The sequence below is a fragment of the Pogona vitticeps genome, chromosome 6 (genome assembly GCF_051106095.1).
Source record: "Pogona vitticeps strain Pit_001003342236 chromosome 6, PviZW2.1, whole genome shotgun sequence".
Taxonomy (NCBI): Eukaryota; Metazoa; Chordata; class Lepidosauria; order Squamata; family Agamidae; genus Pogona; species Pogona vitticeps.
The window spans coordinates 103,216,360-103,287,903 of NC_135788.1; the positions used below are offsets into that span (position 1 = coordinate 103,216,360).

Genomic DNA, 71,544 nt, shown 5'->3' on the forward strand with positions numbered 1-71,544 from the left:
AAATATACAGCAGCTGTTGAAGTCTTTTCTATCTTAGCTTCTGGTGCTGGGTTGCTGGCTTTCATCTTTGTCCCCAAATGCTACATTATTCTTTGGAAACCTGAATTGAATAAGAAGGAGCATTTTAGTAGGAGAAAATACTGAACCGGGCCTCTGACTATAGCTGATTTCTATAATGATCTCTATAAAGCTTCTGACCTTTTCTCATTTTACCAAGTGACCTTCTAGTTTTACCAAGTTCAATGAACATAATTTTAAACTCATAAGAATCAATGGTTTAAACAAATATTATTTATTTATTTATTTATTTATTTATTTATTTATTGGACTTATATACCGCCCCATAGCGCTACAAGCACTCTCCGGGCGGTTTACAATTTTAATTATACAGGCTACACATTGCCCCCCCAGCAAGCTGGGTACTCATTTTACCGACCTCGGAAGGATGGAAGGCTGAGTCAACCTTGAGCCGGCTACCTGGGATTTGAACCCCAGGTCGTGAGCACAGTTTTAGCTGTAGTACAGCGTTTTAACCACTGCGCCACGAGGACTTGAATTTCACACGTAAAAATGTTAAATGAGAAAAAGGCTTTAAGTTATATCCTAGGGCACTAAAGGAAACTGTTGATATCTTTCTCCTCAGGAAACTATCAATTTGTTGCTTTCACTGGGAGGTGCATAGCTTAGGACCCTCGCAGGTGAGGGAGGCAAGGGGTCCTGAAGCAGGAGTGCTTAATGTAGGTTCTTAGGTGTTCCTTCAGGTGAGTAGCAAAGAATCCCTCCCCTGCCATTCCCCTTTGCTCACTGCAAGCTATTGCTGACCCATCAAGAGATTCCTCAAAGTCTATGCAGACCTGACTAGCTTCCCCAAGACAATAGAGTAGAGGGCATGAAGGAGTGAAGTGGAGAAACTTTGGGGGCTGAGCAAGAGGATGACTGTGGGAGGTCTCTGAAGGGACTTGCCCCTGTTACTTTTTCTAGCAACAGCACTGATTCTTGAGCCTTCGGACTTCTCAGTACTGTACCTGCTCCTGAGAGACCTGAGCAGCTTCCTCTGGAGGTACCAGCAGCTCCAATCAATCACTGGTCTCAGGATCTTGCCTGTGGACCATTTCCCATCCCTCCTTCAATCTCAGCAGTATTGGCACTGCCTCCTGAGCCTTGCACACCTCCCAGTCCAAGGTGTTGGCCCAATGGTCTTTCTTCCCTGCTTCCTGCTTCTCCTGTTTACACTCAAGCCCCACCACAGCCACACCATGGCCACACCTCAGTGGAGTCCAGCTCTCTCGTCATTTTGGAAACATCTAGTGTTATTCTCCCTTCCCAGACCACTTCCTCTATCCCTTCCTTCTTCAACTTTATCCTCCCCAGCTGTTGGTCCAGGCCCACTCTGTCTTCCTGGCCCTTGTGGCTCTCATCACTCATCTCCTCCTCCTCCTCCTCCTCCTCCTCCTCCTCCTCCTCCTCCTCCTCCTCCTCCTCCTCTTCTCTGGGCTGGGAAACCAGTTTCAACACCCACCAGAGGCACAGAAACTGTTGTCTCCTGTGGACCTTCCAGGGGATATGGGGTGGGAATAGACAGGTTATCAAGAGCACTGGTAATGAACCTCTCACAAGGACTAATTTCTCTTAGAAGCACCTCATACACTTATTTGTGCTACCCTGTTTCCCCAAAAATAAGACCTAACCTGAAAATAAGCCCTAGTATGATTTTTCAGCATGCTCGTAATATAAGTCCTACTCCAAAAATAAGCCCTCGTTAACTGAAACCCCACCCTCCACCATTGTGCAGCATTGCATGGCAACCAGAAGATGACATGGCTGTAAAATAAAACATCCCCTGAAAATAAGCCCTAATATGTTCTTTGGAGCAAAAATTAATATAAGACCCTGTCTTATTTTTGGGGAAACACGATATTGGCATTACATGGGTGTTTGTGGATACTCATAGCAAGGTTGTGCTTCTGAAGCTCAAACATCACCTTTGTGTTTGTTGTTGTTTATTTGTTTGGTCATGTCCGATTCTTTGTGACCCCATGGACCAGAGCATGCCAGGCCCTCCTGTCTTCCACTGCCTCCTGGAGTTGGGTCAAATTCATGTTGGTTGCTTTGATGACACTGTCCAACCATCTTGTCTTCTGTTGTCTCCTTCTCCTCTTCACATTTTCCTAACATCAGGGTCTTTTCTAGGGATCTTCACTAAGCAATATATATATAAATATTAATTTGGGATTCAAATATTATTAATTGGTTTTTAACTTTGCTTAAAAGTAGCATATAAATACTTCAAATAAATAAATAAATAAATAAATAAATAAATAAATAAATAAATAAATAAATAGTATCATTTCTAGTAGTACATATACGGTATTCTTAATCTGTGTCTTACTGAGTTATTGGACAGATTTCATGCCATGTACATTAACAAAAGGGCCTTATGTTATAATCACTTCTTGAGTAAAAACTGCATAATAAAACAAAGAATTGAAAAGATACCAATAAACAAGAAACACAAGCAATAAAATGTTCTACCTCTGAGTCTCTGACACAAACCTGAAAATCTCTTTACAGTGTAGTGACTGAAAACTACCAGCATATCCTGGCTTTCGCATTTGCTGTGAGGGAGATCAATGAGAATCCCGAACTTTTACCCAATATTACAATAGGCTTCAATATTTATGACAGCCATGTGACTTCAGGGTGGATTTATCATGCCACACTGCAATTTATTTCTCCAAAGATGAATTTTCTCCCCAACTACAAGTGTGGCAAACAGGACCATCTACTCACAGTCATTGAGGAACTGAGGCCTGAACTGCTCCACCAGATCCCATATATTTTGAACACGTATGAGATACTACAGGTGGGTACATGGTGATCATGTGTGTACAGGCATTTGTGTGTGCCATTTTTTAGACACAATTTGTATATCATTTTTATTCTGGCTGTGACTATTTAGTGCTATAGCACCTGATCAGCTGAATAAATCATTAGTAAATCAGTCAATGGGGACATGGTGGTGCTGTGGGTTAAACCGCAGAAGCCTCTGTGCTGCAGGGTCAGAAGACCAGCAGTCGTAAGAGCGAATCCATGCGACGGAGTGAGCTCCTATCCCTTGTCCCAGCTCCTGCCAACCTAGCAGTTTGAAAGCATGTAATTGGGAGTAGATAAATAGATACCACCTCAGTGGGAAGGTAACAGCGTTCCGTGTCTAGTTGCGCTGGCCACGTGACCACGGAAACTTTTCGGACAAACGCTGGCTCTTTGGCTTGGAAACGTGGATGAGCACTGTGCCCTAGAGTTGGATATGATTGGACTAAATGTCAAGGGGAAACCTTTACCTTTAAACTTTAAATCAGTCAATAATCATGAGAGAGTGTTTCTAATTTATTGCTGAAAGAAATGACCATTTTACGAGATGCAGAAGCAGAAATGTATTGACTGAAATACTGTAGTTTACCATAGAGAGTTTAAGATGGATTAGGCCCATTGAATCAATTTAATTTATGGAGGAGCTGATTCACCGTTCCCCTCTGATTCAATGGTCCTACTTTAACTGTGACTTACTACACTGAGCAACAAGATTTCAGACATTGTTTTCACATCAAAAAACAAAAGAATAGATATCTTGAAAATAATTGCATCTATGCTTCTGCTTGTCTTATTCTTTAGCTCATGTATTGCAATGGTACTGTGAATGCAGACATCATCAGCCACTTCTCTTTATATGAAATAGTACCAAATGGAATCTATCAGAGCAAGGGGATCCTGCTACTGCTTCTGTATTTCAAGTGGAGGTGGATTGGGATCATTGTTGTAGATGCCATTAGTTTGGAATGGTTCATTCAAAATATCCTTCCAGATTTTTCTAGGCTTCTCATCTGCATTGCTGTCATGGAATCATTCGCTGGTTTATATCATGATGTTGAGAGTAGAAATTATAAGACTGGCTTGATGAAAATATATAAACAAGTCATAAACAGCAATGCCAACATGATGGTCTTCTGTGGAGAAGCACATAGAATGACCATAGTGGAATGGTTGCTCACGGAAATGACAAAATTAGCAATGAAAAGAATGAAAGGCAAGGGCTGGATTCTGACCAGTAGAAGAGAGTTAAAACATATCCGTGAACAAACAATTTTGGGCAATTCAAGATTTCCATGGGTCTATATCCTTTTCACTTCATTCCAATAAAATTCAAGGATTTCAGCAATTTCTCCAGAGCAGAAACCCTTCCAATGCTCCTGGTGATGGCTTTATCAAGGACTTTTGGATTAATGCATTCAACTGTGCTTTCCTGGATTCTATTGAGGGAGATGGGAGTGGGAGCATCTGCAGTGGAGAGGAAAAGCTGGAGAGCCTCCCCGACCACATTTTCTCAAAGAGTACATCATGGCAGAGCTATAGTATCTACAACACAGTCTACGCAGTGGCTCATGCCTTACATGCCATGTATGCATCCACTCTACTGAAGAGAAAGAAAAGGAAACCTCAGAATTTTCAGATCTGGCAGGTAATGATCAGTGTAATCTATGTGTGGTTTATGTGTGACTTGCAGCATTGTGAACATTAATAAGACATGTATTTTCCCTTACCAATGCTGGTATTTGTCACGGTTTTGGCGACAGTAGAAAACGCAGAGTTATTATTTTGTTGCAAGACGGTTGTATTTACAAGTATTTACAGTTATATACAGGCAGGTATCTTAACAGCACAGCAGGAACTCTTTGTACAATCTGACAGCATGCGTGGCAGCAAGTGATAGTGGAGGAAGAGAGAGAAGCAAAGACACAGTCCACTTATATACATGTACATGGCTTTGTTCAGTCCAATCAGAATGCAGGTGACTTCATCCTCTTGCACCTGGTCTTCTTTTGATTTCAAGTCATTGCATCAGCTCCAGAGTGATTCAGCATTCTCACATCTGTGCACAATGGCAGCTCGTTAATGAAACACATATACAGGTTCAGGCCTATAAAATTTCTATACTCTGACAGTATTGATTTAGTGAAGTTTAGTTTAGGGTGACTACATTCACCATTTACCCCACAATTTTAATTACAATTGCAATTTAAGGGAAAAAATAACAGAGTGGTGGAAATTGGCAGCCAGCACCTTCTTAGCATAAGAAAGCATCTTCTGCTGTTGGAGCTCCATGCAAACCAAGTTCTTCACTTTGGCTCCTGCTGATTCCTGAAAATTCTCATCTGGATGGCTACAGTGATTTCATGTAGGAAAACGTGATTTGATAAACTGTGAATCACAGTGGATCAAATTGTGTTTTCCCATCTGCATTGTTGCACCTTAAGAAATTATTGCTTTGCTATTATATCATTAGCTTAATATATGCTTTTTAGGATAAATTTGGGTTAGGTTCTAAATTGTCTACATTTTTCTTTATGATTGTGGTCAATCAAGTTATGCTTTCTTCCTCAAGGGGAAATAACCAGGTCTGTTGTACTGTTAAAATATTATGAAGCCACAATTTTAATGAAGCCAAGTTTATAACCTTACGTATGTTGGTGTCTTGTAGTGTGTGGCTGTCTTTCCTTGCAATATATTTCAGCATGAAAGGAAAATATAAAGCAGCCATAGAGATCTTCTCTATTTTAGCCTCTGGGGGTGGATTGCTGGTTTGCATATTTGTCCCCAAATGTTACATTATTATTATTAGGAAGACAGAATTGAACGTGAAAAAGCATTTTAGAAGGTAATATTAGACAAGGGTCCTTATTGTAGCAGCGTTCTGTACCTTCTGAGCTTTTGATAAGTTTTCCAGGTGATTTGAGAGTTGTTATCAGTTTCTATGAACTGAATCTTCCATTAAAAACAGTTAATGAGGATTACACTGTATAATATTGTAGCATCGGTTTCAACAAATAGGGCTTGAGCGAAATATGCAGTCATATTTCATATAAATATAAAGCTTTCAGGATCCAATGAACTGTGTTTTAATGTATTGAAGGAAACTCCAGATGTTCTCTCAGAGCCTCTGTCCTTTAAGGATGAAGGGTTAAATGCCTGAGGATGTCAGAATTGCTCCCATTTTCCAAAAGCTGTCAAATAATATCTTGGATAGAGCAGTTAGTTTGATGCACTTATGTGAAATAGTTCAAGAATAAGGCACTGAGGACTAAAATATCAATCCTTGCAAAAGCCTCCTATATTGCTTCTGTATCCATTATTCAAAATGCCAGAAAATGGCTAAATATTGCCTTGTAATATCATTCTGTGTCGCTAAAAGGAAAATGTATTTCAAGATGCACATAGAAGAGGCTAATAGGAATGTTGGCACCACCAATGTGAGCATTTAATTTAGTGTACAAGATCCCCTCTTGAGCTCACTACCATTTGGAAAATAACACCAAGCAAGTGAAAATCACAGAATCTGGCCCCTTTTTTCATCAGTTGCCCATTTCTTACCCAAGCACAACACAATTGTCAGGACTGTTTTTCAACAAGTTCTGTGGGTATCTAATACTGTGGGAAGAGGAATAATAAAGACTCAAAAATCATTTCAATGGGAAAAACACTGAGCATGTATGGTATAAGAAGAGCTTCAGCAAAAGCTATGTTGTAGCTGATTTGGTGGGAAAGGGAATATCACAAGGACTTGGGGGAAGCAAAAGGTCACAGTCTTTATGAAAAGGAGTTTAAAAAATGAGTTTGCTTTCAAAAAAAAATTAATGGAGTGACAGGCCTCCAGAAAGGGAGTATATTTTGCCATATATCTTCAGGGAATTATTAATACTTTCCCATATGATGTGAAAGCACATAGTTCTGTTTTGTCCCAGCCCACACTGCTTTCACTAAACATTCTCAGGATTTATGAAATCAGTCTCCTGACCAATTCTCAAAGTGGAATTTGGCTCCATGTCTGGGACAATCTGAATTTTTTATTTATTTATTTAAATTTCCAAAACAAAAACAAATACAAGAATACAAAACACTAATATAATCTAAAACACAGTGCACCCCCATACCCATGGGACCCTTTGGAGCAATACTTTTAATATAAGCTATATGTGTTCAGTTGTTCTGTTATTTATGTATCAAGAAGATTTCTAATTTTAAAAGGTTTGCTAAAATAAAATACTTAAAGGTTTTATTCCAATGTTAGGCACATACACAAAGTTTCTACTTGCACTTAGACACAGTTTGTGGCTAGTTCACTAGGGATTTCAAGGTATAAAATATTCAGAGGTGGCTTACAGCTGTCTTCTGTACAATACTAACCAGAGATAGCTAGAGTGTCACTGTTGTTGTCTATGAGAGTTCCTTCATTTCTCCTACTGCTTCTTCCCAGTAGTTTCCCTTCAGTCATTTTGCCACCTCCATCAACACTGGAATGATTGATTCTTTTCTGCTGGTTCAATTATTAATTTTCAAAGAGAAGGGGTGTACCTTAGCCTAGTGTGTCACCTTTGACTCTACTGCCTTTTATAAGCATCTCAATTCATAATGGGGGTCTAGCTTTCTGATAGCATTGCTCTTGCTTTCCCTGACACACTCAGCTTCTTCCTTCCAAAGGAAGACCGTCTCTGTAACAATCTTTAAACTTAGTAGTTCTTCCTTCTATGTTTTGAAACACATGGCAGGCACAAGTATGCATCTTGTTTCCCATATAAGTAGCACTTTGGGGAGTATGTTTCCTTATCATGTGGAGTTTATATTCCAGACTGTTCAAAATCTACAAAAATGTAGATTTGAGCAAAAGTGAGACTGGAAGATTTGCCCACCCCTACCAATTTAAGTTGACCAAAGCACATATCTGTTAAAGTCTGCCAACTTAATTGCTGTGAAATTGGAAGAGACATCAGTGGTTTAACATTAGGACTTCCTTATTTAAATGAAGAGAAGACTCCTTGGAAAAGACCTTGATGTTAGGAAAGTGTGAAGGCAAGAGGAGAAGGGGACGACCGAGGATGAGATGGTTGGACAGTGTCATCGAAGCAACCAACATGAATTTGACACAACTTCGGGAGGCAGTGGAAGATAGGAGGGCCTGGCGTGCTCTGGTCCATGGGATCACGAAGAGTCAGACACAACTAAACGACTAAATGATGACGATTTAAATGAATTTATAAAGTCAGTGAGTGCTGACATATGCATTGTAGAAAACTTTAGTATTTGTTCTCTTATGATGTCGGCCTGATTATTGTATCCTACTCAATTATACAAAGAAGAATATTCATTTACTCATTTTGGAAGTAGCCATTTTACCTCCTTGCTTATATTCTTAAGCAGCATCATGAGCCAATGTAGGAAGGAAGCACAACAAGTTCAGGAGTAACAGTACATCATCTCCATTGTCAGATCAGAAAGTGTAACCCTTTTACAAATATTAAAATTACTTCATAAACAATGGAAGGAACTTGCTGTGATGTGCCACTTGTGTGTCCCCAGATTATTTCACTAACCTAAGGTCCATGCCACATTCCCTTTTACGCTGTCACCAGTTGACCTCTGTCAACAATATTTACTTAGAAAGATCGAGGTCCACACTGCATGTACATTTTAACAAAACAGTTTTTTTTGATACAGTTCACATAAACAGGTTCTTCAAAGACTTTAAAGTATTCAGTAGTTTTGTAATAATTTGTTTCACACTTAACTCTCTATAAGTTCCACACTCTTAACTGCCTCCCTTAACTCTCCACTGGCTAACACTTCACTCCCTAACTCTCTAACTCACTTTTCACTTCCGACCCCCCTGACTATCTATCTAACTCTAACTAACTGCTCTTATTTTCCTCACCCCCTCCTTTCTAGTTTCTTTGGCTCCACCTCCAAACAACTACTATTGGTGCATGCAAATAACCTTATACATGAGCAAAGGCAGGGTGATTGCTGCACTTACCGTACCTTTTTTTTAAAAAAAAGTATGTAGGAGAAAATTCATTATGGTACCTTAGCCATAGCTGAACAGAGCTTGCCTCTTAAAAGAAACATTTCTATCACAGTTTTGCTGTCTTTCAGCAAAGTTGTGTGTTCTTAGACAAAACTGGGTGGGTGCAGATAGTGGTGGTGCTGGTGATTTTGACTGATGTGGTGTGCTGGTTAGAACATTGTGGTGTGCTGGTTAGAACATTGGACTAAGACCAGGGAGACTCCAGTTCAAATCCCAATTCCAGCTACCTAACTCACCTAACCTTGGATCTTTTTAAAATCTCTCAAGTTACGTAACTTGCACCACAGAAATACTGTGAAGATGATAAGGGTAAAGCAGGGCAGTATACAGAACTTTAAAAGCAGAATTCTCCAACAAGTTGATATCAATGAAAAGAAGTAAAAGGGAAAGTAGATAGCAAATGTCCATACCTACATTTGATTTGTATCTATATGATCTATAGATAGATAATTACTATCCTAATACTCATGTCAACTGAAGGGTTGACCCCATGAATTCCTTAATGAATGGCGAGTCATTATTCATGGACATCTCACTGACTTAATGGTTCCATGTTAAATATGACTGCCAGTAGGATTCTGGCCATGGTCTTCTCAGAACGACCCCATCTCACTTCCAATGCATATTTTCTGATGTGGACTATAGAAGACAGCTATGGAGAGAAAAACATATTCAATGCTTCTTCCTTAAGAAGCACTCCTTCTTGTTTAGTTCAGGTCTCAACAAAATTATATAACATTTTGGGAAAAAAAGGCAACCTAATAAACCCATGCTAGAGACGAAAATGGAATAGATTTCCAAAGCTACCATGGATTTTCCCTTGGTGCTCAAGTAGTTTGGAACAAAAGCCAACCAAACAGTACAAAATACCAGCATGCTGAAACTGATATATTTGGCTTCATTAAACCTGTCTGGCAGTTTCCAAGCAAAGAAAGCCACAACAAAGCCAACAATAGCCAAAAAGCCCATGAAACTCAGCACAAGATAAAACATTGTGGGTGATGACTCATTACACTGCAGTACAATATCTTTCAGCATGGAATGCAGGTCAGTGTCTGGGAATGGAGGAGAAGTGGCCAGCCATACAAGACAAATGCCTGCTTGAAGAACAGTGCAAGAGAGAACAATGAAGCTGGTCATTTTTTTCCTCATCCACTTCTGGATCCTGGATCCTGGCTGTGTTGCCATAAAAGCTAGAACCACAGTGACGGTTTTGGCCAGTACAGCAGAAACAGCCATGGTGAAGATGATGCCAAAGGCAGTTTGCCGGAGGAGACAGGTTACCTTCTCAGGTCGGCCAATGAAGAGCAGTGCAGAAAGGAAGCAGAGGAGGAGGGAGATAAGAAGAGTGTAGGTGAGGTTCCGATTGTTGGCTTTGACGATGGGGGTTTCTCGGTGCTTGAGAAACACTCCTAGTATCAGAACAGTGATGAGAGAAAACGAGAGTGCACAGGTGGCTAAACCAAGACCCAAAGGTTCGTCATAAGATAAGAACGTTACTGTCTTGGAAATGCAAAAATTCCGGTCCTCATTTGGATATTGATCTTCTGGACACTTGAAACAGTTGGCCAAATCTGTAAGAACAAAACTGACTTATTTTTTATTTCTTTCACAGTTTGCATCATAGAAAATGAGTGTTTAATAATTCTGATAGACATGATGCATTATTTTCTGTTTCAAAATATACCAACCTATGTGAATGGTGTGAATTGTGGTGGTCCCCACAAGGTACTCTCCAAAGTTACTACTTATCCTGTAACAATGGAAATGATGGGGAGATGACTCTCAGGTTTGCAACTGCTCCTCCTCCTCTATAGATTATAGACTATAGGGGTCTTCTGTGGTCTTCCATACCAGCTCTTTCTACTCTCCCTTCTTCCCTTGTCACTGCTGTTGCCCTCCTTGCTCTCCTGCCTGCCCTGTCAGCTTGCCTTTCCCTCCCCTTTCTCCCCTCACCACAGCCACCAGGCTCCTTGTCCTGCTGCCAACCTTGTCATATTTAATTGCTATTTATCTCTTAAACTTTAAGACCGCTTGAATAGTGTGAAGCAATACTCTGGGTGGTTGACAGTCACATGAAAGCAAATACAATAATATAACCATAAAAATAAACAACAAACAATAAAGAGATAAAGCCATAAGATTAAATCAAGTTACTAAACCAACGTAAAACAAATCAAAAGCATGAAGCAATTGTCAGTCCACTTTCTCCTCCCTCTCCTTTCCTCAGTATTGCTGTGGCTCCTTGTTCTGGTGTCACCTTGGCCAACTCTACTTTCTCCTCTCTGCCACCTTCCCCATGCTTCTTACTCTCCTGCCATCCTATCAGTTCTGCCTCCCTCTCTCTTCCTTTTCATAGTGCCACCATATTCATCCTTCTGTCGACAGTGCCATTCCCACTTTCCCCTCACCCTCCTTCACTCAAAGCTGCCTCAGTTTTCATCCTCTTGCCAGCCCAGGTTTCCCTGCCATCACTGCCAACCAGGGATGTTGGCAAGTCTTTGGGTTAAGTCCCAAGTCTGAGTCTTTCATACTAAGTCCCGAGTCCCAAGTCCCAAGTCTGAGTCTTTCATACTAAGTCCCGAGTCCCAAGTCCCAAGTCTGAGTCCGTATTAAAAACAAGGTCCCCCTCCAGGAAAAACTGGAGGGCATGGGTGGGTTCTGAGTCATGAGTTGAGTGTGAGTCATTGAAAAAGAAACTTGGGTCAAGTCTGAGTCAAGTCACCGGTGCAACTGAAGTCCGACTTGACAGTGAGTCTCTTGGCTTGACTCCCCATCCTTGCCGCTAATGCCTCTGAAAGGGAAAATGCCTTGAAAGAGGTACTTCTTTTCATGGCAAACAAAAGAAATTGACCCTGAAAACAAAGTAAGCTAAAAAGGGGAAATCCTGCGAGAAACTGAATTGAAACAGAAATGAAAGTTTCAGGCATGCACATCCCTGGTCTGACTTTTACTTGGTTTGTAGCCATATCATCTGGCAGTCTCTATTTACATTATAAGATGTAATGTAAAGATGCAATGTAAAGATGCAATGTAAAGATGCAAAGATCAGGCATCTACCCCCCCTTTTTAAAATTCTTTTCAGGAAGAAGCGTATTTTAATATTGCCTAAATAAGGTCAAGGACAAATGTCTCACCCCATCACTACTTATTCCTTCTACTGCTCAAATGTGTGCAACAACAAACCATGTCTTAAATGTTGGAAACAGACAACACTGGAGCACATGAATTCAACCAACACATCTCAGCACATAGAGACCACTGTGGGCATTGTGCATGGTGGCTACATGCATGTTCCTCTGGATAATAGAACAATGCAAATATCTCTGTAGATTCCAACACTCACCTTCCTTATCAGATATCCAACCTTTTGGACATGGAATGCAATCATAACAACAAAAGGGCTCCCCTTCCTTCTTTTTCTTCCTATAACCAGGTTGGCAGTTGGCATTACATACGGAAAGGGGCTGTGCCTGTGCACCAAAAAATAACAAGGCAATTTTATCCTTGACTAAAAATGGCTTTGAAATAATTAAGGTTCAGAAGTAAGCATGACATGTAATGGAGTTTTGCTAACCATGGTATAGAGTATTAGGAATACAAGTGAGCACATCTTTCATCATATGCAGGAACAATGTGTACTGAGTAGCAACTGGAAATGGATTAAAGTACAGTGGGGTCTTGACTTAAGAACGGCTCCAGTTAAGAACATTTTGACTTAAGAACCACTCTCATAGGAAAATATTGACTTGACTTACATACTTAGATTTGAGTTACGAACTGAAAAAAAACCACGTGGGAGGCAGGGAAAGTGCAAAATTTGAACTTTCAGTTAACTGTTGGCCAGTGAAAAGGGTGCCTGTCTGCTTCCTCACTCCTCCCAGCGTTTAGGGAGTGGATTGGGAGACAGTCTTCAGACTGCCTGGTACTGTCCTGCCTGTACTGTATTTTCCCTGCCTTCCCTGAACCTTTCTAGACCTAAGGAAAAAAAAAACAAAATATCCGCCTCTAGTGGTCGAAGGCAGAATAGCAGCTTCCCATTAGTTTCTATGGATAGAAAAGAGCAGATATGGATCAAATGGTTTTCAATGCATTCCTATGGGAAATGCAGATTTGACCTGCAAACTTTTTGACTTGAGAACCGCCTTCCAATACAGATTAAGTTCTCATGTCAAGACCCCACTGTAGTTATTGGACACTGTCTTAATGATTTTTGGGATTAAAATGTAAAGAATTGTCTTCTAAATTCTTAGCTCTATTTAAATGTCCCTGTATCCATTTGATGAGACACTCCATATCTCTTGAGATATTACTTATCTTCAAGAGAGAACAAGAAAAAATTATTGTTTTTTTCTTTCTGACCAAGATCTCCACAGTTTTTACAACTTCTTTGTGCAAAACTAGTATATTTTCTCTTTAAGAGGCAAAGTTAAAAACATGTCAAGCCTAGAACAAATGAGTGTTCTATAAAAGACACAAGCAACCCATTCAATGCTTCTAATCCTTAGAAGCCTGTGCAACAAAGCAGCAGCTACCACCATTTTGTTCAAAATATGTTTCTTGTTTTAAACTTATATCTAAAGCATTATGTTGCCTATTTTTGTTTAATTTCTGGGGGGGGGGAATCTAAATTTCAAAATTTCTTACACCCTTGCTTGGTGAAGACAAACATTTTAAAGTACCTCCCCCTCAATTTATCTCCCAAGTGAGATGAAAATAAGAAAGAAAATGCTTTAAGAAAGAAGTGTAACTCGACCTGAATGGCTCAGATCTATCCGTTTTCAAAATAAGCTTACCACTGTCACAGTGTGAGAGATTTTTCTACATTTTTCTATTTTACTTTTTAAAATTTGTTGGCATTTCAAGGAATTCAATAGAAAGAGTGCTATACTAAATATGCTCATTGCCATTGTGGTTTTTGAATTTAAACAGGATTGGACCTAGCTTAGCTAGTATACGAATCGGAGAACACCAGGTAATATGAGGTACTGTGCTAAGGAAAGACCACTGGAAGGATTCTAACTGAAACTCTGAAGAGCTGCTGCCAATGAGAGTCGTGAATACTGACTAGAAGGACTTAGTATATGCAACTTCTGATATTTTTATGCTGCACTATGATAGGTGCCCATTTGGCTGGGGAGGGCAGCCATTTTGTTCTTTTCAGCAGTAGGATTCGGAGTTTATTAATTTTTATTTATTTAAAATATTTTCCCCACCTTTCTCTCCAAAAGGTCCCATACTGAAGCACAAGATTTCAATGTGTGTTCATATTAAAAAGCCACTGGAAGTGATTGCAAAAAAAGTTATTTTCTTTTTGTTCTTGAACAGGAAAATAAAGGATCACTTCCTGCTTCCTTTCATTTATTCTAAGTCTGACAATAATCTATTTTATATCTTAAATTAATGAATTTATCCTGCCCTTCCCTTTGGAATTGTACCAAAAGGGTTTTCTAGTTTTCTCTAAAGCAAATGGCCTCCCCAAAATAGAGCACTCTGGCATAACATTGATTTAGTGCATTGCTTTCTCAGTAAAAAGTTGAATCAGATATGAATCTTGCCTTCAGATTTAACCTGATAGCTAACAAAACTGTAATTAAAACACATGATTTCAGCAGAATGGGACTAACCCAAATCACAGTAGAGCAATTTCTGGAGTGTAAGAAACATGATGAAATATAACTGTATTGAAGGATTATACAAAGTTTTCCTCTGGAGAGGAAGAAGGAATTCAATGCATGTGGAGAGAAACAAAGCTGCATTTTGATGGTTGTTGTGGGTTTTTCGCGCTCTTTGGCCGTGTTCTGAAGGTTGTTCTTCCTGACGTTTCGCCAGTCTCCGTGGCTGGCATCTTCAGAGGACTGGAGTAGGAACTTTGTCCATGCTCTGTTCCTACTCCAGTCCTCTGAAGATGCCAGCCACAGAAACTGGCAAAACATCAGGAAGAACAACCTTCAGAACATGGCCAAAGAACCCAAAAAACCCACAACAACCATCAGATCCCAGCTGTGAAAGCCTTCGAGAATACAAAGTTACATTTTACTGCAAGACAGCATACAAACTTTACTGACATATCATGTTGCAGAAGTCAATGTCACCCAACATGGATATGTTCATTCAGAATGAAGATAGCCCAAAACAGCCATACCTTATTAAACCAGCTGTGCCATACAATAGCATCCTCATTAATGCTGAATGTTTCATCTGGAGGAGCCCAGGGGTCCATCTTTCCAACTCGGACGCCAATAAAGGATTCATTTGGAAATGTGACCCAATTAATGATATCAAATCCAGCAACTAGCTCCCCGTTCTCATCAAAGCGAACCTCTTCCCCAGCGTTATTAAATGACACAGATTTCAGAATGCGATTGACCTAGATTAAGAAAACATACGGATTTTTTTTTCTTGGAAAGGTAAAGAAAATTGATCCAAAACTGTACCTTTGATGAATATAATGTTCACAGAGAACTTAAGAATAAGTACCCAGCTTATTGAGCTGAAGCTTAACTATCTCTTTCCTGTTTGCACAGGCTTTTTGCATGCAGTGGGCAAAATCCTGTTGTATAACTATGCACACACAACTCAAGGTTGTGCCTGTGGGGATTATGATAGCACCATAAAGTGGAAGTGCTATCCATGAAGCATCCCTGTTGGCACACTGTGCAACTACTCTAGGGAGGCACAGTCCATTTTACAACTGAATTGCCCAGTGCAACACCCAGGATATTTACATCAGCATAGCCTTACATTACACCAACATGAACAGGAATTTGCCCAGCATGTTTTCCCCCCCTTGCATTCCATTATAATGGTAACTGTAAATCATTTACCACAAAGCAATACTTCCTTAATCAATGGGACAAGAAGTAAGCAATGAAAGTCTGTACAACGTAAAATGATTTAACTGTCTTTGTGGGAACAATCTATACATGTTCAAGGCAAGAAAAGAAATATACTGGAATGGTGACATGGGACCCTCAAGTAGGTTCAGAGCCTGATCCAGCATGTAGGATCCTATCCTGAGTCAGTCAAAGCCAATGTGGTTCTTGTCCAATCTGACTGAGAACAAATTCATTGTTCAGAAATTCAAATGGCTCCATTTTCGATTTACTTGACCTAGAAAACTAGAACAGTTCTAACTTTTGTTGTTGTTTTCACATGTCTGCTTCAAAATGCCAAGGATGGCAGACTGGCAACAAGGCTGTAAGAATGGAAAGGGAGATGTTCTTCTGCTTCTATAAAATGGTAGAAAGACAGGTGCCAGCTCCAGGAATCTCAGCCTCTTCAACAGAATTCCTTTGGCCCTTTCATTATCAGTGGTGATACAGGAACACTCCTCTTTGGCTGGACCTCACATTCTCACAATCATACATAAAACATCCTCCAGATTAAAAGTTTAAGTCCATTACTTGCCACAACTGCTGTTCATGAAGGTTCCTTCTCTCTCCCTTCATAACTGCCTTGGTTTGGGATATGGTTGAATACATGGTGTGTAAAGCATGAGCCACTGCATAGACAGCATTGTAAATGCTGTAGCTCTGGCCTGTGACACTCGTTGGGAAAACATGCTCAGGGAGATTATCCAGTTTCTCCTCTCCAGTACAGATATGCCCACTCAAATGTCCCTGAACAGAATCCTGAAAGGAGCAACCAAATGCCTCAACCCAGAACTCTTTGATAAAATCATCTCCATTATGGCTGTAAGGATTTCTGTTCTGGATAAATTGTTGGAATCCTTGAAGTTCATTGGAGTGGAGTGTGAAGGACAATGCTCCATGGAAGTCTTGTACTTCCCAACTCTTTTCTCTGGCAATGTTTTTTAACTCCAACCCAATGGTTAGTATCCAAACCTTTCCTTTTGGCTGATGCATTTTTTGTTTGAATTCTTGATTCAGCAGCCACCTCAGTGGTATTGTAGTGCGCGAGTCTCCATAAAAGATCAACACGTTCGCTTTGTTATTTATGAGTTTATTGTAAAATGTTATAGAACTTATCATAAAACCATCCTTGTCAGCGTCGTAATTTATACTAGTGAATGATTCCATGGCAGCCAAACAGATGCCCCTTTTAGAAAATTCTGGAAGCATTTCCTTCACAAACCATTCTAATATCTCCTCATTTGCAGCAAAAAATCCAACCCATCTCCATTTGAAATGGTGAAGCAACTGAATAATCCCTTTGTACTGATGGGATCCATTTGGAGACATCTGATAGATTGGCAGAAGTTTGGCGCCTCGTCTTTCAACTGAAGAAAAGCCATGTGTGATCTAGAAAACAGAAGATGAGAATAGGGTAGGGTGTGTGTGAGAAGATTTCCTGGTTGATAGCTGTGTCTATGCAGTTTTCAACTATGCCGACACTATAATTTTAAAGTTTTGCTTTGTTCTCTCTGCATGAAATTATAAAATTCCTTTTTATTTTATCATGGAAAATGGGTATAAATGTTCAAAATGAAATGGGTAATGATTTGTGCTTGAGCACAACACATAATACCTGTTTCTTGATGTTACACCCATCTGTTGCTTTTTCTGTACTACAAAATCAGATATAAATAATAAACTGGCAAATACATCTTACCTGTGGTATCTTGTAGACACCAAAAATATTTTGGATCTCATCAGAGAAGTAAGACGTCAGTTCCTCAATGACCACCAGGAGATTGTCCTGAATATCGCACTTATAGTTAGGAACCCAGCTGTTCCATGAAGAAATAAGCTCAACTGCAGCATGATTGGTCCACCATGCATTCAGACAAGTGTCATAAATACGGAACCCCAGTGTGATGTTGGGTAACAGGTGTGGGTCTTGATTGATCTCATTCACAGCAAATGCCAAAGCCAGGATGTGCTGGTAGTTCCCAGTGACTATACTACAAACAAAAATAGTTAATCTTTATCAAATGCCACACTTTTTCAAAATTTGAAAATATATTGATTAACATGACCATCTCTACCATATTTTATGAGACACTACTTACTATGAGATATAGTTTTTAAAGAAAAGAATAAGATAACCCAGCAATACCCATGGCCTAAATACAGGTGATGCATATTCTGTTATCTAAATAAATTACAATATTAGACACTAAAACGATGAAAGTAGTAAAACACTTGTCTTCAATGCAGGTGTTGGAGTTTCAGCAGGACTGTTCAATCAAAGTCTGACCTATCTTAGACACTATAATCATGGAAAAGTATGATAAATTTGATAAAATGAGTCTCATATTTTGGGTGGTAAAAATGACCTCGGATCTGAAAAGGTTAAAAGCTAGTGATGCCAGATTTGTCAAATTAGTTTCCACGGTCTCCATCTTTTTCATATATCCAGTTCTATTCCAGGTCTATTCCACGTGGATTGTTTGCAACGTAAAAATCATTATGGATTTTTATGCATATTTTTAGAAGAGACACATCAGTGAACCACTATCCCTGGTCTCCTGAATGTTCTCTATGCATTAGAGAAATGCAGAGTATTCTATTACATATTTCTTCTAAAGCTTCCTTGTCTTTGAACACTCCCCACCAATGATTGCACTATAGATGCATACATTTCTGACTACAAGTTACACCTGTTTCCATATTTAGTCTGAGAGTTTTGGAATCAGGTACACTAAATATTTTTGATGCAGCAGATTTCCCATACATCACTTCGGAAGACCAATGTAGTAGATGAATGGAATAGTTCTCATTTAGAAATATGTGTCTCATTTCTTAGAGTACATCCTTTTGATTTTCTTCAGTGTATAACTGAAAATTCTTATTCTTGAATTATTAGATATAGCTGCAAGCAGCAATTGTGCAATTATACTGGGAAGAATAGAAAACTACTAACATGATCCCATTTTATTCACGAAAGAGATAGGAAGAAATTGAAGTGCTTTCTGATAGTGGAGAAAAAACACGGTTAAAGGAATTTCATAAAAAAGGAAACCTGGTGTGGGAGGATCATCACATCATCAGAACAGCTGAAAAGAATCATATAAGAGAAAAAGTGGTGTGGGTAGGAAAAGAGATTGTTAAAACAAAAAGGGCAGATGTTTAGAAAAATAATCAAGCTATCATCATGAAGAGATTTCAAAAACTCAATTAAAGGAAACTAAAACTGATGGATCTGCCGGTGTCTAGGTCCTGGAGAGAGAAGGATGGAAATCTGCAGTGGCAGTTAATAACACTACAATTGAAAGTGGCATAAGAAACATTCTAAAATATTTCATTAGAAAATAGTAGAATAAAGGCGACTGCAATAGTAGGAAAAGCCATATACAGACGTTTTAGTTGGTAGTGGCCCTGGAGGAGGTCTACTGAAGTTGTTTGGCAATAATAGGAAGAACGCATGAAACACAATGCCTCCATAGATAACATCTCCTGACTGATAGTACTTGGGAAGATTAAACTGGGAATGTGGCATCTGACATTTGAATGCCCGAGCCTGGCATACTATGGGAGGCAGAAGCAACAGCCAGAAGGCTAATGTCACCATTCTGAACACGAATCTGCCCTTTGGATGTGGTCTCCCTCACTGGCGTCCAAAGCCTGATTTGAACAGCTGTTTTGCTTGCACCTGGATTGGCAGTGAATAACAAGTAGTCAAAATGAATCACTGTTTTAATTCCTAATTCCTAACCACTCTGATATATGCAGGGATGTATTGACACCATCCTTCTGAAGATTTGTTATTAGTTGATCACTGGCAGTCTAAAGGGAATATTACAAGGAGCAAGACTGATTATGGCTTTTTTAGTAATGACCAGGACTCAGATCAAAGTGGTATATTCTCTGTGGCATTGCTAAAAAAATAGAAGAACATCACATTTGAACAGATGCATCATCTCACTATTAGTTGGACAAAAACAGCCGAAAGATAGGCCTGCATGAAGAATGCTTGTTTTCAATTGTAGGGACAGAAAATACATTTGTGAAAAATAGTTTTCTTCATGTCTGCTTCTCTGTTGGACCAAAGTGTGGAAAGCAGAAAGTGACATCCCACTCCCCCATAGAATCCTTGATGCTGCACATGGCACTAGCACAGTGTGGCCCTTAAGAGGAGATTCAAGTTGTTGATATAGGATAATAATAATAAAGTGTAATGAGAGCAATGGATAGGAACTGCCTTATTTGAATAGGAACATTGACCTAATTTCTCCAAAAAATAAAAAATAAAAAGACCCAATACAGCTAACGGTTGGCCCCATAGTTGTATGAGTAGAAACGTTTTGTATGCCCCACCCAGAGGGGAGATGGAAAGCTGGAGAATGCCTGCTGGCCTAACCCGTATGTTCAGTCTGAGGGAGAAAACAGAGTGCCTTTATAAGGTAGTCTTGCCCTCATTCCATTTTCTTGGAGCTGAATGGCCCACCCACTCTGTGGGTCCAGTGTGAGAGCAGCAGCACCAACCAGGTGAGAGGACCCGTCTCACCTGGTTAGTGTATAAAACAAATATAAAATCTTTGCCTATCCTGTACTGATTGCTTACAGAGCATATATGGGCAGATCAGGCATCGTTTCCTTGTTAAATAGGTCACACTGGTGGGTCATACAGACTTGGAGGTGAGTGTTGGTCGGTTCCCAAGGTGTACCTTATTCAGCCAACATCTCAGCACTATGGATCTTGGGATTTAGTTGCTGCTATGGGGAATTCATGGATGATAGGCCCTGGACACTGCCCATCTAAAGTAATGAGGCTTGGGTGGTTGGCAGCTGGGAAGGGCCCCCTAGAAAGGACAGCATGGACCCATGGCTTGGGGCTTGCCCATTGAGGGTAAGTTGCAGGGTTAAGCGAGTATCCCTGGCTCTTGACCCAGCTATCTGTACTATTGTGGGCCCTTTGTAGGTGGTGTTATGTTTCAAGTAAAAACATAAGAAGAGCCCTGCTGGATCAGGCCAAGGGCCCATCTAGTCCAGCTTCCTGTATCTCACAGAGGCCCCACCAGATGCCTCTGGGAGCACACGAGACAACTAGATACCTGTCTCCTGATACCCCCTCCCCTGCATCTGGTGTTTAGAGGTCCCTGCCTTTTAAGCCTGGAGATAAAGGCCAGATGCCATCACCACATCCTGTGGTAAGGAGTTCCACAGACTAAAAACATGCTGAGTGAAGAAATATTGTGTGTTCTCACTCTCCCAACAATGCGTGCATGATATTGTGCAACAATATTGGGCCATTTCCTGGCAATCTGGATGCGGGTGCAGAAGAGTGTGAACTAATCAGTCAGATAGCATCACGGAGGCATAAATGTAGGTTAGAACAACCTATTCAGTTGGTCTGAGTCAAATTTACCCTTCATTTTAATTATTGTAAAATTAGTAAATGCTTCTAACAGGGCACTTGGTCTCTGCAAGAGATTTGAAAATGTAGCAGCTTTGAATAGAGTCAGTGTGGTTTATAGCACATCAGTGTCTTGTTTCTTATGGATGAGGAAATCCCAATTTTAGGGCAAACAGCTTTCTCCAGCCTCACAGTTCTCAGTATGGTTCTCCACTAAAAACAGCATTATGGGATTTGTGTTCCATCGATTTAAAAAAATCCCTGCAAGATAAGAGGAAGTAATTTTGAAGCATCAAGGAAAGTGTTTTGAAAGAACCCAATAAGAAATGTGTGATTAGAAGTTAATGCTCCAAATCTGTTTGCTTACACAATTGTATATGGGCCATCATGTAAGTATATGCCTGTGGCGATCTACCTTGTGGCCCCTGTTTATTTTGGCCCTCACATAAGATCACACCCTTTTCCTTCACGCTGCCACCAGGTATTCTCCTAATACCAAATTATGTTATACACATGTGCTACCAACACTGAGGGTTATTGAACTTAGGAATCAGAGGTTTAATTAACAATTTTTTTATTGTCAAGTAAATCACTGGTTCTCAACCTTGGCTTACTCAGGAGTTGTGGACTGCAACTCCCAGAAGCCTTCACCACCAACTGTGCTGGCTGGGGTTTCTGAGAGTTGCAGTTCAAAAACATCCGAGTAACAAAGGTTGGGAACCTAGGAAGTAAATCATAAAGGTAAATCACATATGAACTGTATCAGGTATTAACACGGATTGGATCATGTATGCAATCACTTTTATTCCAAACTACTATATATTTATAATCAATATCTCTCTTATAGTGCTTATAGTTTCATTCCTGGTTGTTCAATATTGTTTAACCTTCTCAATTCTCTTTCCTAACACTCTCAGCTCAATTCACTAACCCTCTCCTTCTCTCTCCTAAACCCTAACTGTCATTTCACATCTCCCCAACTGTCTCTCTAACTCCGCCCCTCCTGCCCTATCCCTGGCTTCTCCCCCTTGAGCCTCTGTGATGGACAGGCAGGAATGATGTCACCTGTTGGCATTTTGCTACAATGCCCATTCCTGCAAGCTTATTGTCAAGGTCCTGATCTTGTGCTGGGTGCAGAATTGAGCATGTAGCCGATGATGTGATCAATTAAGTAAAGGAAAATAATCAGAAAGGGAACCCTAATAAACCCCTATTACTCTACAGGGTATTCTGCATCATTTGACCATGCAGTGGCTCTGGGCTGGCAGTGCAGCCCCAGTGCCTTGTTAGCTGAATATGATATCTAGTTGGCATTCTTCATTCTACCAGTTCATCCTGACACATTTTCATTCTTAGGATTCAAGATTCAGTGTAGATGGTATGTTGACAAGGCCATGCACATGGGTTACTTGTTATCCTATGCAGCATTTTTTGACAGCTTCCTGGGCAGTGACATCCCAAGCAAATGTTGCAAAAGTCATCAACTATTTGGATGACTTCCTCTTTATTGATCGAGATGGGACCTCCGAATATATTAACTTGATGAGCCATTTCCAGGAATTGAAGAGGTTCCATTAGCCAAAGACAAAACGGAGGGACGAGTGACTGTGCTAGTCTTAGCATCCAACTTGACACCATGGCGGCAACATCCTGCCTTCTGGAGGAGAATCTGGCCCCATAGCAGCCTTACTGACCTGCAAAAAGGAATTGTATGTTTAAAGAATTGGAGGAGGTACTAGACCACTGCAACTTTGTCTGCTGGATGGTGGCTCTAGCCCAAGCATTCTGCACCAGTATTGCTAGGGCCACAGTAGGAGACTTGATACCCCATCATTGTGTTAGAATTGGCAGAGGTATGAAAAAGGATCTGGTGGTTTGGCTAACCTTCCTGGCAGAATTTCATGGTACAGCCATTTAGCAGCAGCCATGAGAAACTGGTATGAGTCTCTAGATTCACTCAGATGCAGCCAGGAACCTTGGCTTCAGAGTACACTTCTAGTGGTAATGGCATGTTCACAGGAATGGGTAAGAGCTGATATCCTCCAAGACCTGAAGTTATTTGTGACTCTGATGGCAATGTTGATATGACAGGACAAGTTCAAGAACAAGAAGGACACGTTCTGGTGTGACAACCAAGCAGTATTTAGGATATTTAATAGTTGGCAATCTAGGTTTGAAAGGGTTATGAACTTCATACGATGGGTAGTCCTTGCCTGTCAGACAATGCGACTTTCTCAGCCATTCAAGGCATGGATAACAGCATCCTCCTCATAGGCACCTTCAGTCTCAAGAGACTATGGTAACATGCTCTGTGTCCTCTCCAGAGCATGAAGCCTGGGTAAAGTAATATGGAGGATAGGCTGTTACCCAAGCAGCAAATCCCCCCTCTCCACATTGCTGAAATGGTCCAATGGAAAGGCAAGAGCCAATACAACTGGTTCCAGCAATGTCGCAGGAGTTGCCAGAATGACATGAACTGCCTCTGGGACTCCAGCTCCAGATTTTGTCTCTAGGTTAACTCCTGAAGCCTTTTCCATGAGTGGATATAGCCACAAGGCAGTGGAGGTTTGCAATTGGAGGTTTCCTTCTCCTAGATGGGCTGCCTTCCAGGGCTGACGAGCCCCACCTAATAGTGCGGAAATATGATCCAACCCTTAAAACATTCCTGCCTCCCAGGTGTATGCAATACTAAGTGGCTTTCCTATTTGCCATATTAGGGTCAGAGATGGAGGCAGATAATTTGAGGATTTCGTGGGCCATTAGGCCATGAGATTGGGGGGGGGGGGAGAAAAGAAATCCCGGCCAAAACAAACTCCTCAGCAAAATGTCCATGCAGGCAAACCTGGTCTTCAGCCTCAGCTCAGCCTCCTCCCGTTTCTAGGAGGACAGGTTCTGTCAGTTGGTACGAAAGAAATGGAGCACTCCAAAACATTCACAGAAGAGCTCTTGGAAATAGAAAATAGCCTTGGGAGTATATAACACAAGTGCCCCTTGCATCTTTAGGACATATAGTGTTGCTCTGGGATTTTTCTTGTCTTTCCTCAAGTTCAAGGGATACACTGCCTCCTTTCCCGCAACAGGGCCTTGCGCTCAGGACAATGCACACTCACTTGACAGCAATTGCCTTTTTTACTCAGGCTTAGGATTTCCCAGATCCCTGTAGGCCATAAATGGGTGGAAGAGAGCCACCCTGTGGGTTTCTGATAGGAGGAACCCCATTCCCATGCCCATTCATTGTGCGCTGATATCACCTGTCAGTCAAGAATGTTGATCCAAGTATGAACTGTCATTGTTTACGACAGCATATACATTGGCCTTCTTTGAGGTCTCAAGCTGGAGAGCTTGTTCTAGCTCAAGGGCCTGTTAGTGTGGCCCTACCCCAGGTTGCAGGGAGTCATGGAGTGGTGCACACCTGTGTGGTCTCCAGAGGACTTCCACTTCTGGTGGAATCCGCCACACCTGCTAAAGTGGTTGGTGGTGGGCACTGGAAGGCATTTGGGTCTTTTGATGTATCAGATCCAGTTCCCCAAAACTGGCCCACAGGACTGTTGCTATAACCAATAAAGTTGTGGCCTGTTCTTCTCAAAAATAATTGTGTGTTGCCTTCTTTGTATGTAGCTTCAGATGGCTTGGGGCCTGCTCAGCACTAGGCCAACAACACTATATATAAATTTGGAGAAAATGGATTATAATCCATGAAAGCTCACACTGTATATTTTTTAAGTGTTAGAAAATGTATTGTCATTGTTTTTTGCTTTATTTTTGTGGAAATAAACAAAAACAGTTATGTCTGGAAATTGCTCCAAAAAATCACATTTTGTTTTCCTAAAAGAGGGGAAAAAACTTTGGAAAAATTATTGTCTTTTTGATTCTATGCCCAAAATCTAGTATATTTCATATCTGAGACATAAATTTAATTGCTGTTCACCAGGGAGTCAGACATTGTTATTGTTCTACAATTTCATTAAAAATATTTGAATACTCCTGAGATGTGGCAAAAACATTTTTTAAACTACGCCACAGAGAATACACCACTTTGAGTTCCCATAATTACCAAAATAACCCCAATTCATTTTGCTATTTCAAACATGTTGCTTTGCAGTGCTGACAAAACTAAATAAGAAATATTTCAAAGCATGGTATAATTATAACCCAAAATATTTTAGAGGAGGTGCTAGGAGATAAGTAGTGACACACATCCATCAGAGTGATCTCTAGTACTTTACCTTTTATATTGCTATTACCGGTAGTTTAGATTTTAGATGCATATTCGTAAGTCTGTTTTCAGAGGGGAGATTTGTATTCATGATGATGATATTAATACTCTTCTTTTTTATGCTTCCTGAGGTTGTATCTGAAGCTCAGACACGTACATGCGGGATGTCTCATCTACAATCAATTCTTCCCAAATATTATCAATCTGGAGATCTCATCTATGGAGCCAGCATTCTTCGGGCGTTTTTTGACTCAGGTCAACACAAATTCACTAAACTTCCTCCTGGAATTCTACCAACTAAAACGTTTGTGTGTGAACATTATTCTATGATTTCACTCTTAGTTAAGTAATTAATTGCTTAGGAATGTTTGATATGCAAGTGCCTAGGACAGTGACCTCATTGCTATACCTTAAATATACCTCTCTTTCCATTATGCATTTGTTGGAGAACTTGACTTTGGCTAGTTCATATCTCCGTAGCACCCAAATCTCAGTTTTAATTCCCTTCCATTTTATATTTTCCTGAACCTAAAATTAGTTTTAGCTCAGCGTCAGTGCAGTTTTCAAATCTGTCCAAGACCTATAGTCTAGACTTCTTCGTAGCCCATTTTGGGTTGTCTCAGAAAATACATCAGGTAATGTCATGTATATTAATAGTTTTTTAAAAACATTTGCTTCAGGAAGTCTTTCTAGCTCTTCTAAATATCTTAGGAAGTCATGTGATAATCATACCAAAAATGTTTCTCTTTATAGATTGTTGACTGAAAACTACCAGCACATTCTAGCTTTGGCATTTGCTGTAAAAGAAATCAACCAAAACCCTCACTTGTTACCTAATATTACTCTGGGATTCAATATTTATGACAACTATCTTCATGCATGGTGGGCTAGTCGTGTCACTGTTGAGCTTATTTCTTCAAGGAACAGGTGTGTTCCCAACTACAAATGTGATAGCCACGACCATCTATTGGCAGTCATTGAAGAACTGACCTCTACCTTATCTGATGAGACGGAAAACCTTTTTAGAATCTACAAGATCCCACAGGTAGATTGTGTTTCCCAGTGTTTTTCATTCCAAATCTGTTTTTGCAGTACTGAGACAGAGATGTGTGTACCTGACAGCAGCAAGCATTATGTTATACATTCCATTGAAAACGTCTTATTCTATTTTATTGAGACATCTACAGTAGATTCTGATGCCAGTGATACAAATAAAATGCTAGTTGGTAACTCTAAAAGCAGCAACAACAAAGGGAACAGTGTCATAAAAAGTAAAAACAGACAAATGACTCAAGTAACAACAGCAGCAGTAACAAATGCCTAGAAGGTATGGTTTTTACAACCCTGGCCAGAATCCAGCTGAAAAAATATGACAGCAGAACTCCATTGGCATAAAATTCAGCTGCAACTATAACTTGTTGCAAGTGAAGAACTGAACTGCTGGACAGCACAAATGTTTAAGTATCTGGCTGTGGAATCAGAGCCTACTGCTTTTAGAGAAGGGAGTTTGTTTCCCTACTGCAGTGGTCCCCAACCTTGGGCCTCCAGATGTTCTTGGACTTCAACTCCCAGAAATCCTGGCCAGCAGAGTTGGTGGTGAAGGCTTCTGGGAGTTGTAGTCCAAGAACATCTGGAGGCCTAAGGTTGGGGACCACTGCCCTATTGTGTCTCATATGGGCTGGATTCAATGATCCTTAGGGTCCCTTCCAGCTCTCCAGTTCTACGATGATGATGATGTAGGCATTTGCTCATGTCATGTGATGGATGTGCATCAGGAGATGCCTGCACTGACTTCTTAACTTGTGCCACTTCACAGCTGAGGTTTTCATCGGTGGAGTTAACAGTGACAGGCATAATTAATAGGACTATAATCCTTGTTTAAAACTGGCCAAACACAGACCCATCAACTCCCCACTCCCCAAAAATTATCTTCCATATTTCAGTGGCACCCGAAAGTCTTTTCCTGCATATCGCTCCCAGTCATCTTTCTTTAGTTAAAAGGACAGCTAGGAGAACCTTAGAAATTAAGTATAGTTCTTGACAGAGATAATTGAAGAACTGATTTGTTTTGGAAAGTAACCAAGAGCATATGTTTAGGTGTCTGCATTCCTGGAACCACATAGGATCTTCTTTTTATTTTCAGTTTAAGTCAAGTTCTGCTGTATTCCATAAACCCTCTTGTTGCTCCTGTTGTTGCTCCTTGAGTCATTTGCCTGTTTTTACTTTTTATGACATTGTTCTTCCTGTTGTTGCTGTTTTTAGAGTTGTAAACTAGCATTTTATTTGTATCACTGGCATCAGAATCTAGGTGTCTCTGCTCTTTTGATAGGTCACTGACTTTACAGATTAAAACTTGTTGAAAAAGCATTAAGATTCAATGGTGGAAAATTGATATTTTCCTCCTTTCCTGGGGCTATGCTACTTCAGCATGGTCTTGAACCACATTTATCAAGTGAAGGACATGGTTGCTTCTTATACATTTTATTGCAGCAAGGAAATCTTATGGAGCTAGCAAATGTGGCATTTAAATACATCATGTCACTGTAATATAAAGAAAAATAATAATCCAGATCAGCTTGAAAATATCACTGTCTACGCCCTCCATGTATCTTTAGCTCAGATATGGCTCTTCTGCTGTCGATACAAAAGATGCCAGATTTCTGCCCATCTATCAGATGGTTCCTAATGGAAGGATTCAATTCAGAGGAATTATCCAGTTGCTTCAGCATTTCAAGTGGAAATGGATTGCGTTTTTGGCTGCAGATGAGGAGATATTAGAATGGTTCCTACGTGTAATGCTTCCTGAATTTTTGGACAATGGCATCTGTTTGGAATTGTTCTTTAGTTTCTATTATGATGTTGTCAGTTCAGATTATGCTGTAAGGGCTATGCAGATTTACAATAAAGCCATGAACTTTAAAGCCAATGTCACAGTTGCCTATGGAAGTGCAAGTTCTATAATGCTTTTGAGACGGTTCCTAAGTCAAGGCATTGGACATGCCATGCAAAAGTCAAGTGGCTGTGTTTGGATTCTGACAGTTGGTATGGAATTGAAATTCTTTACCAGTAGGAAGTTTGGGGATGAACAAGCTTTCCATAGTGCTCTATCCTTTGCAGTTCATTCTACTGAAATTCAAGGATTTGCGGAATTCATTCAGAGCAGACATCCTTCCAGAACAAATGGAGATGGTTTTATGAAGGAGTTTTGGAGAGAGGCATTTGGCTGTACCTTCCAGGATTCTGTTGTGGGCAATGTGGGTGGGGATGTCTGTACTGAAGAGGAGAAACTAGAAAATCTCCCTGAGCATGTATTCCCAAAGACTGTAACTAGCCACAGCTACAGCATCTACAACGCAGTTTATGCTGTGGCTCATGCTTTGCATGCCATGTATTCATCCACCTCCAAAAGTAATGCAAAGATGAAAGGTGGAAGAAGAGAGCTTCATACTCTGCAGTCCTGGCAGGTAATTGGCTCAACATTTCAATGTGGGCATAGTTAATGCTTCACCAGCAGATTTATAAACACAGAGGTGATGGCTGTTCACATTAGGGCTGATCATTAGAGCTTTGTGAAAGTATCCTGCTTGGGTTTGAAACTCAATCTTAGATTTGAGTTTGATTCCCTTTAGAACTATTCCATCTTGATCTGATTCAATTTGAACCTGAGTCAGAATCATAATTCTGGGATTTTAATTTACATTGGAAAAATCAAATTGGCTGTAACTTTTTTGTGCTTTTCTATGTAACTGTGAAACTTGGTTACATTGTATTAATCTTAGAGAGAAATATTAATGAGTTGTAATGTGGGAAAGATGTGATTTACGTATAGTGACTTTTTTGCACAACATTTATGAAACAGGCTTTTTTTTGACAAATATATATGAAATTTGGAAGCTTGTAGCCCCTTTTAACTTTATTATTTGATTAGTTGATAACACTGATTTTCACCTCCTCCAGCCCAAGTGAGAACACCTTATTTTCCCCATTGCCATGTGCTTTCACTATTTGGATTCATGCAAATATTCCTGAGAGTTATATATAAATGGAAGTGGATGAGCTATAAATCAACCCAAAATGAAGTGATTGCTATTTGTAAGACAAATAATTTGGACCAAATTGCAGTAGATGGTATTCATACATGGCTATCAGACTTTCTTATTATATCTAAATCATCAATGTATCTCACACTAATCTAGATCCAGTTTGGATCTGATTGGAACCAATAGGTCCAAATTAGTTCAGAAGCTGGAGTTTGGTTAAATTAGTTGTACAGACCTATTGATAGTAAGAGAAGCAGAGTGATCACATGGAAAGGCAGATAAATAATTAGGACCATCTTATCTTTAACAATTGTCACTGTCCATTTGCATTTTTAAAAATTGTCTGTTTTCCTTTAGCTCCATCATTTTCTTCCATCTGTGTCATTTAATAACAGCGCCGGGGAAAAAGTTTTCTTCAACCAGGATTGGGAGGCAGTTACAGGATTTGACATTATAAATTGGGTCTCCTTTCCTAATCAATCTTTCTTTGGAGTGAAAGTCGGAAGAACAGCTTCTCCAAATTCTCCAGATGAAACATTAATCATTAATGAAGATCTCATTGTATGGCACAGCTCGTTTAATCAGGTGATACATGAATGTAAGCATTTGGGGAAATTTCCCAGTTTTAGATGTGAATAATGAATTTTCTACTACAGCATGATATATAAAGTACATACATGGGCCTTGCACAAGATGTGAAGGAAATCATGGGTCTCAAGAACAATGGATCAAAATATTATATGAAACTTTAAATGAGCTGGAGTGTACTTTTTTCCCATGAGAGTCCAACATACAAAAATGTTAGTGTCTAAAGTTCATTATATGCTGGCTGGATAGCTGAGTGGTTTCGGTATCTGACTGTGGAGCCAGAAATTAGGAGTTTGATTCCCTATTGTTCCTGATTCTAAAATAGAGATGGGCACTTACCATGTTTCAGCAGTTCAGTGTGGTTCATCGGATCAGACCCATAGGTGTTGTGTGGGCTTCCCAGATTCAACACCCAGCCTCTTCCTGAGGGCGCCCACTCAGAAGATGAGGCAGAGTAAGGAAGCCCATGGCATTGTTTCTGATTGGATGTCCATGGGAGGAGGTGGAGCATGGACTCCAATTAACACCTATGGGCCTGATCAACCAAACCATGCCAAACCACCAAACCGAGGTAAGTGTTCATCTCTATTCTGAAGTAAATAACAATAAATATCAGAAACTTTTGAGAATAGGAAAGTCAAGTGTTTGACAGGACTTTCAGTTGGGGGTTAGAATGGTGAGGACAGGTTTATGTGGATGTGGTTCTTTTTAAGAATCATTTGTGTTTCTTTCCTGGATGTAATTATGGTATTTCTAATGAGCCTTGTGGCGCAGTGGTTAAACCGCTGAACTGCAGCCAAAACTGTGCTCACAACCTGGGGTTCAGTCCCAGGTAGCCAGCTCAAGGTTGACTCAGCCTTCTATCCTTCCGAGGTCGGTAAAATGAGTACCCAGGTCGCTGGGGGGGCAATGTGCAGCCTGCATAATTAACTTGTAAACTGCCCAGAGGGTGCTTGTAGCACTATGGGGCGGTATATAAGCAGCACACTTTGCTCTTTGCTTTGCTTTGCTATGACCAGTAGCCTGGTTAAGAGAGATTGCAGATCACAGAAACGCAGCAAGCATATTCAGTTCAATGAGCTTATGGTACAGAAGAAGATTCTATAGGACTTCCAGTTGAGGTTGGAATGGAAAGGACAGGTTTACAGGCATGTCCCCATCCCTTTCAATCCTACATTCACTTAGGCTGAATATTTGTATAGGGCTCATGAGATTCTAAAACTATTCTTCTGAAGACAGTTACTCTTCTTTTTTTTTCATTGGTGGACAGGTACAGCCATCTTCAGTGTGCAGTGCCAAATGTCAAGCAGGTTATAGGAAGAAGAGGAAAGAGGGAGAGATGTTTTGCTGCTATGATTGCATTCAGTGTCCCAAAGGATGGGTGTCTGGTGAGGAAGGTGAGCATTTTAGTGGCGAGCACATATCAATGAAACCAAGGTTCTCAATACTACTCGAACTGATCTTTATTAAATTAAGAATGGAATACAAGGATAGGCTGAGTCTCTGATGTACCCAACCCAACAGCTAATTGGAGGGATGAATTAACTTTATGAAACCTATGGTAAGTCGAGTCCTTTTCCTGGCCCACGTTCTTTTCACTGGGTTGGTGCATTCCATAGTCCATACCTAGCAGGGATCTAGTTTTCCACACAGACTCCAGCTAGCTAATGACCTTTGAGGAGGGCTTCCATTGTCAGGTAAGGGACGTGGTGGCGCTGCAGGTTAAATCACAGAAGCCTCTGTGCTGTAAGGTCTGTAGATCAGCTGTAAGATCAAATCCACGTGACGGAGTGAGCGCCGGTCACTTGTCCCAGCTCCCGCCAACCTAGCAGTTTGAAAGCATGCAAATGCGGGTAGATAAATAGGGACCACCTCGATGGGAAGGTAACAGTGTTCCGTATCTAAGTCGGACTGGCCATGTGACCACCGAAGATTGTCTTCAGACAAACACTGGCTTTATGGCTTGGAAACAGGGATGAGCACCACCCCCTAGAGTCGAACATGACTGGACAAAAGTTGTCGAGGGAAACCTTTACCTTTTACCTTCCATTGTCGGGCACGTATAGGCTCCTGGGTCTTCCAAGTCCTTGTCTCCAGTTGGCTCAATTAAAGATGCTCTTTCTGGTGCTTCCTCCACCAATGCTCTTCTTTTACTTTTCTTTCCTCAGACATGGCTTACTGTGCTAGATGTCCAGATGACCATTATCCAAATAAGGACCAGAACTCCTGTGTTCCCAAGAGAATAACTTTCTTATCTTATGAGGAACCTCTGGGCATCACTTTAGCTATTTTTGCACTCTCATTGGTGCTGATAACATCTCTGGTCCTAGGAATATTTATGAAGTACCACAACACTCCCATCGTTAAAGCCAACAACCAAGACCTTACCTACACTCTTCTCATCTCTCTCCTCCTTTGCTTCCTTTGTACATTGCTGTTCGTTGGCCAACCTGAGACAGCGACATGTATCCTCCAACGTATTACCTTTGATATTATATTCACTGTCACTCTTTCTACAGTGTTGGCAAAAACTATTACAGTTGTCCTAGCTTTCAAGGCTACGCAGCCAGGATCAAGGATCAAAAAGTGGGTAGGGAAAAAACTGGCCAGTTTTATTATTCTTGCCTGCTCTACTCTTCAAGTGACTGTTTGCCTTGTGTGGCTGGTGACCTCTCCCCCATTTCCTGATACTGACATTCATTCATTGCCAGAAGAAATAATCCTGTGGTGCAATGCATCATCATTCCAAATACTTTTTTCTGAACTGAGCTTCACGGGCTTGATAGCCTTTATCAGCATCACTGTGGCTTTTTTTGCCCGGAAGCTGCCGGATGGCTTCAATGAATCCACACTGATCACATTCAGCATGGTGGTGTTGTGTAGCATTTGGATGTGCTTTGTTCCAGTCTATTTGACTGCCAAAGGAAAGCACACAGTAGCATTCAAAATGTTCATTATTATAGCCTCTAATGCTGGGTTACTGGGTTCCTTCTTTTTCCCCAAATGCTATATAATTTTGTTGAAGCCTGAGTTAAACAGCAAGGAACAATTAAGAAGGAGAATGAAACTCTAGAGAAGTATCCTCTTAGTGTCAATATGCACTCTCTTTGGATAGTGGTGTAAATGGGAGCCAAGTCAAGGCATTTGTGCATTTCTGGGGTGACCATTGCATGGAGCAAAGAACCAAAGGCATTGACAGGATGGAACAGAATCTCAATGGACACCTCATCTTGAATTTTGCATTTGACCATTATTATGAGAAGTGGGGAAAGAGAGAGAAAAACTAAGGGAGATGCTCAGTGGGTGCAATGGGGAATGGAGAGTGTATGCTTTACTTCATAAATCTATCTAACTTGTCTTTCCTACTCCAGAGTCTTAGACTCAGCTGTTGAAGTCTGGTGGCTGAAGTACCATTAATTTAAGGTCTACCAAAGATAGTTGGATGAAGAGTACTGATGGGTCTTTTAATATTGTTTCACTGATAATCAACATCTAGCACCTAAAACAAATGATTTCTATTAGAAATTGGGATATTCGTATTTGTATACAAATATCCCAACAGAGCTTAATTTAACAAGGCTCTTGTGGGACCAGACCATCCACACACAGATCTTGCTGCAGCACTGGTCCTGCTCGTCTTACTAATGGTACCCTGAGTGCCACTCTCTTCTTGCTCAGCTGGTCACTCCAGGCAGGGGGCAGGAGGATGAGCCTCCCCACACAGCTGCTGAGTGGCCAGCCAAGCAGGAAGAGAGTGATGCTCTGGGCACCACTGGCAGGATGATTGGAACCGGTGCTGCAGCAAGACGTGTGAGTGGACAGTCTGGTCCCAGGGTCTGGACCCTCATTAGATCCAGTTGAGTTGGGGATATTCGGATTCATATATGAATCCGAATATCCCCATCTCTAATTTGTATTGATGAAAGAGGCATACATGGACATTTTTTTGATTTTCTTCACACTATATTCCCTCTTTCTTGCACCCTTTCTTTCTTCTTCGTTCCCAGGAAACTCTTCATGCAATAGCGTTGAGATGGCTTTTGTCAGCAGCCAATCAGAACATCAGGCAGAGTGCAAATTTTGAATCTCTGTGTATGTGTGCTTTCCATGTTAGTTTGATTTCATAAAGTTGTTATTTGGTTAATGTCTGTATTTTTATTCTGTTAAAGTGGATATCTTTGTGGGTGGTATGGGACCATTTTCTTTGCCTCTGTGATGGGTGTGCACAGGGAAGATGGACTTTGTGTCATGCCACTAAGATGTGTGGGTTGTTGTTGTTTTAATTCTGTACTTTTTAAATATTGTACTGTTGCTTCCTTGAAGAAGACTGATTCTCTGTTAATTCTCTGTTGCCTCGTGTTACATTTTTAAGGCTTTTGTATTTTTTAATAAAGATTTTCAGAATGTAAGAGTAGGAAGCCCCAAATGAATGACTTGAAAGAGGTTCTCACTTTCATATAAAATTATAGGACAAGTTCATGAAATATATTAAATCACAGAGATATTGGCAAATCTTTGGGTTTGAATCTGAATCCAAGTCTTTGGTCTCAAGTCCCAAGCTGCAAGTCCAAAGCCCCATTGAAAACAAGTTTTTTTCTCCAGAAAAAAATGGGAGGGATTAATCAGTTCCAAGTCACATGTTAAGTCTGAGTCATCAAGGGGAAAAAAAACAAAAAAACTCAAGTAGAGTCTGAAGTGAGTCATTAGTGTCACTTAAGTCTGACTTGACAACAAGTCCCATGAATCGGGTATCCTCCCCTTGGTAAATTGAAAGAGACACTCCTCAAAAAAGAACTATCTTTATGTAGATATCAGATCAGGAGAGGTGGTGAAGATCTTTAGTAGATACTTTCTACAGCACTTAATAATTGTTTAAAATTAGAAAAATGTGACAGAGTTATTTCAACGATATGTTAAATTAATATAGCGAAAGATGTTCACCAATTATATTTTATTTAATTTTTATCTCATTGCTGTGCCCCATGGTGGTTACCTAGTCACAGTTTTGTGCACCATGGAGAACAGTAGTGTATTTCCACTTGAATTATAGTAATAAGGTCTACATGTGATATGCATATTAATTTAAATTAACGTATACAAATGTAATACAAACATTTGCATTTTGTGAAGAATGTCCTCCATCCTGGCAGTCTGCTTAGTGGGAACCTGACCCTGACAGGAATTCCTCTTTATATCTTTCTGTACAGTAATGAATGCTATTGTATCACAGCTAAATGATGTTATACCTATGATACTAATTAATCTTTCTCCATAAATATGTAAATAAACCCTTCCATATTACATAGTCTATCATTTATTTTAAGAACAGTTTAATGATAATAAAGGGACGTGGTGGCGCTGCTGGTTAAACTGCAGAAGCCTCTGTGCCACAAGGTCAGAAGACCAGCAGTCATAAGATCAAATCCACGCGAAGGAGTGAGCGCCCGTCACTTGTCCCAGCTCCCACCAACCTAGCGGTTCAAAAGCACGCAAATGCAAGTAGATAAATAGGGACCACCTCGATGGGAAGGTAACAGCATTCCGTGTCTAAGTCGCACTGGCCATGTGTCCACGGAAGATTGTCTTCAGACAACGCTGGCTCTATGGCTTGGAAATGGGGATGAGCACCGTCCCCTAGAGTCGAACATGACTGGACAAAAATTGTCAAGGGGAACCTTTACCTTTAATGATAATAATATTCCAGTTTTATTGTATGTGGATAAACTGACCTAAAGTTCTAAAATGTTTGAACAGTTAAATCACTTTTGTCATAGAATATTTTGTCAGATAATATTTGAGTAAACCCCCAGCAACACATAACACCAACAAGGTCTGTGCAGGTATTTTTGTTATTCCTGAATACACATTCAAAATGTGTATGAATCTCTGGAAAAGAGAAACTATTTTTTTTTATTTGTAATGAGTATCAAGTGTGTGCCACTGCAGAATAACAACATATTTGTCTTTTGTGGGGAAAATATGTTTCCCCCAGAAATTTATAAATAATGACTACTGCATTGTGACAACAGGGCCTTGCGCCCAGGACAATGCACACTCACTTGACAGCAATTGCCTTTTTTACTCAGGATCAGGATTTCCCAGATCCCTAAATGTAGGCCATAAATGGGTGGAAGAGAGCCACCCTGTGGGTTTCTGATAGGAGGAAGCCCATTCCCATGCCCATTCATTGTGCGCTGATATCTCCTGTCAGTCAAGAATGTTGATCCAAGTATGAACTGTCATTGTTTACGACAGCATATACATTGGCCTTCTTTACGGTCTCGAGCTGGAGAGCTTGTTCTAGCACAAGGACCTGTTAGTGTGGCCCTACCCCAGATTTCAGGGAGTCATGGAGTGGCGTACACCTGTGTGGTCTCCAGAGGACTTCCACTTCTGGTGGAATCCTCAACACCTGCTAAAGTGGTTGGTGGTGGGCATTGGAAGGCATTTGGGTCTTTAGATGTATTGGATTCAGTTCCCCAAAATTGGCCCACAGGACTGTTGCTGTAACTAATAAAGTTGTGGCCTGTTCTTCTCAAAAATAATTGTGTGTTGCCTTCTTTGTATGTAGCTTCAGATGGCTTGGGGCCTGCTCAGCACTAGGCCAACAACACTATGTATAAATTTGGAGAAAATGGATTATAATCCATGAAAGCTCACACTGTAAATTTTATAAGTATTAGAAAATTTATTGTCATTTTATTTTGCTTTATTTTTGCGGAAATAAATGAAAACAATTATATATGGAAATTGCTTCAAAAAAGCATATTTTGTTTTCCTAAAAGAGGGGGGAAAAACTTTGGAAAAATTATTGTCTTTTTGATTCTATGCCCAAAATCTAGTATAATTCATATCTGAGACATAAATTTAATTGCTGTTCACCAGGGAGTCAGACATTGTTATTGTTCTACAATTTCATTAAAAATACTTGAATTGAAGTGTATGTCTCCTGAGATGTGGCAAAAACATTTTTTTAAACTACGCCACAGAGAATACACCACTTTGAGTTCCCATAATTATCAAAATAACCCCAATTCATTTTGCTATTTCAAACATGTTGCTTTGCAGTGCTGACAAAACTAAATAAGAAATATTTCAAAGCATGGTATAAATGTACCCCAAAATATTTTAGAGGAGGTGCTAGGAGATAAGTAGTGACACACATCCATCAGAGTGATCTCTAGTACTTTACGTTTTATATTGCTACTAGTTTAGATTTTAGATGCATATTCGTAAGTCTGTTTTCAGAGGGGAGATTTGTATTCACGATGATGATATTAATACTCTTCTTTTTTATGCTTCCTGAGGTTGTATCTGAAGTTCAGACACGTACATGCGGGATGTCTCATCTGCAATCAATTCTTCCCAAATATTATCAATCTGGAGATCTCATCTATGGAGCCAGCATTCTTCGGGCGTTTTTTGACTCAGGTCAACACAAATTCACTAAACTTCCTCCTGGAATTCTACCAACTAAAACGTCTGTGTGTGAACATTATTCTATGATTTCACTCTTAGTTAAGTAATTAATTGCTTAGGAATGTTTGATATGCAAGTGCCTAGGACAGTGACCTCATTGCTATACCTTAAATATACCTCTCTTTCCATTATGCATTTGTTGGAGAACTTGACTTTGGCTAGTTCATATCTCCATAGCACCCAAATCTCAGTTTTAATTCCCTTCCATTTTGTATTTTCCTGAACCTAAAATTAGTTTTAGCTCAGCGTCGGTGCAGTTTTCAAATCTGTCCAAAACCTATAGTCTAGACTTCTTTGTAGCCCATTTTGGGTTGTCTCAGAAAATACATCAGATAATGTCATGTATATTAATAGTTATTTAAAACATTTGCATCAGGAAGTCTTTCTAACTCTTCTAAATATCTTAGAAAGTCATGTGGTAATCACACCAAAAATGTTTCTCTTTATAGATTGTTGACTGAAAACTACCAGCACATTCTAGCTTTGGCATTTGCTGTAAACGAAATCAACCAAAACCCTCGCTTGTTACCCAATATTACTCTGGGATTCAATATTTATGACAACTATCTTCATGCATGGTGGGCTACTCGTGTCACTGTTGAGCTTATTTCTTCAAGGAACAGGTGCGTTCCCAACTACAAGTGCGATAGCCAGGACCATCTATTGGCAGTCATTGAAGAACTGATCTCTACCTTATCTGCTGAGACGGAAAACCTTTTTAGAATCTACAAGATCCCACAGGTAGATTGTGTTTCCCAGTGTTTCTCATTCCACATCTGTTTTTGTAGTACTGAGACAGAGATGTGTGTACCTGACAGCAGCAAGCATTATGTTATACATTTCATTGAAAACATCTTATTCTATTTTATTGAGACATCTACAGTAGATTCTGATGCCAGTGATACAAATAAAATGCTAGTTGGTAACTCTAAAAGCAGCAACAACAAAGGGAACAGTGTCATAAAAAGTAAAAACAGACAAATGACTCAAGTAACAACAGCAGCAGTAACAAATGCCTAGAAGTTATGGTTTTTACAACCCTGGCCAGAACCCAGCTGAAAAAATATGACAGCAGAACTCCATTGGCATAAAATTCAGCTGCAACTATAACTTGTTGCAAGTGAATAACTGAACTGCTGGACAGCACAAATGTTTAAGTATCTGGCTGTGGAATCAGAGCCTACTGCTTTTAGAGAAGGGAGTTTGTTTCCCTACTGCAGTGGTCCCCAACCTTGGGCCTCCAGATGTTCTTGGACTTCAAGTCCCAGAAATCCTGGCCAGCAGAGTTGGTGGTGAAGGCTTCTGGGAGTTGTAGTCCAAGAACATCTGGAGGCCCAAGGTTGGGGACCACTGCCCTACTGTGTCTCATATGGGCTGGATTCAATGATCCTTAGGGTCCCTTCCAGCTCTCCAGTTCTACGATGATGATGATGTAGGCATTTGCTCATGTCATGTGATGGATGTGCATCAGGAGATGCCTGCACTGACTTCTTAACTTGTGCCACTTCACAGCTGAGGTTTTCATCGGTGGAGTTAACAGTGACAGGCATAATTAATAGGACTATAATCCTTGTTTAAAACTGGCCAAACACAGACCCATCAACTCCCCACTCCCCAAAAATTATCTTCCATATTTCAGTGGCACCCGAAAGTCTTTTCCTGCATATCGCTCCCAGTCATCTTTCTTTAGTTAAAAGGACAGCTAGGAGAACCTTAGAAATTAAGTATAGTTCTTGACAGAGATAATTGAAGAACTGATTTGTTTTGGAAAGTAACCAAGTCAAGAGCATATGTTTAGGTGTCTGCATTCCTGGAACCACATAGGAACAACTATCTTTGGGCTTTAGCATCTCACACTTTCTTTTTATTTTCAGCTTAAGCCAAGTTCTGCTGTATTCCATAAACCCTCTTGATGGGCGAGAGGCATTTCTTGTTGCTCCTGTTGTTGCGACTTGAGTCATTTGTCTGTTTTTACTTTTTATGACATTGTTCTCCCTGTTGTTGCTGTTTTTAGAGTTGTAAACTCACATTTTATTTGTATCACTGGCATCAGAATCTAGGTGTCTCTGCTCTTTTGATAGGTCACTGACTTTACAGATTAAAACCTGTTGAAAAAGCATTAAGATTCAATAGTGGTGACTTGCTCTCTCTATTTAGGGGAGAATCAATGGATCTCAGAGCACCATTGATATTTTCCTCCTTTCCTGGGGCTATGCTACTTCAGCATGGTCTTGAACCACATTTTTCAAATGAAGGACATGGTTGCTTCTTATACATTTTATTGCAGCAAATAAAATCAGAGGAAATCTTATGGAGCTAGCAATTGTGGCATTTAAATACATCATGTCACTGTAATATAAAGAAAAATAATAATCCAGATCAGCTTGAAAAATATCACTGTCTACGCCCTCCATGTATCTTTAGCTCAGATATGGCTCTTCTGCTGTCGATACAAAAGATGCCAGATTTCTGCCCATCTATCAGATGGTTCCTAATGGAAGGATTCAATTCAGAGGAATTATCCAGTTGCTTCATCATTTCAAGTGGAAATGGATTGCGTTTTTGGCTGCAGATGAGGAGATATTAGAATGGTTCCTACGTGTAATGCTTCCTGAATTTTTGGACAATGGCATCTGTTTGGAATTGTTCTTAAGTTTCTATTATGATGTTGTCAGTTCAGATTATGCTATAAGGGCTATGCAGATTTACAATAAAGCCATGAACTTTAAAGCCAATGTCACAGTTGCCTATGGAAGTGCAAGTTCTATAATGCTTTTGAGACGGTTCCTAAGTCAAGGCATTGGACATGCCATGCAAAAGTCAAGTGGCTGTGTTTGGATTCTAACAGTTGGTATGGAATTGAAATTCTTTACCAGTAGGAAGTTTGGGGATGAACAAGCTTTCCATGGTGCTCTATCCTTTGCAGTTCATTCTACTCAAATTCAAGGATTTGTGGAACTCATTAAGAGCAGACATCCTTCCAGAACAAATGGAGATGGTTTTATGAAGGAGTTTTGGAGTGAGGCATTTGATTGTACTTTCCAGGATTCTGTTGTGGACAATGTGGGTGGGGATGTCTGTACTGAAGAGGAGAAACTAGAGAATCTCCCTCAGCATGTATTCCCAAAAACTGTAACTAGCCACAGCTACAGCATCTACAACGCAGTTTATGCTGTGGCTCATGCTTTGCATGCCATGTATTCATCCACCTCCAAAAGTAATGCAAGGATGAAAGGTGGAAGAAGAGAGCTTCACACTCTGCAGTCCTGGCAGGTAACTGGCTCAACATTTCAATGTGGGCATAGTTAATGCTTCACCAGCAGATTTATAAACACAGAGGTGATGGCTGTTCACATTAGGGCTGATCATTAGAGCTTTGTGAAAGTATCCTGCTTGGATTTCAAACTCAATCTTAGATTTGAGTCTGATTCCCTTTAGAACTATTCCATCATGATCTGATTCAATTTGAACCTGAGTCAGAATCATACTTCTGGGATTTTAATTTACAATGGAAGAATCAAATTGGCTGTAACTTTTGTGGTTTTTTTATGTAGGTGAAACGTAGTTACATTGTATTAATCTTAGAGAGAAATGCAAATGAGTTGTAATGTGGGAAAGATGTGATTTACGTATAGTGACTTTTTTGCACAACATTTATGAAACAGGCTTTTTTGAACAAATATATATAAAATGTGGAAGCTTGTAGCTCCTTTTAACTTTATTATTCGATTAGTTGATAACATTGATTTTCACCTCCTCCAGCTTTCACTATTTGGAGTCATGCAAATATTCCTGAGAGTTGTATATAAATGGAAGTGGATGAACTATAAATTGACCCAAAATGAAGTGATTCTATTTGTAAGACAAATAATTTGGACCAAATTGCAGTAGATGGTATTCATACATGGCAACCAGGCTTTCTTATTGTATCTAAATTATCAATGTATCTCACACTAATCTAGATCCACTTTGGACTTGATTGGAACCAATAGGTCCAAATTAGTTCAGAAGCTGGAGTTTGGTTAAATTAGTTGCACAGACCTATTGATAGTAAGAGAAGCAGAGTGATCACATGGAAAGGCAGATAAATAATTAGGACCATCTTATCTTTAACAATTGTCACTGTCCATTTGCATTTTTAAAAATTGTCTGTTTTCCTTTAGCTCCATCATTTTCTTCCATCTGTGTCATTTAATAACAGCGCTGGGGAAAAAGTTTTCTTCAATCAGGATTGGGAGGCAGTTACAGGATTTGACATTATAAATTGGGTCTCCTTTCCTAATCAATCTTTCTTTGGAGTGAAAGTCGGAAGAACAGCTTCTCCAAATTCTCCAGATGAAACATTAATCATTAATGAAGATCTCATTGTATGGCACAGCTCGTTTAATCAGGTGATACATGAATGTAAGCATTTGGGGAAATTTCCCAGTTTTAGATGTGAATAGTGAATTTTCTACTACAGCATGATATATAAAGTACATACATGGGCCTTGCACAAGATGTGAAGGAAATCATGGGTCTCAAGAACAATGGATCAAAATATTATATGAAACTTTAAATGAGCTGGAGTGTACTTTTTTTTCCATGAGAGTCCTACATACAAAATTGTTAGTGTCTAAAGTTCATTATATGCTGGCTGGATGGCTGAGTGGTTTCAGTATCTGACTGTGGAGCCAGAAATTAGGAGTTTGATTCCCTATTGTACCTGATTCGAAAGTAGAGATGGGCACTTACCATGTTTCAGCAGTTCAGCATGGTTCATCGGATCAGACCCATAGGTGTTGTGTGGGCTTCCCAGATTCAACACCCAGCCTCTTCCTGAGGGCGCCCACTCAGAAGAGGAGGCAGAGTAAGGAAGCCCATGGCATTGTTTCTGATTGGATGTCCATGGGAGGAGGTGGAGCATGGACTCCAATTAACACCTATGGGCCTGATCAACCAAACCATGCCAAACCACCAAACTGAGGTAAGTGTTCATCTCTATTCTGAAGTAAATAACAATAAATATCAGAAACTTTTGAGAATAGGAAAGTCAAGTGTTTGACAGGACTTTCAGTTGGGGGTTAGAATGGCGAGGACAGGTTTATGTGGATGTGGTTCTTTTTAAGAATCATTTGTGTTTCTTTCCTGGATGTAATTATGGTATTTCTAATGAGCCTCGTGGCGCAGTGGTTAAACCGCTGAACTGCAGCCAAAACTGTGCTCACAACCTGGGGTTCAATCCCAGGTAGCTGGCTCAAGGTTGACTCAGCCTTCTGTCCTTCCGAGGTCGGTAAAATGAGTACCCAGGTCGCTGGGGGGGGGGCAATGTGTAGCCTGCATAATTAACTTGTAAACCGCCCAGAGAGTGCTTGTAGCACTATGGGGCGGTATATAAGCAGCACACTTTGCTCTTTGCTTTGCTTTGCTGTGACCAGTAGCCTGGTTAAGAGAGATTGCAGATCACAGAAATGCAGCAAGCATATTCAGTTCAATGAGCTTATGGTACAGAAGAAGATTCTATAGGACTTCCAGTTGAGGTTGGAATGGAGAGGACAGGTTTACAGGCATGTCCCCATCCCTTTCAATCCTACATTCACTTAGGCTGAATATTTGTATAGGGCTCATGAGATTCTAAAACTATTCTTCTGAAGACAGTTACTCTTCTTTTTTTCATTGGTGGACAGGTACAGCCATCTTCAGTGTGCAGTGCCAAATGTCAAGCTGGTTATAGGAAGAAGAGGAAAGAGGGAGAGATGTTTTGCTGCTATGATTGCATTCAGTGTCCCAAAGGATGGGTGTCTGGTGAGGAAGGTGAGCATTTTAGTGGCGAACACATATCAATGAAACCAAGGTTCTCAATACTACTCGAACTGAACTTTATTGAAGTAAGAGAATGGAATACAAGGATAGGCTGAGTCTCTGATGTAACCAACCCAACAGCTCATTGGAGGCCTAGAGTGGTCGAAATGACTAGATAGGTGGGGTATAAATACAATAAATAAAATAAAATAAAATAAATAACTTTATTAAACCTATGGTAAGTCCAGTCCTTTTCCTGGCCCAAGTTCTTTTCACTGGGTTGGTGCATTCCATAGTACCATATGTAGCTGGGATCTAGTTTTCCACACAGACTCCAGCTAGCTAATGACCTTTGAGGAGGGCTTCCATTGTCAGATAAGGAATGTGGTGGCGCTGTGGGTTAAATCGCAGAAGCCTCTGTGCTGTAAGGTCTGTAGATCTTCAGCTGTAAGATTGAATCCACGTGACGGAGTGAGCGCCCGTTGCTTGTCCCAGCTCCTGCCAACCTAGCAGTTTGAAAGCATGCAAATGCGGGTAGATAAATAGGGACCACCTCGGTGGGAAGGTAACAGCGTTCCGTGTCTAAGTCACACTAGCCCTGTGACCACGGAAGATTGTCTTCGGACAAACGCTGGCTCTATGGCTTGGAAACAGGGATGAGCACCGCCCCCTAGAGTCGAACACGACTGGACAAAAATTGTCCAGGGGAACCTTTACATTTTACCTTCCATTGTCGGGCACTTATAGGCTCCTGGGTCTTCCAAGTCCTTGTCTCTAGTTGGCTCAATTAAAGATGCTCTTTTTGGTGCTTCCTCCACCAGTGCTCTCTTTTTACTTTTCTTTCCTCAGACATGGCTTACTGTGCTAGATGTCCAGATGACCATTATCCAAATAAGGACCAGAACTCCTGTGTTCGCAAGAGAATAACTTTCTTATCTTATGAGGAACCTCTGGGCATCACTTTAGCTATTTTTGCACTTTCATTGGTGCTGATAACATCTCTGGTCCTAGGAATATTTATGAAGTACCACAACACTCCCATCGTTAAAGCCAACAATCAAGACCTTACCTACACTCTTCTCATCTCTGTCCTCCTTTGCTTCCTTTGTACATTGCTGTTCGTTGGCCGACCTGAGACAGCGACATGTATCCTCCAACGTATGACCTCTGATATTATCTTCACTGTCACTGTTTCTACATTGTTGGCAAAAACTATTACAGTTGTCCTAGCTTTCAAGGCTATGCAGCCAGGATCAAGGATCAAAAAGTGGGTAGGGAAGAAACTGGCCAGCTTTATTATTCTTGCCTGCTCTACTCTTCAAGTGACTGTTTGCCTTGTGTGGCTGGTGACCTCTCCCCCATTTCCTGATACTGACATTCATTCATTGCCAGAAGAAATAATCCTGTGGTGCAATGCATCATCATTCCAAATATTTTATTCTGAACTGAGCTTCACGGGCTTGATAGCCTTTATCAGCTTCACTGTGGGTTTTTTTGCCCGGAAGCTGCCGGATGGCTTCAATGAATCCACACTGATCACATTCAGCATGGGGGTGTTTTGTAGCATTTGGATGTGCTTTGTTCCAGTCTATTTGACTGCCAAAGGAAAGCACACAGTAGCATTCGAAATGTTCATTATCATAGCCTGTAATGCTGGGTTACTGGGTTGCTTCTTTTTCCCCAAATGCTATATAATTTTGTTGAAGCCTGAGTTAAACAGCAGGGAACAATTAAGAAGGAGACTCAAAAACTAGAGAGGTATCCTGTTAGTGACAATATGCACTCTCTTTGGATAGAGGTGTAAATGAGAGCCAAGTCAAGGCATTTGTGCATTTCTGGGGTGACCATTGGGTGGAGCAAAGAACCAAAGGCATTGACAGGATGGAACAGAATCTCAATGGACGCCTCATCTTGAATTTTGCATTTGACCATTGTTAAGAGAAGTGGGGAAAGAGAGAGAAAAACTAAGGGATATGCTCAGTGGGTGCAACGGGGAATGGAGAGTGTGTGCTTTACTTCATAAATCAATCTAACTTGTCTTTCCTACTCCAAAGTCTTAGACTCAGCTGTTGAAGTCTGGTGGGTGAAGTACCATTATTTAAGGTGTACCACAGATAGTTGGATGAAGAGTACTGATGGGTCTTTTAATATTGTTTCACTCATAATCAACATCTAGCACCTAAAACAAATGATTTCTATTGGAAATTGGGATATTCGTATTTGTATACAAATATCCCAACAGAGCTTAATTTAACAAGGCTCTGTGGGACCAGACCATCCACACACAGATCTTGCTGCAGCACTGGTCCTCCTCATCTTACTAATGGTACCCTGAGTGCCACTCTCTTCTTGCTCGGCTAGTCACTCAAGGCAGGGGGCAGGAGGATGAGCCTCCCCACACAGCTGCTGAGTGGCCAGCCAAGCAGCTGGAACCAGTGCTGCAGCAAGACGTGTGAATGGACAGTCTGGTCCCAGGGTCTGGACCCTCATTAGAGCCAGTTGCGTTGGGGATATTCGTATTCATACATGAATCTGAATATCCCCATCTCTAATTTGTATTGATGAAAGAGGCATACATGGACATTTTTTTAATTTTCTTCACACTCTATTCCCTCTTTCTTGCACCCTTTCTTTCTTCTTCGCTCCCAGGAAACTCTTCATGCAATAGCGTTGAGACGGCTTTTGTCAGCAGCCAATCAGAACATCAGGCAGAGTGCAAATTTTGAATCTCTGTGTATGTGTGCTTTCCATGTTAGTTTGATTTCATAAAGTTGTTATTTGGTTAATGTCTGTATTTTTATTCTTTTCAAGTGGATATCTTTGTGGGTGGTATGGGACCATTTTCTTTGCCTCTGTGATGGGTGTGCACAGGGAAGATGGACTTTGTGTCATGCCACTAAGATGTGTGGGTTGTTGTTGTTTTAATTCTGTACTTTTTAAATATTGTACTGTTGCTTCCTTGAAGAAGACTGATTCTCTGTTAATTCTCTGTTGCCTCGTGTTACATTTTTAAGGCTTTTGTATTTTTTAATAAAGATTTTCAGAATGTAAGAGTAGGAAGCCCCAAATGAATGACTTGAAAGAGGTTCTCACTTTCATATAAAATTATAGGACAAGTTCATGAAATATATTAAATCACAGAGATATTGGCAAATCTTTGGGTTTGAATCTGAATCCAAGTCTTTGGTCTCAAGTCCCAAGCTGCAAGTCCAAAGCCCCATTGAAAACAAGTTTTTTTCTCCAGAAAAAAATGGGAGGGATTAATCAGTTCCAAGTCACATGTTAAGTCTGAGTCATCAAGGGGAAAAAAAAACAAAAAAACTCAAGTAGAGTCTGAAGTGAGTCATTAGTGTCACTTAAGTCTGACTTGACAACAAGTCCCATGAATCGGGTATCCTCCCCTTGGTAAATTGAAAGAGACACTCCTCAAAAAAGAACTATCTTTATGTAGATATCAGATCAGGAGAGGTGGTGAAGATCTTTAGTAGATACTTTCTACAGCACTTAATAATTGTTTAAAATTAGAAAAATGTGACAGAGTTATTTCAACGGCATGTTAAATTAATATAGCGAAAGATGTTCACCAATTATATTTTATTTAATTTTTATCTCATTGCTGTGCCCCATGGTGGTTACCTAGTCACAGTTTTGTGCACCATGGAGAACAGTAGTGTATTTCCCCTTGAATTATAGTAATAAGGTCTACATGTGATATGCATATTAATTTAAATTAACGTATACAAATGTAATACAAACATTTGCATTTTGTGAAGAATGTCCTCCATCCTGGCAGTCTGCTTAGTGGGAACCTGACCCTGACAGGAATTCCTCTTTATATCTTTCTGTACAGTAATGAATGCTATTGTATCACAGCTAAATGATGTCATACCTATGATACTAATTAATCTTTCTCCATAAATATGTAAATAAACCCTTCCATATTACATAGTCTATCATTTATTTTAAGAACAGTTTAATGATAGAGATGTCACTTCCGCCAGGATGGCGATGCAAGGCTGAATATCTGTCTCTTCACCCGATATCTAAAAAATGAAGATAAATGCCTTTCTCCCTGCGGGTCCTGTGAGTAAATAACTTTTAAACTCCTTATGAAAACTTCTGGCAAATAAAGAAGGACTTTTGAAGCGTAGCTGCATTGTCTTTAATCTAAAAGAAAACACTTTCACTTTTGACCGGAGAAGCCGGAGGCTGAAAAGAGAAACAATGTGGGCTCTTGAACACGGCTTGGCTTCCTAAGTTATAAATCTCTGCCTTGTTTATACATGAGGAGAGGTAGAGATAAGACGAAGAGTAAAAGCTGGGTGCGTGTGCCATCACAAAAACCTTCAGATCGCAGCCTCGATAGAGTTGCCCGGTTACAAAGAACAGAGGAGGGGGAGGAGTCGAACTTTGCAACCACTATGGAGAAAACAGTTTCAGATTTGGTCTCCTCCATGAAAGGAATGCAAAGCCAGTTTGCACAGCTTCTCTCTAAAATGGATTTGATGTTAGAAGGGCATCAACAGATGAGTCAAGATTTAAAAAAAATTCAGGGAGAAATGACAGATATTAAGACAAGTTTAAATAAGACAGAGGGCAGGTTACAACAACTGGAAGATTTTCAGGGCAGCCTTGGCCAAGGTTTTCAGAGCAAAGTTGAAAAACAAGAGGAATCTATTAATGACCTAAAGAGAAAGCTCATCTATTTTGAAGACAATGCGAGACGTAACAACATTAAAATAATGAACTTTAGTCACAAGAAAGAAGTGAGTTTAAAACAAGAGGTAATAGACTGGATTAACACAGTGATGAACTCTCAACATGTGGCTGAGGAAGATATTGAGAGGGTTCATTTTGTTGGAAAACCTCAAAGAGACAGAAGACCTATAATAGTGAAATTTTTCAATTATAACAAGAAAAATCAGTTCCTCAAGGTCATTAAAGAAAAACCTGAAGTGTTAGTTTACAGATCAGACCCAGTTCAGATCTATCAGGATTTAAGCTCTGAAACTATTCAATGGAGGAAAACAATGAAACCTATTACTTCAATCCTAACTAAGAATGGCAAGAGATACAACTGGGGTTATCCTGTTTTTTTGAAAATATGGAAGGATGGAACCCTACACAAAATACACTCTTTTGACGAGGGAAAACATTTGTTATTGGCTTGGGGAATTTGGGACCAGTGTGTGCAAGAGACAAGCAAGCAAGTGGCTCTGTAAGGACAGCTGATTTGGAAGATACCCTCAGAAGATTTTTTTTTTTTGAAAAAAATTTTTGATTGGAAGAGACTAAGGGAACCATTGGATGTTGATATAATCTGGCTTTTTCCCCCCCTCCTATTTTCTTTCTTTTTTCCCCTGCCTATTGTCCCCTTTCCCTTTTTTTTTAAGACAGTTAATTTGAAAAAGAAGATACCATTAGAATTTTTTTTTGATTTTTGAATTTTTTTTTTTGATTGGAAGAGACTAAGAGACATTATAGGATGTTGGAATAATCTGTTTTTTTTTTCTCTCCCTAATCTCCCTACTTTTTTTCCCTCCTGCCCATTGCCCCTTTTTTCCTTTCCCCCCCAATTCCCCTCCTTTTTTCTTCTTTTTTCTCTTCTCCTCTCTTTTTTCTTCTTCTTCTTTTTTTTCTTTTTGGTAAGGGGGGAAATTTTGGGGAAAACTCTGTTTTTTGTTTGTTTGTTTGTTTGCTTGTTTGTTTAATTTCTCTTCCTTTTTATTTTCTTTTTTTTTTAATAAACAAAGAACTTGTGTGTTTGTTTTGGGGTTTTTTTTTCTTCCCTTTTTCTAATTATAAGCATGTGTTTTACAAGTATGTGCACACATATATGGGTCTAAAAAAAAGAAGGAAGAAAAAAAAAGAAAGGGGGGGAAGTTTTGGTTATTGTTATTGGTTTGTTTTGTTTTGTTATTGCTCTGGATTGTCCGATTAAGATGGGATTGAACAAATAAAAAAGGGAAGGCATTTGGATATATATATGTGAATAAATATATGATGTGGGGTGAAAAGGAGGTGGAGGTTCGGCTGGGGTCCAGACTGGTGGGAGTGGCGTCTCCCCCCCTCCCAGATCGCGTGTTCAACATTAGTGAGACGCGGGGAAGCTGGAGGGAGGAAAAATGTTTATATGTAGGGAGGAAGGGTAGGGATAGAGAATTAGAAAGAGGTGAATTTAATTTTTTTAGTTGTTTTTGTTTATGTTTTGGGAATTGCACAAAGGGACCAACTAAGAAGCAAAAGATTGAACAGATATGGGGAAAAACATAAGAGTAGCCACTTTAAATGTGAAAGGCCTAGGAGCTGTATTAAAGAGAAGGAAAATAGAATTATTATTAAAAAAAAGTAGAGTTGACATTATCTATCTACAAGAGACACATCAATTAAAGGATGGAGTCAATGAATTGAAATTGCAAAATATACATATATATGAAAAAACATTTGGGACATCCAAATCTAGAGGGGTAGCAATATTAATATCTAAACATTGTGAATTTGTAGTAAAAGAAGTAATAAAAGATAGTAATGGTAGATATTTGATAATCCAAGGACAAATGGGGGAAGAAGAATACACATTAGTAAATGTGTATGCACCGAATATGAACCAAGGAGAATTTTACAAACATGTTATTAAAGAAATGGAAAAAGTTAGGAAAGGATATGTGATTATGGCAGGAGATTTCAACATGGTCTTAGATAAGTTGAAAGATAAATCTACATATAAAAAAGATGAATTGCATAAAAGGGATACCCCCCTAAGTAAGATAATAAATACTACCGATTTGAAAGATATATGGAGAGAATTGAAGGGAGATGAAAGGAGGTTTACATATTATTCTGCGGTACATAAAAGTTACTCTAGAATAGATTTTATGTTTATATCACAAAATTTAATTTCAAAAGTAGTAGACACAAATATTAATGTGATAAAGATAACAGACCATGCATTGATGGTGATGGAAATAAAAGTGAAGAAAGATTATAGAGAAGCTAGGAGATGGAGGATAGACTCCAATATTCTTCAACATACAGAGGTGATAGACAAAGTCAAGAAAGAATGGTTGGAAATATGGTCATTTAATGAAGCGGGTGGGAATAAAATAGGTGTGTTATGGGACACCATGAAAGCTATTATGAGAGGAATTGCTATAAGAGAATCTTGTAGATTAAAAAGACTGAGAGAAGGAAATGTAAAAAGGATTGAAGAATCATTAAAGGATTTAGAAACTAAATATTTTATAGATAGAGACAATAAAAAATTATTAGAGATGCAAGCTAAAAGAAAGGAATTGGAAAGCTTAGAATTAGAAAAAGTACAGAGGGACCTGATATACACTAAAAGGAATTTTTTTGAACATAGTAATAAAAATTCAAAACTTTTAGCTAGAATGGTTCATACCAAAAGAACAAAAAACAACATTGGTGTGATTAAAGATAAAACAGGAAAAAATTGCAGTTTAATGAAAGAAAAATTAAAGATTATACAAGATTTTTATCAAAATTTATATAAAAGTAATAGTGCATCAAAAGAAGATATAGAAACTTATATTAAAGAAAATGTTGAGTGAAATATCAGAGAACGATAAAAAAGACTTAGATAAAGAAATAAAAGAGGAAGAGATTATAGAGATAATTAATAAACTAAAATATGGTAAAACCCCAGGTTTTGATGGATTAGGTCCGGAATACTATAAAACCTTTAAATCAATATTGATCCCTAAATTAAAAGTGCTTTATAATGAAATCTTGGAAGGAGAGTGGATACCAGATTCATGGAAACATTCATTGATAACTCTTATCCCAAAACCTAATAAAGATCTAACAGACCCAAGTTCATATAGGCCTATTTCTTTACTAAATCAGGATGCAAAGATATTTACAGCAATACTTGCAAATAGAATTAATACATTTATTATAAAATATATCAAAGAGGATCAGAATGGTTTCTTGAAAGGTAGGCAAATGGAAAACTTAACAAGGAGGGTTTTGAATATTATACACAATATAGAAAAAAATAAACTGAAGGCAGGCATTTTATCATTAGATATATTTAAAGCATTTGATTGTGTGGAATGGCCAACATTAAAGACTTTGTTAAAGGGTTGGGGTTTTGGAAAAAAGTTTAGGGGGATAATAGATCAATTATATTTAGAGAATGCCTCTGTAGCAATAGTTAATGATGGGATGACAGATCAAATAGCTCTTGGCCGAGGTACTAGGCAAGGTTGTCCTCTCTCTCCAGTTCTGTTTTGCCTGGTTATTGAAATGTTGGCAAATGTAATTAGGAACGATGATTTAATTGAAGGTATAGGAGAAAAGAAGACAAAGATTAATTTATTTGCGGATGATTCTTTATTGACAGTGAAAAACCCGTTAGAATGTATAGATAAAATTAAAACACACTTAGAAAAATTTGGAAAAATAACCGGATTAAACATAAACTGGCAAAAATCTGACTTAATGTTGTTTAATTATAGTAGAATAGAACAAGAAAAGTTTACTGAAAAACATGATTTTAAAATATGTAAAACAATTAAATACTTAGGAATAGATTTAGCGAAAAATATTCAAAAGATAAAGGATTATAGTTATAACAAACTAAAGGAAGTAATTAATAAGAAACTACAAGAATATGATAAGTTCAAATTATCTTGGTTTGGAAAGATTGCATTGGTAAAAATGAAAATTTTACCAAAAATTAATTTTCTATTCAGAATGTTACCAATGCAGTTAACAGAGGATGAGTTGAAATATTGGCAAGGAATAGTTAACAAATATTGTAATGAAGGGAAGAAATCTAGAATAAATAAAAAGTATTGGTATAAAACAACAAAAAAAGGTGGTATAGGTTTGCCAAATATAAGAAACTATTATTTAGCTAACCAACTGAGGTTTATTGGTGAAATTATATATAATCCGGAAAGGTTAATTTGGTGGGAAATAGAATCATCAGAACTAAATATAGAAAAATATTTATTTGCTAAAGGTAAGAAAGATAAAATAAGTCAAGTTAATAATCCTTTTTTAAAGACACTGTTAAATATATGGTATAAGTATAAAAAGAATTTATGTTCATCATACTCTCCATTTAGATTAGTGACAGAAATAGAAGATTTTCCTACCAATATGAAGGTGTATATGGATTTATTTAAAGAAGAAAAAGTGATTAGACTGAAAGATTGGCTGTATAAAATGAGATCGATAGATCAAATGAAACAAGTATTTCAAAACAAGACTATTTCATGGTTGAACTATGCACAACTGGAAAGATGGACTAAGGAATGGGCAAATAAATATAATAAAGGTAGAGAACACACAAAATTTGAGCAATTTTTACTTTCATATGAGGACATTCAGATGACTGACTCAGTAAAAGGTACAGTGAGTAAAATTTATTCACTTCTTAATTTAGAGGAAGAAGAAAGTGAGAAAGAAGGATTGAAATTGGTGTGGGAACAAGATATTGGGAAAAGAATAAATGAAGAAGAATGGAGGAGGATATGGAAAATGAGGATTTTAAGATTGATGTCAGTAAGAATAAAGGAAAATTTTTTTAAACTTAGTTTAAGATGGTATTTAACACCGGTAAAATTAAACAAAATCAACACCAGTCATCCGAATGTCTGTTGGAAATGTGAGAAAGAAGTTGGTACATACTTTCATATGTGGTGGGAATGTGAAAAGGTACAAAGTTTTTGGAGACAAATTTTTAAAGAATTAAGTTGTATCTGTGGAAAAGATATAGAATGTAAGGCTGAGATTGCTTTGTTATCAATATATGAGAATGTGGAATATGACAAAATGATTAAAGAATTGATAACTAATCTAATAACAGCAGCTAGATTGATTATTGCTAGACAGTGGAAATTAAAGACTGAATTACAAATTGAAGAATGGTATAAAGAAATATGGAATATAGCATTAAATGATAAATTAACTTGTAATTTAAAGATGAAGAAAGGAGAGTTGAAAAAGAATAATTTTTATGTAATATGGGGCAAATTTTTGGAATATGTGTTAATAAGGGGGAAAGGGAGAGCTCCAAATCAAGAATCTATGCAGTTCTGGAGAGGAGGACAATAGAAGAAGAAGAATGAGAAGAAGAAGAAAAAAAAGAAGAATATGGCAAGAGGTCCCGTATATGGTGGTGGGGAACACTGTTATTGTGTTGTAAGTGTATATGTTTTATGTATATGATTTTTTTTGTTATAGTTAACAAAAAATTTCAAAAAAAAAAAAAAGAACAGTTTAATGATAATAAAGGGACGTGGTGGCACTGCGGGTTAAACTGCAGAAGCCTCTGTGCCACAAGGTCAGAAGACCAGCAATCATAAGATCAAATCCACGCAAAGGAGTGAGCGCCCGTCACTTGTCCCAGCTCCCACCAACCTAGCGGTTCAAAAGCACGCAAATGCAAGTAGATAAATAGGGACCACCTCGATGGGAAGGTAACAGCATTCCGTGTCTAAGTCGCACTGGCCATGTGTCCACGGAAGATTGTCTCCAGACAAAGCTGGCTCTATGGCTTGGAAATGGGGATGAGCACCGTCCCCTAGAGTCGAACATGACTGGACAAAAATTGTCAAGGGGAACCTTTACCTTTAATGATAATAATATTCCAGTTTTATTGTATGTAGATAAGCTGACCTAAAGTTCTAAAATGTTTGAACAGTTAAATCACTTTTGTCATAGAATATTTTGTCAGATAATATTTGAGTAAACCCCCAGCAACACATAACACCAACAAGGTCTGTGAAGGTATTTTTGTTATTCCTGAATACACATTCAAAATGTGTATGAATCTCTGGAAAAGAGAAACTATTTTTTTTTTATTTCTAATGAGTATCAAGTGTGTGCCACTGCAGAATAACAACATATTTGTCTTTTGTGTGGAAAATATGTTTCCCCCAGAAATTTATAAATAATGACTACTGCATTGTGACAACAGGGCCTTGCGCCCAGGACAATGCACACTCACTTGACAGCAATTGCCTTTTTTTACTCAGGATCAGGATTTCCCAGATCCCTAAATGTAGGCCATAAATGGGTGGAAGAGAGCCACCCTGTGGGTTTCTGATAGGAGGAAGCCCATTCCCATGCCCATTCATTGTGCGCTGATATCTCCTGTCAGTCAAGAATGTTGATCCAAGTATGAACTGTCATTGTTTACGACAGCATATACATTGGCCTTCTTTACGGTCTCGAGCTGGAGAGCTTGTTCTAGCTCAAGGACCTGTTAGTGTGGCCCTACCCCAGATTTCAGGGAGTCATGGAGTGGCGTACACCTGTGTGGTCTCCAGAGGACTTCCACTTCTGGTGGAATCCTCAACACCTGCTAAAGTGGTTGGTGGTGGGCATTGGAAGGCATTTGGGTCTTTTGATGTATCAGATTCAGTTCCCCAAAATTGGCCCGCAGGACTGTTGCTGTAACTAATAAAGTTGTGGCCTGTTCTTCTCAAAAATAATTGTGTGTTGCCTTCTTTGTATGTAGCTTCAGATGGCTTGGGGCCTGCTCAGCACTAGGCCAACAACACTATGTATAAATTTGGAGAAAATGGATTATAATCCATGAAAGCTCACACTGTAAATTTTATAAGTATTAGAAAATTTATTGTCATTTTATTTTGCTTTATTTTTGCGGAAATAAATGAAAACAATTATATATGGAAATTGCTCCAAAAAAGCATATTTTGTTTTCCTAAAAGAGGGGGGAAAAACTTTGGAAAAATTATTGTCTTTTTGATTCTATGCCCAAAATCTAGTATAATTCATATCTGAGATATAAATTTAATTGCTGTTCACCAGGGAGTCAGACGTTATTATTGTTCTACAATTTCATTAAAAATACTTGAATTGAAGTGTATGTCTCCTGAGATGTGGCAAAAACATTTTTTTAAACTACGCCACAGAGAATACACCACTTTGAGTTCCCATAATTATCAAAATAACCCCAATTCATTTTGCTATTTCAAACATGTTGCTTTGCAGTGCTGACAAAACTAAATAAGAAATATTTCAAAGCATGGTATAAATATAACCCAAAATATTTTAGAGGAGGTGCTAGGAGATAAGTAGTGACACACATCCATCAGAGTGATCTCTAGTACTTTACGTTTTATATTGCTATTAGTTTAGATTTTAGATGCATATTCGTAAGTCTGTTTTCAGAGGGGAGATTTGTATTCACGATGATGATATTAATATTCTTCTTTTTTATGCTTCCTGAGGTTGTATCTGAAGTTCAGACACGTACATGCGGGATGTCTCATCTGCAATCAATTCTTCCCAAATATTATCAATCAGGAGATCTCATCTATGGAGGCAGCATTCTTCGGGCGTTTTTTGACTCAGGTCAACACAAATTCACTAAACTTCCTCCTGGAATTCTACCAACTAAAACGTTTGTGTGTGAACATTATTCTATGATTTCACTCTTAGTTAAGTAATTAATTGCTTAGGAATGTTTGATATGCAATTGCCTAGGACAGTGACCTCATTGCTATACCTTAAATATACCTCTCTTTCCATTATGCATTTGTTGGAGAACTTGACTTTGGCTAGTTCATATCTCCATAGCACCCAAATCTCAGTTTTAATTCCCTTCCATTTTGTATTTTCCTGAACCTAAACTTAGTTTTAGCTCAGCGTCAGTGCAGTTTTCAAATCTGTCCAAAACCTATAGTCTAGACTCCTTCGTAGCGCATTTTGGGTTGTCTCAGAAAATACATCAGTTAATGTCATGTATATTAATAGTTTTCTAAAAAACATTTGCATCAGGAAGTCTTTCTAACTCTTCTAAATATCTTAGGAAGTCATGTGGTAATCATACCAAAAATGTTTCTCTTTATAGATTGTTGACTGAAAACTACCAGCACATTCTAGCTTTGGCATTTGCTGTAAAAGAAATCAACCAAAACCCTCACTTGTTACCCAATATTACTCTGGGATTCAATATTTATGACAACTATCTTCATGCATGGTGGGCTAGTCGTGTCACTGTTGAGCTTATTTCTTCAAGGAACAGGTGCGTTCCCAACTACAAGTGTGATAGCCACGACCATCTATTGGCAGTCATTGAAGAACTGATCTCTACCTTATCTGATGAGACGGAAAACCTTTTTAGAATCTACAAGATCCCACAGGTAGATTGTGTTTCCCAGTGTTTTTCATTCCAAATCTGTTTTTGCAGAACTGAGACAGAGATGTGTGTACCTGACAGCAGCAAGCATTATGTTATACATTCCATTGAAAACATCTTATTCTATTTTATTGAGACATCTAGATTCTGATGCCAGTGATACAAATAAAATGCTAGTTGGTAACTCTAAAAGCAGCAACAACAAAGGGAACAGTGTCATAAAAAGTAAAAACAGACAAATGACTCAAGTAACAACAGCAGCAGTAACAAATGCCTAGACGTTATGGTTTTTACAACCCTGGCCTGAATCCAGCTGAAAAAACATGACAGCAGAACTCCATTGGCATAAAATTCAGCTGCAACTATAACTTGTTGCAAGTTAAGAACTGAACTGCTGGACAGCGCAAATGTTTAAGTATCTGGCTGTGGAATCAGAGCCTACTGCTTTTAGAGAAGGGAGTTTGTTTCCCTACTGCAGTGGTCCCCAACCTTGGGCCTCCAGATGTTCTTGGACTTCAAGTCCCAGAAATCCTGGCCAGCAGAGTTGGTGGTGAAGGCTTCTGGGAGTTGTAGTCCAAGAACATCTGGAGGCCCAAGGTTGGGGACCACTGCCCTACTGTGTCTCATATGGGCTGGATTCAATGATCCTTAGGGTCCCTTCCAGCTCTCCAGTTCTACGATGATGATGATGTAGGCATTTGCTCATGTCATGTGATGGATGTGCATCAGGAGATGCCTGCACTGACTTCTTAACTTGTGCCACTTCACAGCTGAGGTTTTCATCGGTGGAGTTAACAGTGACAGGCATAATTAATAGGACTATAATCCTTGTTTAAAACTGGCCAAACACAGACCCATCAACTCCCCACTCCCCAAAAATTATCTTCCATATTTCAGTGGCACCCGAAAGTCTTTTCCTGCATATCGCTCCCAGTCATCTTTCTTTAGTTAAAAGGACAGCTAGGAGAACCTTAGAAATTAAGTATAGTTCTTGACAGAGATAATTGAAGAGCTGATTTGTTTTGGAAAGTAACCAAGTCAAGAGCATATGTTTAGGTGTCTGCATTCCTGGAACCACATAGGAACAACTATCTTTGGGCTTTAGCATCTCACACTTTCTTTTTATTTTCAGCTTAAGCCAAGTTCTGCTGTATTCCATAAACCCTCTTGATGGGCGAGAGGCATTTCTTGTTGCTCCTGTTGTTGCGACTTGAGTCATTTGTCTGTTTTTACTTTTTATGACACTGTTCTCCCTGTTGTTGCTGTTTTTAGAGTTGTACACTCACATTTTATTTGTATCACTGGCATCAGAATCTAGGTGTCTCTGCTCTTTTGATAGGTCACTGACTTTACAGATTAAAACCTGTTGAAAAAGCATTAAGATTCAATAGTGGTGACTTGCTCTCTCTATTTAGGGGAGAATCAATGGATCTCAGAGCACCATTGATATTTTCCTCCTTTCCTGGGGCTATGCTACTTCAGCATGGTCTTGAACCACATTTTTCAAATGAAGGACATGGTTGCTTCTTATACATTTTATTGCAGCAAATAAAATCAGAGGAAATCTTATGGAGCTAGCAATTGTGGCATTTAAATACATCATGTCACTGTAATATAAAGAAAAATAATAATGCAGATCAGCTTGAAAAATATCACTGTCTACGCCCTCCATGTATCTTTAGCTCAGATATGGCTCTTCTGCTGTCGATACAAAAGATGCCAGATTTCTGCCCATCTATCAGATGGTTCCTAATGGAAGGATTCAATTCAGAGGAATTATCCAGTTGCTTCATCATTTCAAGTGGAAATGGATTGCGTTTTTGGCTGCAGATGAGGAGATATTAGAATGGTTCCTACGTGTAATGCTTCCTGAATTTTTGGACAATGGCATCTGTTTGGAATTGTTCTTAAGTTTCTATTATGATGTTGTCAGTTCAGATTATGCTATAAGGGCTATGCAGATTTACAATAAAGCCATGAACTTTAAAGCCAATGTCACAGTTGCCTATGGAAGTGCAAGTTCTATAATGCTTTTGAGACGGTTCCTAAGTCAAGGCATTGGACATGCCATGCAAAAGTCAAGTGGCTGTGTTTGGATTCTAACAGTTGGTATGGAATTGAAATTCTTTACCAGTAGGAAGTTTGGGGATGAACAAGCTTTCCATGGTGCTCTATCCTTTGCAGTTCATTCTACTCAAATTCAAGGATTTGTGGAATTCATTAAGAGCAGACATCCTTCCAGAACAAATGGAGATGGTTTTATGAAGGAGTTTTGGAGTGAGGCATTTGATTGTACTTTCCAGGATTCTGTTGTGGACAATGTGGGTGGGGATGTCTGTACTGAAGAGGAGAAACTAGAGAATCTCCCTCAGCATGTATTCCCAAAAACTGTAACTAGCCACAGCTACAGCATCTACAACGCAGTTTATGCTGTGGCTCATGCTTTGCATGCCATGTATTCATCCACCTCCAAAAGTAATGCAAGGATGAAAGGTGGAAGAAGAGAGCTTCACACTCTGCAGTCCTGGCAGGTAATTGGCTCAACATTTCAATGTGGGCATAGTTAATGCTTCACCAGGAGATTTATAAACACAGAGGTGATGGCTGTTCACATTAGGGCTGATCATTAGAGCTTTGTGAAAGTATCCTGCTTGAGTTTGAAACTCAATCTTAGATTTGAGTTTGATTCCCTTTAGAACTATTCCATCTTGATCTGATTCAATTTGAACCTGAGTCAGAATCATAATTCTGGGATTTTAATTTACAATGGAAAAATCAAATTGGCTGTAACGTTTTTGTGGTTTTTTTATGTAGGTGAAACTTAGTTACATTGTATTAATCTTAGAGAGAAATGCAAATGAGTTGTAATGTGGGAAAGATGTGATTTACATATAGTGACTTTTTTGCACAACATTTATGAAACAGGCTTTTTTTTTGACAAATATATATGAAATTTGGAAGCTTGTAGCCCGTTTTAACTTTACTATTTGATTATTTGATGACATTGAGTTTCACCTCCTCCAGCCCAAGTGAGAACACCTTATTTTCCCCATTGCCATGTGCTTTCACTATTTGGATTCATGCAAATATTCCTGAGATTTGTATATAAATGAAAGTGGATGAGCTATAAATCAACCCAAAATGAAGTGATTGCTATTTGTAAGACAATTCAGACCAAATTGCAGTAGATGGTATTCATACATGGCTATCAGTCTTTCTTATTGTATTTAAATCATCAATGCATCTCACACTAATCTAGATCCACTTTGGACCTGATTGAAACCAATAGGACCAAATTAGTTCAGAAGCTGGAATTTGGTTAAATTAGTTTCACAGATCTATTGATAGTAAGAGAAGCAGAGTGATCATATGGAAAGGCAGATAAATAATTAGGACCATCTTATCTTTAACAGTTGTCACTGTCCATTTGCATTTTTAAAATTTGTCTGTTTTCCTTTAGCTCCATCATTTTCTTCCATCTGTGTCATTTAATAACAGCGCCGGGGAAAAAGTTTTCTTCAATCAGGATTGGGAGGCAGTTACAGGATTTGACATTATAAATTGGGTCTCCTTTCCTAATCAATCTTTCTTTGGAGTGAAAGTCGGAAGAACAGCTTCTCCAAATTCTCCAGATGAAACATTAATCATTAATGAAGATCTCATTGTATGGCACAGCTCGTTTAATCAGGTGATACATGAATGTAAGCATTTGGAGAAATTTCCCAGTTTTAGATGTGAATAGTGAATTTTCTACTACAGCATGATATATAAAGTACATACATGGGCCTTGCACAAGATGTGAAGGAAATCATGGGTCTCAAGAACAATGGATCAAAATATTATATGAAACTTTAAATGAGCTGGAGTGTACTTTTTTTTCCATGAGAGTCCTACATACAAAATTGTTAGTGTCTAAAGTTCATTATATGCTGGCTGGATGGCTGAGTGGTTTCAGTATCTGACTGTGGAGCCAGAAATTAGGAGTTTGATTCCCTATTGTACCTGATTCGAAAGTAGAGATGGGCACTTACCATGTTTCAGCAGTTCAGCATGGTTCATCGGATCAGACCCATAGGTGTTGTGTGGGCTTCCCAGATTCAACACCCAGCCTCTTCCAGTGGGCGCCCACTCAGAAGAGGAGGCAGAGTAAGGAAGCCCATGGCATTGTTTGTGATTGGATGTCCATGGGAGGAGGTGGAGCATGGACTCCAATTAACACCTATGGGCCTGATGAACCAAACCATGCCAAACCACCAAACTGAGGTAAGTGTTCATCACTATTCTTAAGTAAACAACGATAAATGTCAGAAACTTTTGAGAATAGGAAAGTCAAGTGTTTGACAGGACTTTCAGTTGGGGATTAGAATGGCGATGACAGGTTTATGTGGATGTGGTTCTTTTTAAGAACCATTTGTGTCTCTTTCCTGGATGTACTTGAAATATTTCTAATGAGCCTCGTGGCGCAGTGGCTAAACCGCTGAACTGCAGCCAAAACTGTGCTCACAACCTGGGGTTCAATCCCAGGTAGCCAGCTCAAGGTTGACTCAGCCTTCTATCCTTCCGAGGTCGGTAAAATGAGTACCCAGGTCGCTGGGGGGGCAATGTGTAGCCTGCATAATTAACTTGTAAACCGCCCAGAGGGTGCTTGTAGCACTATGGGGCGGTATATAAGCAGCACACTTTGCTCTTTGCTTTGCTTTGCTATGACCAGTAGCCTGGTTAAGAGAGATTGCAGATCACAGAAATGCAGCAAGCATATTCAGTTCAATGAGCTTATGGTACAGAAGAAGATTCTATAGGACTTCCAGTTGAGGTTGGAATGGAAAGGACAGGTTTACAGGCATGTCCCCATCCCTTTCAATCCTACATTCACTTAGGCTGAATATTTGTATAGGGCTCATGAGATTCTAAAACTATTCTTCTGAAGACAGTTACTCTTCTTTTTTTCATTGGTGGACAGGTACAGCCATCTTCAGTGTGCAGTGCCAAATGTCAAGCTGGTTATAGGAAGAAGAGGAAAGAGGGAGAGATGTTTTGCTGCTATGATTGCATTCAGTGTCCCAAAGGATGGGTGTCTGGTGAGGAAGGTGAGCATTTTAGTGGCGAACACATATCAATGAAACCAAGGTTCTCGATACTACTCGAACTGAACTTTATTGAAGTAAGAGAATGGAATACAAGGATAGGCTGAGTCTCTGATGTACCCAACCCAACAGCTCATTGGAGGGATGAATTAACTTTATTAAACCTATGGTAAGTCCAGTCCTTTTCCTGGCCCAAGTTCTTTTCACAGGGTTGGTGCATTCCATAGTACCATATGTAGCTGGGATCTAGTTTTCCACACAGACTCCAGCTAGCTAATGACCTTTGAGGAGGGCTTCCATTGTCAGGTAAGGGATGTGGTGGCCCTGCGGGTTAAACCGCAGAAGCCTCTGTGCTGTAAGGTCTGTAGATCTTCAGCTGTAAGATCAAATCCACGTGACGGAGTGAGTGGCCATCGCTTGTCCCAGCTCCCGCCAACCTAGCAGTTCGAAAGCATGCAAATGCGGGTAGATAAATAGGGACCACCTCGATGGGAAGGTAACAGTGTTCCGTGTCTAAGTCACACTGGCCATGTGACCACAGAAGATTGTCTTCAGACAAACGCTGGCTCTATGGCTTGGAAACAGGGATGAGCACCACCCCCTAGAGTCGAACATGACTGGACAAAAATTGTCAAGGGGAAACTTTACCTTTTACCTTCCATTGTCGGGCACGTATAGGCTCCTGGGTCTTCCAAGTCCTTGTCTCCAGTTGGCTCAATTAAAGATGCTCTTTTTGGTGCTTCCTCCACCAGTGCTCTTTTTTTTACTTTTCTTCCCTCAGACATGGCTTACTGTGCTAGATGTCCAGATGACCATTATCCAAATAAGGACCAGAACTCCTGTGTTCCCAAGAGAATAACTTTCTTATCTTATGAGGAACCTCTGGGCATCACTTTAGCTATTTTTGCACTTTCATTGGTGCTGATAACATCTCTGGTCCTAGGAATATTTATGAAGTACCACAACACTCCCATCGTTAAAGCCAACAACCAAGACCTTACCTACACTCTTCTCATCTCTCTCCTCCTTTGCTTCCTTTGTACATTTCTGTTCATTGGCCGACCTGAGACAGCGACATGTATCCTCCAACGTATGACCTCTGATATTATCTTCACTGTCACTGTTTCTACATTGTTGGCAAAAACTGTTACAGTTGTCCTAGCTTTCAAGGCTATGCAGCCAGGATCAAGGATCAAAAAGTGGGTAGGGAAGAAACTGGCCAGTTTTATTATTCTTGCCTGCTCTACTCTTCAAGTGACTGTTTGCCTTGTGTGGCTGGTGACCTCTCCCCCATTTCCTGATACTGACATTCATTCATTGCCAGAAGAAATAATCCTGTGGTGTAATGCATCATCATTCCAAATACTTTTTTCTGAACTGAGCTTCATGGGCTTGATGGCCTTTATCAGCTTCACTGTGGCTTTTTTTGCCCGGAAGCTGCCGGATGGTTTCAATGAATCCACACTGATCACATTCAGCATGGGGGTATTGTGTATCATTTGGATGTGCTTTGTTCCAGTCTATTTGACTGCCAAAGGAAAGCACATAGTAGAGTTCGAAGTGTTCTTTTTCATAGCCTCTAATGCTGGGTTACTGGGTTGCTTCTTTTTCCCCAAATGCTATATAATTTTGTTGAAGCCTGAGTTAAACAGCAGGGAACAATTAAGAAGGAGACTCAAACACTAGAGAAGTATCCTGTTAGTGACAATATGCACTCTCTTTGGATAGAGGTGTAAATGGGAGCCAAGTCAAGGCATTTGTGCATTTCTGGGGTGACCATTGGGTGGAGCAAAGAACCAAAGGCATTGACAGGATGGAACAGAATCTCAATGGACGCCTCATCTTGAATTTTGCATTTGACCATTGTTATGAGAAGTGGGGAAAGAGAGAGAAAAACTAAGGGAGATGCTCAGTGGGTGCAACAGGGAATGGAGAATGTGTGCTTTACTTCATAAATCAATCTAACTTGTCTTTCCTACTCCAAAGTCTTAGACTCAGCTGTTGAAGTCTGGTGCATGAAGTACTATTAATTTAAGGTCTACCACAGATAGTTGGATGAAGAGTACTGATGGGTCTTTTAATATTGTTTCACTGATAATCAACATCTAGCGCCTAAAACAAATGATTTCTATTAGAAATTGGGATATTCGTATTTGTATACAAATATCCCAAAAGAGCTTAATTTAACAAGGCTCTGTGGGACTAGACTGTCCACACACAGATCTTGCTGCAGCACTGGTCCTGCTCATCTTACTAATGGTACCCTGAGTGCCACTCTCTTCTTGCTCAGCTGGTCACTCAAGGCAGGGGGCAGGAGGATGAGCCTCCCCACACAGCTGCTGAGTGGCCAGCCAAGCAGGAAGAGAGTGGTGCTCTGGGCACCATTGGCAGGATGAGTGGAACCGGTGCTGCAGCAAGACGTGTGAGTGGACAGTCTGGTCCCAGGATCTGGACCCTCATTAGATCCAGTTGAGTTGGGGATATTCGGATTCATATATGAATCCGAATATCCCCATCTCTAATTTGTATTGATGAAAGAGGCATACATGGACAGTTTTTTGATTTTCTTCACACTGTATTCCCTCTTTCTTGCACCCTTTCTTTCTTTTTCGCTCCCAGGAAACTCTTCATGCAATAGCGTTGAGATGGCTTTTGTCAGCAGCCAATCAGAACATCAGGCAGAGTGCAAATTTTGAATCTCTGTGTATGTGTGCTTTCCATGTTAGTTTGATTTCATAAAGTTGTTATTTGGTTAATGTCTGTATTTTTATTCTGTTAAAGTGGATATCTTTGTGGGTGGTATGGGACCATTTTCTTTGCCTCTGTGATGGGTGTGCACAGGGAAGATGGACTTTGTGTCATGCCACTAAGATGTGTGGGTTGTTGTTGTTTTAATTCTGTACTTTTTAAATATTGTACTGTTGCTTCCTTGAAGAAGACTGATTCTCTGTTAATTCTCTGTTGCCTCGTGTTACATTTTTAAGGCTTTTGTATTTTTTAATAAAGATTTTCAGAATGTAAGAGTAGGAAGCCCCAAATGAATGACTTGAAAGAGGTTCTCACTTTCATATAAAATTATAGGACAAGTTCATGAAATATATTAAATCACAGAGATATTGGCAAATCTTTGGGTTTGAATCTGAATCCAAGTCTTTGGTCTCAAGTCCCAAGCTGCAAGTCCAAAGCCCCATTGAAAACAAGTTTTTTTCTCCAGAAAAAAATGGGAGGGATTAATCAGTTCCAAGTCACATGTTAAGTCTGAGTCATCAAGGGGAAAAAAAACAAAAAAACTCAAGTAGAGTCTGAAGTGAGTCATTAGTGTCACTTAAGTCTGACTTGACAACAAGTCCCATGAATCGGGTATCCTCCCCTTGGTAAATTGAAAGAGACACTCCTCAAAAAAGAACTATCTTTATGTAGATCTCAGATCAGGAGAGGTGGTGAAGATCTTTAGTAGATACTTTCTACAGCACTTAATAATTGTTTAAAATTAGAAAAATGTGACAGAGTTATTTCAACGATATGTTAAATTAATATAGCGAAAGATGTTCACCAATTATATTTTATTAAATTTTTATCTCATTGCTGTGCCCCATGGTGGTTACCTAGTCACAGTTTTGTGCACCATGGAGAACAGTAGTGTATTTCCACTTGAATTATAGTAATAAGGTCTACATGTGATATGCATATTAATTTAAATTAACGTATACAAATGTAATACAAACATTTGCATTTTGTGAAGAATGTCCTCCATCCTGGCAGTCTGCTTAGTGGGAACCTGACCCTGACAGGAATTCCTCTTTATATCTTTCTGTACAGTAATGAATGCTATTGTATCACAGCTAAATGATGTTATACCTATGATACTAATTAATCTTTCTCCATAAATATGTAAATAAACCCTTCCATATTACATAGTCTATCATTTATTTTAAGAACAGTTTAATGATAATAAAGGGACGTGGTGGCGCTGCGGGTTAAACCTCAGAAGCCTCTGTGCCACAAGGTCAGAAGACCAGCAGTCATAAGATCAAATCCACGCGAAGGAGTGAGCGCCCGTCACTTGTCCCAGCTCCCACCAACCTAGCAGTTTAAAAGCACGCAAATGCAAGTAGATAAATAGGGACCACCTCGATGGGAAGGTAACAGCATTCCGTGTCTAAGTCGCACTGGCCATGTGTCCACGGAAGATTGTCTTCAGACAAAGCTGGCTCTATGGCTTGGAAATGGGGATGAGCACCGTCCCCTAGAGTCGAACATGACTGGACAAAAATTGTCAAGGGGAACCTTTACCTTTAATGATAATAATATTCCAGTTTTATTGTATGTGGATAAACTGACCTAAAGTTCTAAAATGTTTGAACAGTTAAATCACTTTTGTCATAGAATATTTTGTCAGATAATATTTGAGTAAACCCCCAGCAACACATAACACCAACAAGGCCTGTCAAGGTATTTTTGTTATTCCTGAATACACATTCAAAATGTGTATGAATCTCTGGAAAAGAGAAACTATTTTTTTTTATTTGTAATGAGTATCAAGTGTGTGCCACTGCAGAATAACAACATATTTGTCTTTTGTGGGGAAAATATGTTTCCCCCAGAAATTTATAAATAATGACTACTGCATTGTGACAACAGGGCCTTGCGCCCAGGACAATGCACACTCACTTGACAGCAATTGCCTTTTTTTACTCAGGATCAGGATTTCCCAGATCCCTAAATGTAGGCCATAAATGGGTGGAAGAGAGCCACCCTGTGGGTTTCTGATAGGAGGAAGCCCATTCCCATGCCCATTCATTGTGCGCTGATATCTCCTGTCAGTCAAGAATGTTGATCCAAGTATGAACTGTCATTGTTTACGACAGCATATACATTGGCCTTCTTTACGGTCTCGAGCTGGAGAGCTTGTTCTAGCTCAAGGACCTGTTAGTGTGGCCCTACCCCAGATTTCAGGGAGTCATGGAGTGGCGTACACCTGTGTGGTCTCCAGAGGACTTCCACTTCTGGTGGAATCCTCAACACCTGCTAAAGTGGTTGGTGGTGGGCATTGGAAGGCATTTGGGTCTTTTGATGTATCAGATTCAGTTCCCCAAAATTGGCCCGCAGGACTGTTGCTATAACTAATAAAGTTGTGGCCTGTTCTTCTCAAAAATAATTGTGTGTTGCCTTCTTTGTATGTAGCTTCAGATGGCTTGGGGCTTGCTCAGCACTAGGCCAACAACACTATGTATAAATTTGGAGAAAATGGATTATAATCCATGAAAGCTCACACTGTAAATTTTATAAGTGTTAGAAAATTTATTGTCATTTTATTTTGCTTTATTTTTGCGGAAACAAATGAAAACAATTATGTTTGGAAATTGCTCCAAAAAAGCATATTTTGTTTTCCTAAAAGAGGGGAAAAAAACTTTGGAAAAATTATTGTCTTTTTGATTCCATGCCCAAAATCTAGTATATTTCATATCTGAGACATAAATTTAATTGCTGTTCACCAGGGAGTCAGACATTGTTATTGTTCTACAATTTCATTAAAAATACTTGAATTGAAGTGTATGTCTCCTGAGATGTGGCAAAAACATTTTTTTAAACTACGCCACAGAGAATACACCACTTTGAGTTCCCATAATTATCAAAATAACCCCAATTCATGTTGCTATTTCAAACATGTTGCTTTGCAGTGCTGACAAAACTAAATAAGAAATATTTCAAAGCATGGTATAAATGTACCCCAAAATATTTTAGAGGAGGTTCTAGGAGATAAGTAGTGACACACATCCATCAGAGTGATCTCTAGTACTTTACGTTTTACAGTATATTTCTACTAGTTTAGATTTTAGATGCATATTCGTAAGTCTGTTTTCAGAGGGGAGATTTGTATTCACGATGATGATATTAATACTCTTCTTTTTTATGCTTCCTGAGGTTGTATCTGAAGTTCAGACACGTACATGCGGGATGTCTCATCTGCAATCAATTCTTCCCAAATATTATCAATCAGGAGATCTCATCTATGGAGCCAGCATTCTTCGGGCGTTTTTTGACTCAGGTCAACACAAATTCACTAAACTTCCTCCTGGAATTCTACCAACTAAAACGTCTGTGTGTGAACATTATTCTATGATTTCACTCTTAGTTAAGTAATTAATTGCTTAGGAATGTTTGATATGCAAGTGCCTAGGACAGTGACCTCATTGCTATACCTTAAATATACCTCTCTTTCCATTATGCATTTGTTGGAGAACTTGACTTTGGCTAGTTCATATCTCCACAGCACCCAAATCTCAGTTTTAATTCCCTTCCATTTTGTATTTTCCTGAACCTAAAATTAGTTTTAGCTCAGCGTCGGTGCAGTTTTCAAATCTGTCCAAAACCTATAGTCTAGACTTCTTTGTAGCCCATTTTGGGTTGTCTCAGAAAATACATCAGATAATGTCATGTATATTAATAGTTATTTAAAACATTTGCATCAGGAAGTCTTTCTAACTCTTCTAAATATCTTAGAAAGTCATGTGGTAATCACACCAAAAATGTTTCTCTTTATAGATTGTTGACTGAAAACTACCAGCACATTCTAGCTTTGGCATTTGCTGTAAACGAAATCAACCAAAACCCTCGCTTGTTACCCAATATTACTCTGGGATTCAATATTTATGACAATTATCTTCATGCATGGTGGGCTACTCATGTCACTGTTGAGCTTATTTCTTCAAGGAACAGGTGCGTTCCCAACTACAAGTGCGATAGCCAGGACCATCTATTGGCAGTCATTGAAGAACTGATCTCTACCTTATCTGATGAGATGGAAAACCTTTTTAGAATCTACAAGATCCCACAGGTAGATTGTATTTCCCAGTGTTTCTCATTCCAAATCTGTTTTTGTAGTACTGAGACAGAGATGTGTGTACCTGACAGCAGCAAGCATTATGTTATACATTTCATTGAAAATGTCTTATTCTATTTTATTGAGACATCTAGATTCTGATGCCAGTGATACAAATAAAATGCTAGTTGGTAACTCTAAAAGCAGCAACAACAAAGGGAACAGTGTCATAAAAAGTAAAAACAGACAAATGACTCAAGTAACAACAGCAGCAGTAACAAATGCCTAGAAGTTATGGTTTTTACAACCCTGGCCAGAACCCAGCTGAAAAAATATGACAGCAGAACTCCATTGGCATAAAATTCAGCTGCAACTATAACTTGTTGCAAGTGAAGAACTGAACTGCTGGACAGCACAAATGTTTAAGTATCTGGCTGTGGAATCAGAGCCTACTGCTTTTAGAGAAGGGAGTTTGTTTCCCTACTGCAGTGGTCCCCAACCTTGGGCCTCCAGATGTTCTTGGACTTCAACTCCCAGAAATCCTGGCCAGCAGAGTTGGTGGTGAAGGCTTCTGGGAGTTGTAGTCCAAGAACATCTGGAGGCCCAAGGTTGGGGATCACTGCCCTACTGTGTCTCATATGGGCTGGATTCAATGATCCTTAGGGTCTCTTCCAGCTCTCCAGTTCTACGATGATGATGATGTAGGCATTTGCTCATGTCATGTGATGGATGTGCATCAGGAGATGCCTGCACTGACTTCTTAACTTGTGCCACTTCACAGCTGAGGTTTTCATTGGTGGAGTTAACAGTGACAGGCATAATTAATAGGACTATAATCCTTGTTTAAAACTGGCCAAACACAGACCCATCAACTCCCCACTCTCCAAAAATTATCTTCCATATTTCAGTGGCACCCGAAAGTCTTTTCCTGCATATCGCTCCCAGTCATCTTTCTTTTGGTAAAAGGACAGCAAGGAGAACCTTAGAAATTAAGTATAGTTCTTGACAGAGATAATTGAAGAGCTGATTTGTTTTGGAAAGTAACCAAGAGCATATGTTTAGGTGTCTGCATTCCTGGAACCACATAGGAACAACTATCTTTGGGCTTTAGGATCTTTTTATTTTCAGTTTAAGTCAAGTTCTGCTGTATTCCATAAACCCTCTTGATGGGCGAGAGGCATTTCTTGTTGCTCCTGTTGTTGCGACTTGAGTCATTTGTCTGTTTTTACTTTTTATGACACTGTTCTCCCTGTTGTTGCTGTTTTTAGAGTTGTAAACTAGCATTTTATTTGTATCACTGGCTTCAGAATCTAGGTGTCTCTGCTCTTTTGATAGGTCACTGACTTTACAGATTAAAACTTGTTGAAAAAGCATTAAGATTCAATAGTGGTGACTTGCTCTCTCTATTTAAGGGATAATCAATGGATCTCAGAGCACCATTGATATTTTCCTCCTTTCCTGGAGCTGTGCTACTTCAGCATGGTCTTGAACCACATTTTTCAGATGAAGGACATGGTTGCTTCTTATACATTTTATTGCAGCAAATAAAATCAGAGGAAATCTTATGGAGCTAGCAATTGTGGCATTTAAATACATCATGTCACTGTAATGTAAAGAAAAATAATGATCCAGACCAGCTTGAAAATATCACTGTCTACGCCCTCCATGTATCTTTAGCTCAGATATGGCTCTTCTGCTGTCGATACAAAAGATGCCAGATTTCTGCCCATCTATCAGATGGTTCCTAATGGAAGGATTCAATTCAGAGGAATTATCCAGTTGCTTCATCATTTCAAGTGGCAATGGATTGCGTTTTTAGCTGCAGATGAGGAGATATTAGAATGGTTCCTACGTGTAATGCTTCCTGAATTTTTGGACAATGGCATCTGTTTGGAATTGTTCTTTAGTGTCTATTATGATGTTTTCAGTTCAGATTATGCTGTAAGGGCTATGCAGATTTACAATAAAGCCATGAACTTTAAAGCCAATGTCACAGTTGCCTATGGAAGTGCAAGTACTATAATGCTTTTGAGATGGTTCCTAAGTCAAGGCATTGGACATGCCATGCAAAAGTCAAGTGGCTGTGTTTGGATTCTGACAGTTGGTATGGAATTGAAATTCTTTACCAGTAGGAAGTTTGGGGATGAACAAGCTTTCCATGGTGCTCTATCCTTTGCAGTTCATTCTACTGAAATTCAAGGATTTGTGGAATTCATTCAGAACAGACATCCTTCCAGAACAAATGGAGATGGTTTTATGAAGGAGTTTTGGAGTGAGGCATTTGACTGTACCTTCCAGGATTCTGTTGTGGGCAATGTGGGTGGGGATGTCTGTACTGAAGAGGAGAAACTAGAAAATCTCCCTGAGCATGTCTTCCGAAAGACTATAACTAGCCACAGCTACAGCATCTACAACGCAGTTTATGCTGTGGCTCATGCTTTGCATGCCATGTGTTCATCCACCTCCAAAAGTAATGCAAGATGAAAGGTGGAAGAAGAGAGCTTCACACTCTGCAGTCCTGGCAGGTAATTGGCTCAACATTCCACTGTGGGCATAGTTAATGCTTCACCAGGAGATTTATAAACACAGAGGTGATGGCTGTTCACATTAGGGCTGATCATTAGAGCTTTGTGAAAGTATCCTGCTTGGATTTCAAACTCAATCTTAGATTTGAGTCTGATTCCCTTTAGAACTATTCCATCTTGATCTGATTCAATTTGAACCTGAGTCAGAATCATACTTCTGGGATTTTAATTTGCAATGGAAAAATCAAATTGGCTGTAACTTTTTGTGGTTTTTTTATGTAGGTGAAACTTAGTTACATTGTATTAATCTTAGAGGGAAATACAAATGAGTTGTAATGTGGGAAAGATGTGATTTACGTATAGTGACTTTTTTGCACAACATTTATGAAACAGGCTTTTTTTGACAAATATATATGAAATTTGGAAGCTTGTAGCCCCTTTTAACTTTATTATTTGATTAATTGATAACACTGATTTTCACCTCCTCCAGCCCAAGTGAGAACACCTTATTTTCCCCATTGCCGTGTGCTTTCAATATTTGGATTCATGCAAATATTCCTGAGTTTTGTATATAAATGAAAGTGGATGAGCTATAAATTGACCCAAAATGAAGTGATTCTATTTGTAAGACAAATAATTTGGACCAAATTGCAGTAGATGGTATTCATACATGGCTATCAGGCTTTCTCATT

At 39.3% G+C, this 71,544-nt stretch overlaps 5 protein-coding genes across 5 annotated transcripts in view; 4 read left to right on the top strand and 1 right to left on the bottom strand.

Moving 5' to 3' along the window:
- LOC110071073 (vomeronasal type-2 receptor 26) overlaps positions 1-913 on the top strand; it is a 5,316-nt gene extending 4,403 nt beyond the window's left edge. Inside the window, exon 4 of the mRNA XM_073004464.2 lies at positions 1-913. This exon is cut by the window's left edge and continues 749 nt beyond it. Within this exon, the coding sequence (XP_072860565.2) occupies positions 1-144 (144 nt within the window). The 3' untranslated portion in view covers positions 145-913.
- Positions 914-5,895: 4,982 nt separating this feature from the next.
- LOC110071072 (vomeronasal type-2 receptor 26) lies at positions 5,896-20,409 on the bottom strand. Its single transcript, XM_078378735.1, has 6 exons — positions 20,384-20,409; positions 17,489-17,780; positions 16,321-17,178; positions 15,060-15,284; positions 12,261-12,387; positions 5,896-10,488 (listed from the first exon to the last, which is right to left on the bottom strand). The coding sequence occupies exons 1-6, from the start codon at positions 20,407-20,409 to the stop codon at positions 9,587-9,589; spliced, it is 2,430 nt and encodes an 809-aa protein (XP_078234861.1). The 3' UTR covers positions 5,896-9,586.
- A 5,146-nt stretch (positions 20,410-25,555) lies between these two features.
- Positions 25,556-33,092, top strand: LOC144583837 (vomeronasal type-2 receptor 26-like). Its single transcript, XM_078378736.1, has 6 exons — positions 25,556-25,695; positions 26,145-26,436; positions 28,007-28,855; positions 29,789-30,016; positions 31,290-31,416; positions 32,188-33,092. The coding sequence occupies exons 1-6, from the start codon at positions 25,556-25,558 to the stop codon at positions 33,090-33,092; spliced, it is 2,541 nt and encodes an 846-aa protein (XP_078234862.1).
- Positions 33,093-37,359: 4,267 nt separating this feature from the next.
- Positions 37,360-46,625, top strand: LOC140708241 (vomeronasal type-2 receptor 26). Its single transcript, XM_073003611.2, has 5 exons — positions 37,360-37,499; positions 37,948-38,239; positions 39,923-40,771; positions 43,165-43,291; positions 44,129-46,625. The coding sequence occupies exons 1-5, from the start codon at positions 37,360-37,362 to the stop codon at positions 45,031-45,033; spliced, it is 2,313 nt and encodes a 770-aa protein (XP_072859712.2). The 3' UTR covers positions 45,034-46,625.
- An 8,917-nt stretch (positions 46,626-55,542) lies between these two features.
- On the top strand, positions 55,543-63,190 carry LOC144583838 (vomeronasal type-2 receptor 26-like). The gene is made up of 6 exons (XM_078378737.1): positions 55,543-55,682; positions 56,133-56,424; positions 58,103-58,951; positions 59,881-60,108; positions 61,381-61,507; positions 62,286-63,190. The coding sequence occupies exons 1-6, from the start codon at positions 55,543-55,545 to the stop codon at positions 63,188-63,190; spliced, it is 2,541 nt and encodes an 846-aa protein (XP_078234863.1).
- Positions 63,191-71,544: the final 8,354 nt, after the last annotated feature.

Excerpts from the sequence above, each read along its gene's own strand:
- LOC110071072 (XM_078378735.1), bottom strand. The coding sequence starts at position 20,409 with ATGCCTGATCTGCCCATATATGCTCT. Across the intron at positions 17,179-17,488 it reads GTGTCTACAAGATACCACAG|ATCACACATGGCTTTTCTTC; the intron begins GTAAGATGTATT and ends TCTGTTTTCTAG. Across the intron at positions 15,285-16,320 it reads ATGAACAGCAGTTGTGGCAA|GTCAATCGCATTCTGAAATC; the intron begins GTAATGGACTTA and ends TTCTTAATCTAG.
- LOC140708241 (XM_073003611.2), top strand. The coding sequence starts at position 37,360 with ATGTCTCATCTGCAATCAATTCTTCCCAAATATTATCAATCTGGAGAT. Across the intron at positions 40,772-43,164 it reads ACACTCTGCAGTCCTGGCAG|GTACAGCCATCTTCAGTGTG; the intron begins GTAACTGGCTCA and ends ATTGGTGGACAG. Across the intron at positions 43,292-44,128 it reads ATGGGTGTCTGGTGAGGAAG|ACATGGCTTACTGTGCTAGA; the intron begins GTGAGCATTTTA and ends TTCTTTCCTCAG.
- LOC144583837 (XM_078378736.1), top strand. The coding sequence starts at position 25,556 with ATGTCTCATCTACAATCAATTCTTCCCAAATATTATCAATCTGGAGAT. Across the intron at positions 25,696-26,144 it reads GGAATTCTACCAACTAAAAC|ATTGTTGACTGAAAACTACC; the intron begins GTTTGTGTGTGA and ends TTCTCTTTATAG. Across the intron at positions 31,417-32,187 it reads ATGGGTGTCTGGTGAGGAAG|ACATGGCTTACTGTGCTAGA; the intron begins GTGAGCATTTTA and ends TTCTTTCCTCAG.
- LOC144583838 (XM_078378737.1), top strand. The coding sequence starts at position 55,543 with ATGTCTCATCTGCAATCAATTCTTCCCAAATATTATCAATCAGGAGAT. Across the intron at positions 56,425-58,102 it reads GAATCTACAAGATCCCACAG|CTCAGATATGGCTCTTCTGC; the intron begins GTAGATTGTGTT and ends ATGTATCTTTAG. Across the intron at positions 58,952-59,880 it reads ACACTCTGCAGTCCTGGCAG|CTCCATCATTTTCTTCCATC; the intron begins GTAATTGGCTCA and ends GTTTTCCTTTAG.